Consider the following 72,089-nt stretch of genomic DNA (forward strand, 5'->3'; position numbering starts at 1 on the left):
ATAGTGTAACAAGTAGCGTGATTTATAGCAGTTAGTTAATTGGGTCACATAGATTTGCACATGTTTTGAAAAACACTTGAGGAAATAGTGGTCAAAAACTACATGTTTTTTGTTGAACAACTCCACTCCAAAATGGCCGACATGTTTTTTATGTGCGCATATGTAGAGTTTATTGCTTCAGTCCTTCTACTATTGTTATGCACTGGTTCACAATGGAGGTCCAATAAGAAGTGAGGATGGACTACTGAAATGTTTTGATTTATTGAACTCATAAACAAGGAGCAGGAGCTCCGAAACGCGGTGAGTTTTTCTGCCATTTGGAATTAAACAACACATGCTAAGTAATTTTAGCCGTGGTACGTTGTCTACTTTTCAATTGAAGTTGAGCAGCAGGCACCAGAGTTTGTTGGAGTATTTGGGGTTCGCCACCCTCCCACGAGCTAACCACATTTGAAGTGGCCGCGATACGGCAAAGCTTCAGTGAGACATATATATATAACTATTACTCGTGCTCCAAGAGGCACATTTTCTCATCAATAATTTTACTGCAAATGTTACAGTGATATTATCAATGATGTCAAAGAAGATGTCATGAGTGATGTAATATCTTGGGTAATTAACAGTGCACGGCGAGGGCACAAGTTGTAGTTACTTGAAATAATTCTAACTATAAAAGCTGAATTTCTATGGTTTTCTGTGTGTAAAATCTGAACCTAATTATAACATCCCTGTAACCTTTTTTTTTTTTTGTGAATTACTAAGGTTTTTTAAATTCTATTTCCTAACTATAGCATCCCTGTAACCTTTTGTTTTTTTCAGTTAATTTTTTTTTTTTTAACATTAAGTAAAATGCCCATCACAAAGCACGGTGGGTGGTTGGAAGCAGGGCCTGGCTCCATAATTTCTTTATTTACTGCAGTAGCCTCAGTAGAAAATGCTTTCAGTTTTCTACTTTGATTGCATCAAGAAGGCATTCAGATGTGCCACACTTTTGGCATAAATTCAGAATTTTAGCACTCTAGTTGCTCATTAGAATACTGTAAGCTGCTGATCACCAGGGAATGAAAAATTTGCTAGCATTCGCACCAAGAATTTTAAATTCTATTAAGGACACAGAGGCGAGGATTGTGTTTCTCTTTCTTTACTACTCAAAAATACATCAGCCAATCAAAAAACAGAAAACTTTAACTTCATATCCCAACATGCTTAGTCCAATATGTCCACCAATCACAACCCAATAGACACTATTAATTATGCCAACACCGTCTTGAATTCCTCTTTCTTTGCCCGTTTGATGTATTCTTTGGATGATAAACTTGTAAACAAGGACTCCAGAATTCCAACCGAACTGCTCCAGACGTGATTCATAAAACAACCAACGTAGGAAGTACGAGGCGTCAGCCAGCTGTCGACTATGTCTTTCTCATTCTGCTTTCTGATCCTTTCCTACCAAGAAAAAAGGGAAGTTATGGTAATCTCAGGTATATGAGTTCCAAATTAAATGTGTGGGAAAAAGCTTAGAATAGTGCAAAAAAAATTTATATATCATTTCATGAATATCCATGTGGGATAATCCTCACATCTGTGTCCTTAAAAGAATTGAAAATTCTTGGCGTGAATGCTAGCAAATTTTTCATTCTATGCCAGGACCGGAGGCGCAGATTATGCTAGTTTAAAGCTGACTGAACACCACGGATGCAATATCACCTAAGGGTTTATTATAAAACTGTTTAAACATTGACTCTGAAGACCAATCTGCAGACTTCATAATATACTGAATTGTGACACCCAACCCAAAGGACTTGGACGCCATCACCCCTCGAACTGAATGAGCCCTAAACTGTGTAACATCAATGCCCGCCTCAACCATTACACCTCCTAACCATCTGGCAATGGTCGCAGCAGACACAGGCTTGAAAGGTTTTTGCAGAGAAATCAATAGTTGGCTTGACATATCTGTTCTCATTGTCCTAGTATTCTCTTCATATGTTTTCAAACAGTTAAGCACACATAATTTGCTATTGAATGTAAAGGCAAAATAATCAATACATCTTGACAACGTTTTTGTTCTTTTTTGTGATATTAAAAGAAACACCTTCCGGAGTAAACACTCTACCTGTAAGGTCCAGAGCTTTTACATCTGATATCCGCCTACATGAAGTGAGACAGAACAACATAGCCAACTTGGCAGACAACTGTTTTCTAGTCAAGTGTACATTATCAGGCCATCTCTCAAATAAATTGAGAATGAGGTTAACATTCCACAGAAATAAATATTTTGGCTTAGGAGGGTTAGACCCCCGATCTCCTTAAGAAGCTTGCAAATGACAGGGTGTATTTCCACCGGATTGTTGTTGACACAACTATGTCCCGCTGAAATAGCAGATCAAAAAATATTTACTGACCTATAAGAAAAGCCTTCCGAAGTCTTTTGAGACAGGAAATTAACTATCTCAACCAGTTCAGCTGCCATGGGATCCACGTGCCTTTATAAGCACCAACTTTGCCAAGATCTCCATGCTGATGAGTATCTCTTTCGAGTAGAGGGTGCCCAGGCCTTGCTGATGAAGCTTGAAGCTGCTTCCGAAATTCCTGGCAAACATCACTGCTGCCTGAAAGCCGCCAGGCCACCAGCAACAACTGCCATGATATTACCAGAGGATGAAGTTCCCCCTGGGGACCCAAGAGCATCTCTTGTGACCAGAGAAGGAGCAAGGGAGGATCGCGTGCCAGTTCCAGTAGCAGTGGAAACTAAGGCTGCGCTTTCCAGACCAGAGTGACCAATACCTCCTCCGCTGCTTGTCTCTTGATTTGAGTCGCCACTCTGGGTATCATGGAGAAGTGGGGAAACGCATAGTTCAGATCTTGGGACCAATCCTGAGAGAAGGTGTCTGTTGCCTTCACCAGAGGGTCCGGCCTTCGGCTGAAGAACTCATCCAACTGATGATTCAGTCTGGAAGCAAAAAGGTCTATCTTGCAAGGCCCTCATACTTGCTGGGTCAACTGGAAGAGCTGCGAAAGGAGTTTCCAGTCACTCTGGTCCACCAAGTGTCTGGAGTTCCAGCACACCACCACATTGAATTGTTCCGGAATATACTCCGCTACGACTGATATTTTGTGGGCCAGGCATTAATGCCAGAAATCCTTGGCTATCTCCGCTAGAAGGGAGGATCTGGTGTCCCCCAGTTTGTTGATGTACCGGACTGACGATACATTGTCCATTTTGAGCAGAATGGAACAAGATACCTTCTTGGGAGACAGGGTTTTGATAGCAAAGAAGCCTGCTAGCAATTCCACACAGCTGATGTATAGTTGGAGCTACTGCTAGGACCATCTGCCTCCCGTTGAGACATCCCCGCATCAGGCTCCCCAACCCCCTGACTGGCGTCGGACACTATTATCGCCCCTGGTGGAGAACTGAATATGGCCCTGCCATTCCAAGTATCCACGTGAGTCAGCCACCATCTGATCTCCGTCCTTATCTCCTCTGTCAGAGGAACCTGATCGGAGTAAGCCAGGCCCTTCTGCAGATGCTGAATCGTTAACTTCTGTAAGGCTCTGTAGTGTAAGGGACCTGGGAATATTGCCTGTATCGAGGAGGCTAGAAGACCCACTATGCAAGCAATCCTTCTCAATGACACTGAGGATAGTTTGACAGATAGCTTCTTATCTTTCAATTGTCACTATGAGTTTGAGCACTTTTTAGACATTATTACACACCAGAGCACTTTATTTAAGACTCAGACTGGGATCCTTACCAATGCGCAATTTTACAGCTAGATGGAAGCAATCTGCTAGTTCGTCAAATTTTTGCCCGATGGGATGTAACACCAGAGAAACTATTAGTCACCTTCTATTTCACTGTCCAGCATTTAAAACGCAAAGGGCCCATTGGATAAGACCTCTTCGTAAAACAATGGGCATTAGAGGCCGTCACTCGGCCCTTAGGATTTGCAGTACAGATACCCATGGGCTAGTGACATGTGCTGAGTCAAAGTTTTTAGCAGCTAGTTGGCGGTACAGAGCAGGTTTCACAAATTGACATCAAATGAACTAAAGGGTAGTGAATGCGTTTTGTTTGCTTATTATTTTAATTTTTAGACTCTGAACGTAAGTTTTTTTTTATATGAAATTTTAAACACTGATATGAGATCCCTAGGTTTTAAGAGCTTTTAGACGTAATTGCTTAAGCTTTATCTTGTGTTATTGTTTGAGAATTCAATTTTGGTTAAACATTTAGTATAGACTTTTAAAAATTCTTAAAATTCCAGAGAAACTTTTTGTGTGGGATTTTTATTTTCCGTGTTGATAACGTGAATTATTTTTTTAGTTGGAAGATCCCACCATTTATTTTATATTGACTATTTATTATTCTGCTCTTATATATGCTCTTGTGAATTTGGTTTCATGTTTGTATTTGTCGCTTTTATGGTACTGTGCCGAAATAAAGCTTAAAGAAAGACACTGAGGTGTGAGAGAGGACTAACTTAAATTCCTTCTTGATGTCCCAAAGTTTGCTCTCGGGAAGAGCCAACTGCGAAGTCTCCAAATTTATTACAAACCCCAGGAACTCCAAAGTTACAGAGGGGCGCAGGCTCGACTTGTTTTTGTATACCCTAGGTCCTGCAGAAGAGAGTCATGTGGAGGTGGTGCATCACCAAATCCTGGGATTGGGCCATGATCAATACATCATCGAAATATATGATCATGCAAATCCCTTTCTCCCGCAGCAGCGCCACTACAGGTTTGAGCTCCTTGGTGAAGCTCCAAGGTTCTGAAGGAAGCCGAAAAGGCAGGACCAAATACTCTAACCATCTGTTCCCCCACCTGAATTGGAGGAATTGCCTGTGAGGGTGGAAAACGGGAATAGTGAGGTATGCATCCTTCAGGTCTAGGCAGACCATCCAGTCTCCTGCCTGAAGTAGATCTGGCAACAGATGCAGCCCCTCCATTTTGAAATGCTGATACACAATGTAGTTGCCGGTGCCCCCCCTCTGGTTTCTGAACTAGGAAGATGTTGATGCAGAAACCCCTGTGGCAAGGCTTGCAAAAAGCTGTGGCATACTTCTACTGCAAATCTTGAATTTATATAAAGTCTATGAAGTTGGTTTCTTGTATGGAAAAACATAGGGGATGGGGAGAATAGTGTTGGAGAGGTGTCTGATAAAAGTCTAGATGAAAACCCTGAACAGTCTGCAACACCCATACATCTTGCATCACATGACACCAATTGTGAAGAAAAAACAGAATTTGACCCCCCCGAACTGGATCTAAGAGGGATTGATGATCCTTACCTGAGGAAACGGTTGACTGGTAGCTGCTCCTGGCGCCTCCACGTTGACCTCGATGCCTGGGGCAACGGGATCAGGAGTGAAAAAACTTTTCTCCCTTGATGGACTTGTGTCAGTCCCCTCATCTGTGACCAAAGGATCCTCAGTGAGGGGCAGGGTAAGAGGGACGAAATGACGAGGGGCCACTGCCTCATCCGGCCCGGCAAAATGGCCTGAACTGATCATGTTCTTCAAGTTAGTTGGTGCTTTGCCTAGTGTAGTGAAGGTGGAGACATAGGGGGTCATTACAACCCTGGCGGATGGCGGAGAACCGGCGGTAAGACCGCCAACAGGCTGGCGGTCTTACCTTGGTGAATTACGACCATGGCGGTTACCGCCATGGTCATCTGCCGGTTCTCCATCCCACCCGCCAGGGCGGAGACGACCGCCGGGCTGGAGACCTGGGTCTCCAGGCCGGCGGCTGTCAGTATACCGCCGGCGGTATTTGGACCCAGCTTACTGCCGTGGATTTCATGCGGTTTTCAACCGCCATGAAATCCATGGCGGTAAGCACTATCAGTGCCAGGGAATTCCTTCCCTGGCACTGATAGGGGTCTCCCCCACCCCCCACCCCGACTCCCTCCCCTACACCCCCCACCACCCCTGCCACCCCCCAAGGGTGGCAGGGCCCCCTCCCCACCCCGACCCCCAACATAACATTACTCACACACACCTGACACGCATGCAGGCACCACCAACACACACACGCACACAGCTCGACATACATGCCTACATCCACACACACAGTCAGACACGCACACCCACATTCAAACATACACACACACATCCATACAGCCATACCCACAGCCATACATGCACTCATTCCCATACACACAACACCCCCGCAAGCATACAGGCACCCACACACCCCCTCTACATACACACACGCACACCCCCATGCACGCAGACAACACCACCCCACCCCCCCTCCCTAACGGACGATCGACTTACCTGGTCCGTCGATCCTCCGGTAGGGGACGGGAGCCATGGGGGCAGCGCCGCCGACACCACACCGCCAACAGAACACCGCCACAGCGAATCACAGGACGTTCTGTTGGCGTGGCGGTGGAGGTGGAGCAACCTCCACTTCCCCGCCGCCCGCAAGTATGGCTGTTGGCGGCTCTCCGTCAGAATAACGACAGAGAGCAGCCAACAGTCATAATACGCTGAGCGGCAAACCGCCTGCACAGGCGGTCTTCCGCATGCGGTCCCTCGGCGGTCTTGCAAAAAGATCGCCGAGGTCGTAATGACCCCCATACTTCCCTATGTCCTTCAAGAATTGGTCTCCGAAGAGACGTGCCTCGTCCAACGGCCTGCGTCCGCAGCTGCCAGCTCTGTTAGAGTGGGGTGTATTCACATTAGAAGGGATTTGCGCCTCTCCGAAGATATGGTGCAATTTGCGTTTCCTAATAAGCAAATTGCCCGTTGGGTCCATTCGGCTAGCATGTCAGAGTCGATGGGAGTATCTTTGCTAAAAGACACGTCAAATCCAACAGCTTGTCTTGGCAGGATCATTGAGCCCTTTTTTCGGGTCTTTCGCAACCCGTTTTAGAAAAATCAACATGCTGGCATCAATTTCAGGGGTTTCTGCCACTTTGTTGGGGATTTCAGGTCTAGGACACTCAGCCCGGAGCCTGTAACGCACCTCCTTCTCGAAACTCTTGCGCAGCTTGTCATGAAGTCATTAAGATAGCCTGTCACAGTCTGCTCAGGTGCCCAGTCAGCTGACCAGGGGTGTACAATGTCCTCAGTATTGAACTGAAAGGGGTTGGACGGCGACCAGGAAAGCTCCGACCGCTTGGGGGTAGAGGACTTTTTTGCAGTTGTTTAGGGTTTGGTATGAATTTGAGGAATCCAAATGCAGTAACCTCAGTAGAAGGCTCCCTGGAAGTGGAAGGTGCGGAACAGTATTGGTGATCATTTATAGAGCCTTGGGTTAAGGATGACATGGCATCAGCATGAGGCTACGCAGGTGATTTGGTCTTTGCCTTGTGAGGTTGGGAGGGACTTCCTTCTCCTGTATCGGGAATAACTGGTTGGGCGTAGCTGTGCTGTTTGGCAAACATTTCTAATTGATGGGTTATTGGTTTCAGAGCTGCTGCTAAGGCCTGATTGATCTTCTGAGGAACAGAAGATTCCAGTGCCCTGCAATCAGACTGCTAAACCAAAGCATCAATAGCTTCAGACAGATCATCAGAACCACCAGATGACCTCAAACAGCTATCAAAGCTCCTCAGCATAAGCTGTTAATAAAATTATTGCAGCCATAGAAGTTGTTAACAGGGCGTCAGAGAGAGCTAAAATTATTTATATCATGAGCGTGCACTCTGCTCCAACTGCAGGGCTTGGTTGATTCTTTCTGCCCAAGCGTGGGCATCCTGACCGCGCTGACAGAAATCCCTAGAATGCCAGGAACGCGCGCGTCAAAAGAGAAGGAGAAACTGAAGTAGGATGGTGTGTAGCCCAATTGCCTATCAAAATGTAGCCCAATTGGTCTACATGCCCGTCCTCGAATCTCAAGCCCGGGCCCGATTAGGGGAGGCACCCGGTAGTTGTAGGCTCGAGGAGCCGATGAGAGGGGAGGGACAATGTCCTGAAAAATAAACGGTACTCACCTGCTGCGACGTGTGTTTTGCGGTGGGAGCGTCCCTGCCCTCCAGACTAATTACGCCCAGGGGTGAGCTGCCACTGAGTGGTCGCACGCACCAACAAGCGTCAGAGGCGGCTGTTAGCCGCAGGGAAGTGTGGACAGCCAAGTGAGAGCTATGTGGCTGGGAGAAGGTTCCAGCGCTGTTAAAGACACTGGTTCTACAATTTAAAAAGGTAAAGCCACTTAATATTGTCAGTAAGCTAACGTAAATAAAATGTGAAACGAGCGCTTATCTTTGGTCTGCTGAGCAGCAGAGAAAGAGGGATTCAAGATGATGTTGGTATGAATAATAGTGTCTATTGGGTTGTGATTGGTGGTCATATTGGACTAGGCATGTTGGGATGTGTAGTGTAAGTTAAAGCCACTTAAAATGGTCAATATGGTAACATAAAGCAAATGTGAAAGAGCACTAATCTTTGGTCTGTTTAGCAGCAAAGAAAGAGAGATTGAAGATGGTGTTGGCATAATTATTAGCATCTATTGTGTTGTGATTGGTGGGCATATTGGACTAAGCATGTTGGGATATGTAATTAACGTTTACTGTTTTTTTTGATTGGCTGCTGTATTTTTGTGTAGTACAGAAAGAGAAGCATAATCTGAGCTTCCGGTCCTGACACAGAATTAGCAGGCAATCTTCTCCTGGTGTTGAAAGTGCATGTTTCAATCCTTATGTCAGAATGTTCTAATGAAATAGAAGAGAAAGAATTAGAGAACTCACTTAAAACCTGTGCTACTTTTTCTTTCTACAGTACTAACCATAATTTCTATGACAAAATGAACCCCCTCATTTTGTTTCTTTCTAATTTAAATGTTTTAGTTTTTCCCAGTTTTAACAGTTTGATTCAATCAAGATGGCTTCAGGTGTGCCAAACTTTTGTCATAAGTAAGACTGTTAGAGCTCTAGTTGTTCTTTAGAACACTGGTAGGCTGCAGTAGAATACAGGGGAATCAATTGACAGGCCGCTCCTGTTGGAAGTACATGTCTTACTGAGAATGTCAAACTTAATTCTCTTATGACTGAAAAAGATAGTGTGAACTTACAGAAATTATGCTATCATTTTAGCTTTTGGAGCACCTTCCATAACCTTTATGGAAAAATATTGAGAAAACAATTATTTCTCAAACATGAATCATGATATCCCAGCAGGGTAAAATCACCTTAGAACACACCACAGTTCCTAAAAATTGCCGTGGTACCATCAACAAATTATTTATATTGTAACTAAAATGTATCACTCTTTATGCATTGTCCTTTTTGTGACCCTCAAAACCTGAGATTCACAACAATACATTTTGTGAGAAAGCTAACTTTTTGGACCCATTTTTCACCTTTTGCTAGTGTTTCCTGACTCTGATTTTTTGCTTGAATCTTTTTATTCATTTTTAGTTCAGAGAGATAGATATACAAATCGTATTCAACATTCATAATTGGAGGGCTAAGAATTGCAACGTCCATGGCATAGTAGTCACGTCAACCATGTTATATGACAAGGAAATTTGCATCAGTTAGAGGGTAAGATGTACAAGTGGTGAGGAACCAGGAAAGATTAGACCCCCACCCGGGGTCTGCTTCCCAGCGGTGGAGGGACACCCTTTATCTCCTCAGGGTCAATTTAGCAGAGAGTTCACAAATCAGACGGAGTCATCAACTGGAGGAATAAAGAGAAGTTTATTACATGGATTATAGCTCGAGCTAATACAGAGTCCCAGGACAGTCAAGTGACTATCCTACGGAGGCTGCCCCTTCACTCTGGGGCACCCAACCTTATATACACACAAAACTGCTTAGTCAGAGGACAACTCCACCCCTATCGTATTCAAGGTCCTATGCGGTCTTCAGAATATTTCAGGGATACACGTGTGGTGGGAGAAGGTACAGATGCAGCTGGCAGGAGGTGGCAACGACCTGTACAAACTTGTTCTGGCAGTTACTGATTAAGCACGACTATTCTCAGAACTGTAATTGGAAAAAGTAAAATGGCAGCGATAAGCAGATTGCAGCCCAAAGCTGCGAGCACAAGGTCAATCATCAAAGTTCAGGAGGTTTGTCGAGCACATGGCAACATAATGAAGATAAACAGATGCCTAACAGCTATGGTGTATGATTAACTTTATGTACATTTTCTCAGTGGCACCATGGAAATGACCTGTTTGGACTGTATAATAACCCCCATCTCCAGCCTGCAGGGTTTTGTCAGCTTGAAAGGCATATTACATCTACACATTTACGCAGCAGGCGGCTGTCGTATATCATACATGGAAGCAAATAAGATTCAGCATATTTCACATATCCAACTATATAACAATGCAACAGTAACTTTGTCTGGAATCCAATTCCCCAGCCGTCTCCCCCCCCGCACCAACCTATGTTAGTTCCGAGTCACCAGGTTGCGGTGTATGAACACGTAGCCCCAGGTCTCCGCTTGGTTTGTTCTGCTAAGCAGTCCTCCCCTTCCGATGGGGAAGTGGGTAGCGAAGCCCATCATCCGAAGGAGACTACATTAAGCTACCACATTCAGCCAACTTGACTCTGCCATCAGTGCAGTGTCCACATTCGCCGCATCCGCGTCAGGCCCCCACTTTTGTTCCCACAGCTCTAGCAGCATTGCATCCCAGCTAGAGGCCAGGGGAATTTTATGCAGTCCCAAGTTGTCTTCCATGCGCGGCGCCACCCCACCTGTCTCTGCCCATACCATAAGTGATCTTTTCCATGCTTCTATCGGAGAAGATTCTGCAGACTTCCATCTCTTGGTGATGAGATGCTTAGCTGTCAGGAGGCCTAGGTCCAATAATCTCATCTAAGCCTTCTGCTTTTTAACTCTTAGAGAAAAGGCCCAGGATACATGCTTCCCCGTGGTCAGCCGCAGACGTGACGTGCAGATTGAAAGCTGCTCCGGCACCGCCCTCCAGTAAGGACATAATGAGGACAGGACCACAGCATAAGTAACAGGTCCGCCGCTTCCAAGGCGCAGAGGGGGCAAGGTGCGTCCACGTGATGAAAATACTGATTAAATTTTGCCGGCGTAAGATATGCCCTAGGGAATATGTAGAATTGGATCAACTGAAATCGGGCTTTGGGTGGGATGTTGGTGTAGCTTCTAAAAGCATCTTCCCATCCCTTATCTGTACAGGTTCTGGCCATGTAGCCCTCTCAAGCAGCTTGCAGCATGGCACAGGTGCAAGTTGAATGCACTCATACCACCTCCGAAAGCCAACATACCAGATGTTTCCCCTGCCCATAACGTGCATACACTGCACCAGGGGATGCATTGGTAGTTCGACGGAAATGTCTCCCCAGCACCGGGACAGCGATGCCACTAGGAAGTTATACAATAAGAACTGCGCTGGCAGCAGGCCGTATCCTCTGCTAGTGTAGCAAATGGGGTTAAATCACCCTCAGTGTCTAAGTCTTCCAATGTATACAACCCTGCGGTGTGCCAAGTCTCTAACTCCATCAAAGCCATGTGTTGTGCAGTAACAGTAGTGTGCCACCTTTACTAGGAGCGAGTCTGGTGTCTTAGGACCCGCGTTTGGGTGGAACAGGTATGACACCACTCATAACATCCAAGGTGGTGCCAATGTTGCTGTGTCTGATTGTTGGAGTCCAGGAAGCCACCTGGTTGCCCATTGCAACTGGGAGGCCAAATAGTACTGTTCGATGTTTGGTACTGCCAGGCCACCCATTTCCAGTGGTGAGTACATTTTTGTCAGTGCCACTCTATGGAGGCTTTTATTCCAGATAAACTCTCTAACCCTGGACTCCAGCTACCTGAAGAACCTAACTTGGATCTGCAGAGGTAAGTTGGAGAAGTAATAAAGCAGCCGGGGGAGAAAAAACATCTTCAGGAGCGCTACACGCCCATCACAGATAGCGGCTGCATTTGCCAGAAAGTCATTTGGGAACGGATAGATGTTACCGCCCTTTTAAGATTTCCGTCATATATATCCTCCATCATGTGATAGACATTAACGCCCAAGTATCAAATTAACCTGGGCTGCCAGGTAATTAGGTCCTCTGAAAGAACCAGGGCGGGATCTGGCCAATCGGGGTTAAAAGGGAAGAGTCAGGACTTTGTCCAGTTGACCCGTAATCCGGACAGTACGGCATAACTTTGCAATATACCTGCAACCTCCTCAGGGACACTAGAGATGTCTTTAAAATCCAAAAGAAGATCCTCCGCGTAGATAGACACAACATGTCCACCATCCCCCAGCGGTATACTCCAAGCCTGCCCTAGCCGGTGCAATTCTGCTGCCAGTGGTTCTATCCCCAGGGAGAAGATGAATGGTGACAGAGGACAGCCCTGCCAAGTCCCCCTGCCCACCTCAATCGGTCCCCGGATAGCTGAACCGGTCTTGACCCTGAACTGTGGATTAGTGTGCAGCAATTTTAATATTCTTAGAAAGCCTGGGCCAAAACCCAGCCGGCGCAGTACTGCAAATAGGAAGGGCCATTCCAGAGAGTGGAAGGCCTTCTCCAAATCTAACACCAGGCATCCCGCTCCAGGCCACCGCTGCGTGGAATACTTCATAACCCGGAAAAGACGTTTGATATTCAGAGAAGTACTGTGCGTAGGCACAAAGCCGGTCTGGTCAGGGTGGATCAGGTGAGGCACCAGAGGCCACAGCCGAATCGCCAACACCTTAACCAGGAGTTTGTAATCTGTGTTAAGCATCGCCAGGGGCATACACGTTCCCCACTCCGCTGGGTTTTTATCGGGCTTAGGGAGAGATATTAACAATGCTTCCCGTTGGGATGCCGTAAGTGATGCCGGCGGTAGCGTTTCTTTATACATCCGTAGTAAGCGAGGTGCAATGATAGAGGAGTATGTCTTATTAAACTCTGATGGGAGGCCTTCAGGGCCTGGGGTTTTGCTGGTAGCCAATGCACGCACACTGTCTTGTGATTCTGCTAAGGCCAATGGTACATTCAGTTCCTCCCGCTGTTCTTCTGTGAGGCAGGGCAGTGGAAGTGAGGAAAGGAACTCCATAAGAGCCTCAGGACTTGCCTGTGTTCTGTGTGGTATAGAGCTGTGTAGTAATGCGTCAGTTGGTTATGTATTTCCCATAGGTGTAGAGCATGTCGCCATTCCCGTCCGCAGCTCCATAATAGGAGTGCACTCATGGTCCTGGCGGCTCAGCCAGGCTAATAATCTACCCGATTTATCAGCTGCTACGTGTGTGCATGCCGAATTAGCTGCGTACTTCAGACAGCGCAATCTCTCCACCAAGGATAGATGCTCTGCCCTTTTGTTAGCCAGGGTGCGCGCATCTAGTGAGTTTTGGATATTGTTTTTTTCATGCTGCAACAAAGCTTTCTCCACCCAGGTTAAGTCACATGCTATGGACTTACACATGCTCCATTGTGTGTTCAGGCTGTGACCTCATATGTAAGCCGTGAAAACATCCCATCAATGAGCCCAGATGAAGCAGTGCCTGCGTTTTGGTCAAAGTATTCAACGATGGCTGTGCCAAGTGACTACCTGAAGGGCGCATCCTCCAGCATCTCCGGATGTAGCCGCCAGGTGGGGATGGCAGGTGCGGATGTGTCCCACCCCATTTGTAGGAGCTGGGGATTGTGGTCAGAGTGAGACCGTCCAAGGTAATCCGTCTGCAGCACTGCCGAACATAGGTTATTTGAGCAAAGTATTCTGGCAAGCCGCACGTGTAGCTGGTGCGGAGATGAATAAAATGAATAGACCTTGCCTCAGCATTGCGGTGATGCCACAAGACCACTAATTGCCAGCTCTGAGCCAGTTCCTCAGTGAGCGCACTGCCGCCACCGTAGGCGTGGTGGGCAACGGTGGGAAGGAACGACCAAGGTCCAGGTCTAAATTACTGTTAAAGTCTCCTCCTATGTGCCATGGAAGGTCACTCCAGCAGGAGAGAAGTCCAGATAGATCATGGAGGAAGGGGGCCTGTTCTATGTTTGGTGCATACACCAATCCCAGCAATAACATGCAGCCATCTAAGCGCCCCCGCACAAACACATACCGACCCCCAGTGTCTGTCTCCCATTCCTCTGCCACAATGGGGAAAACCGAAACCAGAGCCCCTCTGGCGTATGCAGACTGTTTAGTCACAAACAGTTGTCCCCACCAGTGCTGCTGCAGTCTCGTGTCCTCTGCCTGCATGAGGTGCGTTTCTTGCAAGAACGCTATGTGTATCATGTGTCTCCTAAGATATGAGTAGATGGAGTACCTGCTCACGGGCGTGTGTATACCCCTCACATTCCATGTGAGGACATTAACTGGGTTCATAGATGGGTGACTGGAAGAAAATCTTTAAGTTTGCCTTTCTCTAAGGTGACGGGTATTAATAAGTAGGTCGGCAAGCCATCAGGGAGAAGGGCGCAGCAGGGATCCAGACTCCAGCCCTTAACTAACAAGTGTGGCATCCAACACCTAATAGCCATTAAAACAGAACCGAGGAATACCATCCGAGAAGAGGGACAATGGGTATCTGCCCAAACCATCTAACTCGCCTGACGACGTAATTAACACGGGAAAGGAAGGTACCCACAGATAAATGGGTAAGTGGGGGGTTTATCACAACCAGTATGCTCTGCAGCAATGCCCCCGGTACACCGCACATGCAGACTGAGACTAGGCACGCAGCACAGAGCAGCCCGCAGCCACCCCACAGTCCATTCAGCACAGCCTGATCACACAACTTTCAATGGCAACAGATGTCTGAGTAACGAGCACATTACTCCATTATGGGCTCATAGCATGTCGTCAGCTGTCTGCGGCGTCGCGTTTGGAACGGTCATGGAGCCACTGTCTGAAAGATTTCCACCAAAAGAGCCATCTTCAGCATCAGAGTCATTAAGTTATTTTTCGGTGTCTGAGGTGATCGTTGGTTCTCTGATAGCTGCAGCTGTCTACAGGGTGCAGCGCTGCTTCTTGATAATCTGCTCCAAGTCCGAAGCAAGGCCCGGACGCACGGGAAGTTTCATGAGGTCGTCGGTTGCGATGCCTGTGAGGCCCTGGATTCCATCGTTCCTTCTTTTTTTGGCAGCAGCTCCTGCTGGTTGACCATCCCAGTCGACTCTAGCAACACCCATGTGGCCTCTGGAGTATCAAAAAAGCGTGCCTTCCCCTGGTCTATGACTCGCAGTTCGGGAGGAAAAAGGAGGGAGTACGTCAGTCCAAGTGCTCGCAATTTACGTTTCATGCATAAGAAGAAGCCCCTCCGTTTTTGTACAGCAATGGTGTAACCTGGGAACATCATCACTTTAGAGTTGTCTACTTGGAGAGACGGGAGCGACTTTACCGCTCATAGTATAGCGTATCTGTCAACAAAGTGTAGTACTCGAAACATGAATGGTTTTGGGTCTGCACCCAGTGGCAGGGGTCTTGCCGGAACGCAATGGGTTCGCTCAACTGCGAAGAATTGCGTAAGCGCTTTCGCTGGGACCAGTTCGCGAACCCATTTCTCTACAAAGGAAACAGTATCACCCCCCCTCTAATCCTTCTGGAAGGCCAACTACACGAATGTTGTTTTTCCTAGTACACCCCTGTGCATCTTCCGCCCTATGCTCCAGCACCTCCACTCTGGAGACTACTTCCCTTAACGAGGCGTCCATCTGGCTAGCCTTGGGGGTAAGGTCACTCAAGGTAGCCTCCAATAAGCGAGTCTTGTCAACTAGGTTACGATGGTCTGCAGTGTTGTGCCAATGCGTTCCATCACTGCCAGAACCGCATCCAACTAATGGCTATTGAAGGCTGAGGTTTCCTGTCTAGGAGCCTGTGAGGAATTTCCCGTCCCGGATCGGGGGTGACACATTTCAGCAGTAGAGGGATCCTGGCCGTCTCTAGTAATAAAACCAATTATGCGAGTAGGCGGCAGAGCAGGGCTAACTCACTCATTTGCCTCTTGTCCAGCAGTCCCCGTTCAGTTGCGGATAATCCATTACATGTCCTCCCATTGCAGCAACCCACAGGGGGAGAGCTGGCCTCAGAGCGCAGGGGGCCAGAGGAGCTGGGAGCACGCTTGAATGCACCAGGCAACCTTTAGCACACACAGCAGCACGAGCGCCCCCCATTCAGCGGCCTTCTCTTCACACCAGGTGTCTTGTTCCTCGCGATGCTCTCACCCACCTCCGAGACTCACCGGTGTAGCTGCTCCAAGGCCTCTCGTGTTTCACCCTCCACCCGTGGGGCTCATCACAGGAGGTACATCTAATCAGGGGGAAAAGGCCAGGTAGGTATCAGCTTTCCGCTGAAAAGACGTGGCAAGGAAGGCTAACAAGCACCAGTCTCCGGCGCCCCAATGCTCAGCAGTACAGGCCTGCCTGCGTATGTTGTGTAATAGGCTAGGGGCACAGTAGCACGAGCAGCCTCTCCCCTCTTGCTGTCACACACGCCGGGTCTTCCCTTCATGAGCCCCCTCCTGCAGTCCAGGGCCCCTAAAGCATTGAGTTGTGACTGCCACCGCCGGGGCCCAGCATGGCCCGACCTGCCACCCAGTGCCTGGGGGCTTGCCTGTCTGTGTCTAAAGAAGGAGCGTCTCCATAGCGCCATGTACGAGCTGGGGTCAGGAGGACTCCCCGGTTCTCACTAGGCCTTGGTGCCTATGTCCCCCCAGTCCTTGCCCACCCCCCCCGGAGTACAATTCACCGTCCTCGGCACCTCCAGTGGGTGGCCGCCAATTGCACCTCCTCAGCGGGGCTCAACCAGGGCGGCATCTGGCTCTCGACCCTTCATGGTCCAACAAGAGCCGTCCTCCGCGGCCTCAGTGCTCTCTTCTTCCACCTCGTGGGACCAGGCGCTGCTACTCCTCTCGTGCCATGGCTGCAGTCCATTTCCTCAGCGCTCAGGCGGCACAGTACAGTCCCCAGGGTTCCACTATGGCTACCGCTGGCCCCACGGTGCCCAGCTCTCCATCCTCTGTCGGATTAATGACGGATTGTCAGGGCTTCGTTCTGGAGCCTCTTTAGTTTACAACCACCATCTAGGCCAGTCAAGCCACGCCCTCCGGTGTTTCCTGACTCTGATGGTGCCCTGGGCACTGCTAACCAGTCTCAGGGCCTGTGCTCTGAGTAAAATGATTATGCAAATTAGGCTAATTATATTTGGCTATGTCAACCTACCTATAAGTCCCTAGTGCCTGTAGGTTTAGGTAATGCACTGCTGAGGTGCCCAGTGTCATTTTAAAGGCAGGCCTGCCTTGTTAGCTGCCTTTAAACTAAAGTTACATTCAAATTCGACTTTGAAATTAAAAGTACTTCCAAAGTCTTAAGCTACCTTATTTTTAAATATAAGTTACCCCTAAGGTGTGTCCTAAGTGCCCTTAGGCTGGGTGCTACGTAACTATAAGCAGGAACCTTATAAAACTTGTTTTATAAACCCTGGTGCGGAAAAATAGCAAAATTAGTTTTTCCCTCACTGTAGTGAGTGGGCTCCATAGGGTAAAATGGGAAATCTTTATTTGAATAAGAAAGTCCCAAAAGGAGCTAACAATGTCAAATCTGGTATCAAACTTATTGTTATAATAAATCCAACAACTTGCCATTGTTGAGTTTAATATACCTAGTTCAGGGAAGGGGTTTAAGAACTCTATCTGAATGTTGCTATCTTCAGCTCTCTAGTGCCCGTCTCTGATTGGCTGCCTTGATGAGGTGTGAAGTGGCCTGGGCTGAAGACAAAGACAGTGCCTGGGGAGGAGATCTGCCTCAGCATATGATGAAAACAGGATGGGGGAGAGCAGCCAAACTAGACTTCAAAGGAGCTCAGGACCTCCCCCATTTCCTGCAAACCCAAACAACCAGGTGCCCTCTTGATTAGATTAGGAGAGGGCAGGAAAAGGGTGTGTTAAAGATTTCTAGCCACACAAGTGGGGGACTCAGCCAGACCTAATTTCCAAAATTCATTTTCCACCATTTTGGATTTTTAAAGAATGTTGGTCCCTGGGATTGATTTTTGCCACACTTCCCAGGAAATGGTTATCCAAGAGGGTGCTGGCCTCCCTGTGATTGGACAGTTTCCCCCTCTGCTTTTCACCCCAGAAGCAAGGATAAATTTGTCAGAGCTGCACCCACACCTCAGATCCCTACCACAACCAAGACAAGAAAAGGACTGCCCTGCTGGACCCCTGACCTGCACCTGGACACTGCACTCTGAAGGACTGCACCAGCTGCACACTTGGGCTTAACTACGAAAATGACTTTGCCTGACTTCAACTGGTTCAAGAAGGGACTTCCTGGCTGCTACAGCTGATAAATAGTTAACCAGAGTCCCCTGCATCAAATCCTGAAGGACCTGACCAGCTGGCCACTGTCCAGTGGTCATTTCGGAGTTTGAGCCAGGTGCAGTCTTGGAGTTGAAGTCCTAGCCCTAAAGGAGCAACTCAGAGCTTCTGGAACCTTGGGGTGAGTTGTGGACTCCTAAAAGACATTCAAAGACCTTCTGGAAGAAGATTTAGAAGTTTGGAGACGATTGTAGAACTTTTGGTAAAAAGCTCCATAAAGGGACCGACCCACCGTGGTGAGTAAGCCGGCTTACCTCAACCGTGACCCAGACTGACTTGTAGGTTCAACCCGCTAAAAAGCTTCAGAGCCCCAGACTTCCAGGATTTCACTGGAGGGTCATGGAAAGGTAATCTGATTACCCTGCATCGAAATTAGCTTGCTGTGAAGGGTCGCCCGCCGTCGGGAAGGAAAAAGCTCAAAAAAAGTGACAAAGTCCAAACATAAAAAGTTGACCGGGACTTCCCACACAGCGTATCCGAGGAGGGCTCCAGGGACGTCAGATCCAGATTCAACTTCAGCCTAGATTAATATTTCTAACCTGAAACATCGTCTAAGTCTGAAGGTAGAATTCTTCACCGTGGTCTCTTGCAACGCATATGCAAAGAGTGCTCCAGGGAGGTCGGATTCGATTGGTGACTTCGTCCAGCTGAAGAAAATCTTCAAGAAAAAGACTAAGGCCCTCATTACAACCCTGGCGGTCAGTGTTAAAGCAGTGGTAATACCGCCAACAGGCTGGCGGTAAAAAAATGGGATCATGACCACGACGGAAACTGCCAACACATACAGCCTCTTTAACACTTCGACCGCCATGGCGGTAGCAACAAACACCGCAGCAGTCACCGCCAACAGACAGGCGGAAGACAATTTACCGCCCACCCATTCCAACACGTCCATCCGCCAGCTTTTCCAGGGCAGTACCAACACCATCAAAAGCACGGCGGAAACAGTACTTGGAAGGGAAACCACTCACCTCTCGACACTCAACGAAGAACCAGGATGCCATGAAGGCCGAGCTGCACGTTCTGCCCATGCTGGTGTACCTTCTCATGTATCAGGATGTAGGAAAGTACCATCTTGCCTGGCATGTTACCCCCATTTTTCACTGTATATATGTTGTTTTAGTTGTATGTGTCACTAGGACCCTGGTATCCCAGGGCCCCAGTGCTCATAAGTGTGCCTGAATGTGTTACCTGTGTAGTGACTAACTGTCTCACTGAGGCTCTGCTAATCAGAACCTCAGTGGTTATGCTCTCTCATTTCTTTCAAATTGTCACTAACAGGCTAGTGACCAATTTTACCAATTTACATTGGCTTACTGGAACACCCTTATAATTCCCTAGTATATGGTACTGAGGTACCCAGGGTATTGGGGTTCCAGGAGATCCCTATGGGCTGCAGCATTTCTTTTGCCACCCATAGGGAGCTCTGACAATTCTTACACAGGCCTGCCACTGCAGCCTGAGTGAAATAACGTCCACGTTATTTCACAGCCATTTTACACTGCACTTAAGTAACTTATAAGTCACCTATATGTCTAACCTTTACCTGGTAAAGGTTAGGTGCAAAGTTACTTAGTGTGAGGGCACCCTGGCACTAGCCAAGGTGCCCCCACATTGTTCAGGGCCAATTCCCCGGACTTTGTGAGTGCGGGGACACCATTACACATGTGTACTACATATAGGTCACTACCTATATGTAGCTTCACAATGGTAACTCCGAATATGGCCATGTAACATGTCTATGATCATGGAATTGCCCCCTCTATACCATCCTGGCATAGTTGGCACAATCCCATGATCCCAGTGGTCTGTAGCACAGACCCTGGTACTGCCAAACTGCCCTTCCTGGGGTTTCACTGCAGCTGCTGCTGCTGCCAACCCCTCAGACAGGCATCTGCCCTCCTGGGGTCCAGCCAGGCCTGGCCCAGGATGGCAGAACAAAGGACTTCCTCTGAGAGAGGGTGTTACATCCTCTCCCTTTGGAAAATGGTGTGAAGGCAGGGGAGGAGTAGCCTCCCCCAGCCTCTGGAAATGCTTTCTTGGGCACAGATGTGCCCAATTCTGCATAAGCCAGTCTACACCGGTTCAGGGGACCCCTTAGCCCTGCTCTGGCACGAAACTGGACAAAGGAAAGGGGAGTGACCACTCCCCTGACCTGCACCTCCCCTGGGAGGTGTCCAGAGCTCCTCCAGTGTGCTCCAGACCTCTGCCATCTTGGAAACAGAGGTGCTGCTGGCACACTGGACTGCTCTGAGTGGCCAGTGCCACCAGGTGACATCAGAGACTCCTTCTGATAGGCTCCTTCAGGTGTTGCTAGCCTATCCTCTCTCCTAGGTAGCCAAACCCTCTTTTCTGGCTATTTAGAGTCTCTGTCTCTGGGGAAACTTTAGATAACGAGTGCAAGAGCTCATCCGAGTTCCTCTGCATCTCTCTCTTCACCTTCTGCCAAGGAATCGACTGCTGACCGCGCTGGAAGCCTGCAAAACTGCAACATAGTAGCAAAGACGACTACTGCAACTCTGTAACGCTGATCCTGCCGCCTTCTCGACTGTTTTCCTGGTGGTGCATGCTGTGGGGGTAGTCTGCCTCCTCTCTGCACTAGAAGCTCTGAAGAAATCTCCCGTGGGTCGACGGAATCTTCCCCCTGCAACTGCAGGCACCAAAAAGCTGCATTACCGGTCCCTTGGGTCTCCTCTCAGCACGACGAGCGAGGTCCCTCGAATCCAGCAACTCTGTCCAAGTGACTCCCACAGTCCAGTGACTCTTCAGTCCAACTTTGGTGGAGGTAAGTCCTCGCCTCCCCACGCCAGACTGCATTGCTGGGAACCGCGACTTTTGCAGCTACTCCGGCCTCCGTGCACTTCCGGCAGAAATCCTTTGTGCACAGTCCAGCCTGGGTCCACGGCACTCTAACCTGCATTGCACGACCTCCTAAGTTGTTCTCCGGCGATGTGGGACTTCTTTGTGCGACTTCGGGTGAGCACCGTTTCACGCATCCTCGTAGTGCCTGTTTCTGGCACTTCTCCGGGTGCTACCTGCTGCTAAGAGGGCTCCTTGTCTTGCTCAACGTCCCCTCTACCTCCTGGTCCAATTTGCACCCACAGCTGGCATTTCCTGGGCATCTGCCCATCTCCGACTTGCTTGTGACTTTTGGACTTGGTCCCCTTGTTCCACAGGTACCCTCGACTGGAAATCCATTGTTGTTGCATTGCTGGTTTGTGTCTTTCCTGCATTATTCCTCTATCACGACTTCTTTGTCCTTGGGGGAACTTTAGTGCACTTTGCACTCACTTTTCAGGGTCTTGGGGTGGACTATTTTTCTAACCCTCACTATTTTCTAATAGTCCCAGCGACCCTCTACAGGGTCACATAGGTTTGGGGTCCATTCGTGATTCGCATTCCACTTTTGGAGTATATGGTTTTTGTTGCCCCTATCCCTATGTGTCCCCATTGCATCCTATTGTAACTATACATTGTTTGCACTGTTTTCTAAGACTATACTGCATATTTTTGGTATTGTGTACATATATCTTGTGTATATTTCCTATCCTCTCACTGAGGGTACACTCTAAGATACTTTGGCATATTGTCATAAAAATAAAGTACCTTTATTTTTAGTATAACTGTGTATTGTGTTTTCTTATGATATTGTGCATATGACACTAAGTGGTACTGTAGTAGCTTCACACGTCTCCTAGTTCAGCCTAAGCTGCTCTGCTAAGCTACCATTATCTATCAGCCTAAGCTGCTAGACACCCTATACACTAATAAGGGATAACTGGGCCTGGTGCAAGGTGCAAGTACCCCTTGGTACTCACTACAAGCCAGTCCAGCCTCCTACACAGGAGCACCAACGGCGGCGACGATGACCACGGTGAGTACAGCACCTAGTAGACAGGGGAGGGGGAGGAAAAAGAGAGTGACACACACACGCAACAAGCAACATCCTCACCCCCAACACCATACACACAAACACATGCAACAACATTACATTTACACCCCATAACCCTCTGGAATAACGCAAGGACAAAAGGAATTGAGTCAAATTAGTGTAATATTAGAATTCTAGAGAAATACGTTCATAAATAAATAAACAGTATGTACAATATATACAATATATAAAACAATGAAGGACAATGTCCACAGAAAAATAGTCCGTGGCCCACTGGGCCATAATACATAGGCCAAGCCTACATCTGACTCCTGCCTCAAAATGGAGAGGACACTGCAGGGCATCAGGTTGAAAACACACAGACACCTCAGGGGGATGGGGGGCACCTCAGCTGGAAGATGGTACAACGGCACTGCTCCTGGAGGGGGCTCCATGCCCACTGCCTGGTCCTGGGTAGTGCAAAGCCACAGTCTCAAGTGGGTGGTTTGCCCACTGCCTGGTCTGGGGAGTGTAAAGCCACAGTCTCTCAAGTGGGTGGTTTGCCCACTGCCTGGTCCTGGGGAGTGCAAGGCCACAGTCTCTCAAGTGGGTGGGTTGCCCACTGCCTGGTGCTGGGGAGTGCAAGGCCACTGTCTCTCAAGTGGGTGGTTTGCCCACTGCTTGGTCCTGGGGAGTGCAAGGGCACAGTCTCTCAAGTGGGTGGTTTGCCTACTGCTTTGGTCCTGGGAGTGCAAGGCCACAGTCTCCCAAGTGGGTGCTTTGCCCACTGCTTGGTCCTGGGGAGTACAAGGCCACAGTCTCTCAAGTGAGTGGCTTCTCCAATCGTTCTGGAGGGGGCATTGTGCTTCATCCTGGGAAGGATGCGGTGAGTGAATGCCTTTCTCCACTGGTTTTGGAGGGGGCATTGTGCCTAGTGTGCTTCGTCCTGGGAAGGATGCGGTGAGTGGATGCCTTTCTGCACTGGTTCTGGAGGGGGCTTAGTGCCCAGTGTGCTTCATCCTGGGAAGGATGCAGTGAGTGGATGCATGTCTCCACTGGTTCTGGAGGGGGCTTTGTGCCCAGTGATGCAGCATGTGGGGGGTGCCAGGTCACAGTCCCTCACCTGGGTGTCAGACCCACGAGATTTGCAGTGGTCAGGATGCATGATAGTCCATGGAGGCAGGGCTACAGTCCATCCGCTGGTGGCTATGGCTGCACAGTGATGGTAGTGGCAGTGCCGGTGGGGGTGCTGCCAGTGGTGGGGGGAGGCTCCAGCCCTTCACCTGCAGCCTCGGACGGCTGCCCACTGGGGCTGCTGCTGCAGGCAGTGGTGCCACTTTCGGCGGTGCTGGCCGCGGTGGAGGTGCTGGGGCTGCCAGTGGTGGGGGGAGGCTACAGCCCTTCTCCTGCAGCATCGGATGGCTGCCCACTGGGGCTGCTGCTGCTGACAGTAGTGCCACTTTCAGCAGTGCAAGAGGTGGTGCTTTCGGTGGTGGAGGTGCTGCCAGTGGTGGGGGGAGGCTGCAGCCCTTCTCCTACAGCCTCGGATGGCTGCCCACTGGGGCTGCTGCTGCTGACAGTGGTGGTGCTGGCGGTTGTGCTGGTAGCCACCAGGCCTTCACCTGCAGGCTCGGATGACTGAAGTGCCTTGGCTGCTGTTTTGTGCCCCTTCCTGCTCTTGGCAGATAGTGGTGTCACCTTGGGTCTGGCAGCTGGAGTCTTTGAGGTGGCCTTGCTGGGTGGTTGTGGCTCCTTCCCCTTACTGTGCCGCCTTCTTCACCTTGCCAGGTGGCGGAATGTTCTTTGCCTTGGCAGGGGTTAGTGGCACACTTGCTGGCCTGATGAGTGCCCCCTTTGAGCCTCTGATAGCTGCAGGAACCACAGCAGACGTGGACTTGGTGGCTGAGGTGCTGGGCTGGGTCTTGGCCACCCTGGCCCGAGGGGAAGGATGGCGGGGAGGGGTAGAGAACAGGTCAATGCTAGGAAAAGTTCTTAGGGACATTGGGGTGGGAAGAGGGGGAAGGTTTGGGAGTGGAGGAAGAGTGAGTGGTTGTAGGAGGTGTCAGTCTGCTGTGTTTGGGTGCAGGCGCATGAGCTGGATGCTGCTGTGAGGTGGATGGCTGTTGGGTGGGTGTGTCCCTGCGTTTGTGTACTTTGGGAGGAGGGGACACCGACACAGTGGGAGAGGACACAGGGGACATGTACATGGATGTGGGGGTGGTGACTGCCAGTGAGGGGTGTGTACTGATAGGTGTGCTGGTGATGGTGGTAGTGGATGAGGATGTAGTGCATGCAGGTGTGAGTGGAGATGAAACTGGAGGGAGGTGGACGAGGAGGACACAGTGGAGGCAGTGGATGTTGGTATGTCTGCATCTGGATGGTGTTTGTGTGAGTGCCTGTGGGATGATATGTGGTGCTTGTGTTTGCCTGAGCCACTCCTATGTGTTGTCGTGGGTGCATGCTGGTCTGAATGTGTGCGTGGGATAGGTTGGGGTTTAGGGGAATAGGACTGGGCAGAGGAAGTTGGAGGGGGAGGCTAGAGACAGGAACAATGGCTGCCATCAGGGAGGAGGCCAGAGCCTGAAATGCTCTCTGTTGGGCCGCCACGCCAGAGTGAATGCCCTCCAGCTATGCATTTGTTTGTTGCAAACGCCTCTGGATGGCATTCAGAATGGTTGACTGCCCAACAGTGAGGGATCTCAGGAGGTCAATAGCCTCCTCACTGAGGGCAGCAGGGCTGACTGGGGCAGGGCCTGAGGTGCCTGGGGCGAAGGAGATGCCCACCCTCCCACAGGAAACACTGCTCCCTCCGTCGCTGGTGCCTCTGCTCCTCCGCCAGATGATGCTAATGCTCACAAGGACAGAGTGACAAAACAAAAAGTGGGGGGAGAGACAGAGGATACACTTGGTCAATGCCAGCAACAACACTATAGTTGGCGTACACAATACACAGGGAGCTGCCCTTTGCACTAGGCCATGCACTACCAGTTACAATGATAGTCACCAGCCCATGGGGGACATGGCATAACGCCATCAGCTGCACACCTGAAACCAACAGGACCCTGCCCAGTTTTAGATGCCCACTAACACCATTGGGTTTGGAGTGCTTCAGAGCCTGCCCAACAACGGACCTACCCTGCCGTATTCGCCCTGGCCTAGGGGCACCCACAGTCCACATTCCCCACCCAGATAAAACCTTAACGCGCGCCAACTCATGAATCTGAATTTGTACTCCCCACCCCTTGTGGCTGCTGTGGTGCCCTCAAGCGCCGGATAGGCCACCACCAGGATGCAGAACATCATTTGGGTCAGGATGCGAGGGGCACCCCTTCCTCGTTGGGAAGACAGCCGCAGCTGGGCCTCTGCCATCTTCCTTGCCCAGCGGCGCAGGTTCTCCCACCATTTGCAGCAGAGGGTGCTACCCCTTCAAAAGACCCCAAGGTTCCGCACCTCCTTGGCGATGGCACACCAAATACCCTTTTTCTGATGGGCGCTGACCTGCAGGAAAAATACAGCAGAAAAGGGATTAGTAATACTGTCCGGACCGTCACACTCATGGGCCACCATATCCCTCCCATCCACTAATGCACATACATTGACCACCATACATGCAGCACTCTGCCCAGGACCCCTCAGCCACCGCCCCCTTACACGAGGCTTACACACACAGCACTCAATGCATTCATGTCACATGCATTGTGCTCACAGTGTACTCACCAGTTGGTCTGGAGGACCATAAAGTAAAGGGTACTGGGGTAGGACCCCATCCGCCAGTTTCTCCAACTCCTCAGCAGTGAAGGCAGGGGCCCTTTCCCCAGACACATTAGCCATTGTCGCTTCCAGACACAGGTCACAGTGTAGTGCAGTGTAGGTCCTCTCCTGTTGAAGGTCAGGTAGCAAGTGAGTGAACAGAAAGAAAATGGCGGTCACGTCCACGGTGGTGCGTACCGTCACCGCCAGCGTACATCGCCATTGGCTCCTGGAACCCATAGGGCCCAATGATAACCAATACAAAGTTGCACCGCGGTCATCGACCGCCTACCGCAGCGGCGCACAACGCCAGCGGAATTACCTCATGTCCTCACAGGTCAGGCAGCCGCCATTTCACGAGGGCACAGGCCATGGCACCTAACTGGACACAGCAGACATTGGCACATCAACTGACTCTCTTATTCACATACTGGTTCTGTAAATGAGATGCATCGTTATTGCAATTGATGTGTGAATATGACCCTCTGCTCACCGTTTTCCTCCCTGGGCTTCAACCGCTGAGGATGAATATCAGATGGAGACATCCTCCAGTGTACAGACCCCTGGTGGACCTTGCAACAATGGAGGACAGACACATTATCCTAACCTACAGACTTGATTGGGCCACAATGCAAGAACTGTGTGCCCAATTGGAGCCAGACCTGATGTCAGCTATCTGCCAGCCCACAGGTATCCACCCTCTAGTGCAAAGTCAGGGCTCCATTTCCTGGCAAGTGGTTCCTTCCAAACAACAGTGGCCATGGCATCAGGGATGTCTCAGCCAATGTTCTCCAACGTGTTGACCAGAGTGTAGTCTGCCATCCTGAAACATATGCGCAGCTACATCGTATTCCCCCAGGTGGAAGATTTGGCCACAGTGAAAGCTGACGTTTATGCCCTGGGACATATCCCCAACATCATTGGTGCCATTGATGGTACACATTTAGCATTTGCCCCCCCCGAAGAAATGAACGCGTATTCAGGAATAGAAAAAGCTATCACTCTATGAATGTGCAGATGGTGTGTTTGGCTGACCAGTACATCTCCCATGTGAATGCTAAGTATCCTCTGCATGACGCCTTTCTCTTGAGGAATAGCAGCATCCCATATGTGATGGCTCAACTCCTGAGGCACCGGGTGTGGCTAATAGGTGAGCCCAAGGTCCCCGCCCAGTATATGTTGGTGTCTGGGTATGGGGTTGTCCCTAAGGGTTAGTGTGTGTCTAACAGTTGTCCCTCAATATTTGCAGGTGACTCTGGTCACCCCAGCCTCTCATGGCTACTGACCCCAGTGAGGAATCCCAGGACAAGGGCAGAGGAACGTTACAATGAGGCACATGGGTGAACAAGGAGGATTATTGAGAGAACCTTCGGCCTCCTGAAGGCCAGGTTCCGGTGCCTCCATCTGACAGGTGGATCCCTGTGCTACTCACCCAAGAAGGTGTGCCAGATCATCGTTGTATGTTGCATGTTGCACAACCTGGCCTTGAGACACCAGGTGCCTTTTCTGCAGGAGGATGAGACTGGAGATGGTCTCGTGGCAGGGGTGGGGCCTGTGGTCAGTGAGGAAGAGGAGGCAGAGGAAGAAGATGTGGACAGCAGAAGTAATATCATACAGCAGTACTTCCAGTGACACACAGGTAAGACACTGTAACTTCACTTTTCTTTTCAGTTTTCTGTTGGACATTGTACATGGCAGCATGATTTCCCTATGTCTATGGCCACTTACTGTACCCTTTAGCATCTCTATTTTCAGATCTCTGCACCCCAATCTGGCTCCTGGTATGTTTACTGCTGCCCACTACAGGTCATACCAATGTATACATTACTGTACATAAGATTTGCAATGTTTTCAGAATGTTGTACTAATACATATTTCAATCAGTTGACAGACTCCAGATTTGTATTTGTTCCAAGGGTGTTTATTTAAGTGCTAATAAGTAAATGGGGATGTGCAATGGACCGGGGTGATGGTGGAGGAAAGTCCAGGGTAGAGTCCAGTCTCTTGGTATCACAGGTGTATTGTCCAATGGGGCATAGGAAGGGGAGCAATGGCAGTTCAAGGTGGGCAGGGTGACAGTGTGGGGCAGAAGAGTGACAATCAGGGGAGTCTTATTTCCTGGCGGGGTCTTGGCAATGTTCTCTGGCTTCTGCCTGGATCGCAGGGACCGTTTGTGGGGTGGTTCTCCTTCTGCAGGGGGTGGGGTGCTGGTGGCCTGTTGTTCCAGTGGCTGGGCCTCCTGTCCACTTGCACCGGAGGAGGTGGAGGGCTGGTCATCGGTGTGGCTAGTGTCAGGGGCCCGTTGTTGTGCCACTGCCTCCGTCATGGTGTTGGCCATGTATGTCAGCCAGCAACCCTGCAATGGTGACCCGGATGTCTTTGAGGTCCTCCCTGATCCCCAGGTACTGTCCCTCCTCCAGCCACTGTGTCTCCTGCAACATGGCCAGTATCTGGCCCATGGTCTCCTGGGAATGGTGGTATGCTCCCAGGATGTTGGTAAGTGCCTCCTGGAGAGTTGGTTCCCTGGGCCTGTCCTCCCCCGTCGCACAGCAGTCCTCCCAGCTTCTCTGTTGTCCTGTGCCTCTGTCCCCTGAACCGTGTGTCCACTGCCACTGACCCCAGGTCCCTGATTTTCTTGGGTTTGTGGGTTTGCCTGGGGTCCTTGTAGTGGTGGACACACTGCTGATTGACGTGTCCTGGGGACAGTAGTATGGGCCCGCTGGGTGGGTGCTGTGGTGGTGTTTCGTGAGGGGGAGGCTCTGTGGTGGAATGGGACTGTAGCAGGGTAACCGACTGTCCAGAGGTCACTGATGGGCCAGGTTAGTCATCATGATCCAGGCTTGCAGAGCTGCTGTCATCACTGTGGGCCTCTTCTTTTGGGGCACTGGATGTTGGTGGCACCTTCTCTCCGGTGACATTGAATAGGGGTCCTCTGGGGATGAAAATGCAGTGTTACTGTATCTGTGTGTGCCATTTTGTGCATGGGTGCGTTTCCCTGTATGGTTGTGATTGCCCTGTCAACTTTGCCTTGTGTGCATGGTCATTTTGTGGGCTAGGTGATTCTCCCTAATGGGCATGCTTTAGTGATGGGTGTCCATGCAGGTCTGTGATGGGTGTCTGTGCATTATTGTTGCATGCATGGCTTGGTATTGGGACGGTGGGTTGTGATAGTGGGGTATTTGTGAATTGGTGGAGTGATGGGGGTGAGGGTAGGGGTTTGTGATGTCATGCAGGTAGTGTGGGGTATATAGTAGTAAAGATTTGACTTACCAGAGTCCATTCGTCCTGGTACTCCTGCGAGGCCCTCAGGATGCATTATTGCCAAGACTTGGTCCTCCCATGTTGTTAGTTGTGGGGGAGGAGGTGGGGTCCACCGCCAGTCCTCTGTACAGCTACCTGATGTCTTGCTACCACGGAACGCACCTTCCCCCGTAGGTCGTTCCACCTCTTTCTGATGTCATCACTTGTTCTTGGATGCTGTCCCATGGCATTGACCCTGTCCGCGACTCTCTGCCATAGCTCCATCTTCCTTGCAATGGATGTCTGCTGCACCTGTGATCCGAAAAGCTGTGGCTCTACCCGGATGATTTCCTCCACCATGACCCTTAACTCTTCCTCTGAAAACCTGCGGTGTCTTAGGGGTGCCATGGATGTGGTGTGAGTGGTATGTGTGAGGATGTGTGGGGTGATGTGTGGGGTGATGTGTTGTGGTGTGTGCTGTGAGGTGAGTGGGTGGTGTATGGGTGATGGTGTTCTGTGGCTCAGATTGAGTGGATGCTCCTGGCTTGTTTCTCTCTCTGTTTGCAATCTTTTTTTTTGTTAAAAGGGTTCTGGGTAATGTGGGTGTGTGTTTTATAGTGTTGTGGGTGTGTGGATGTGGTGTGTGTATGTGTATCAGGTGAGTGTATTTTGAATTGTCCAATGTGGTGTAGTTTTGTAAGTGTGTGTGTGTATTTTGAGCGTGGCGGTGTGTACCGCCAATGGTTTGCCGCGGTTGAAAGACCGCCGTGGTGATTCGTGGGTATGGATAATGTGAGCGTATTCCTGTTGGCGGAACGGTGTGGGTTTTGGTACCGCCATTTTATCACTGACCTTTGGTCTGGTGGACTTGTGTGTGTGTCTGTATAGTGGCGGATTTCTCTGTGTGGGTCATAATACCCATAGCGGTATACCGCCGCGGTAATGGGTATGTTGGCGGCCATCAGCATGGCGGTAGGTGGCATTTACCGCCAAGGTTGTAATGAGGGCCTAAGTCTGAAGGTAAACTTTTGACCGAAGCCTCCCACTAGAAGTAGCTGAGAAGGGCTCCATCATAGTTGGACTTTTTGGCCTGGTTGAGGTGGGACCAGATACCCTCAGTGGCGCTTTTATTTTCTATGTGCTAAAAAACATTAATTCTTTAAAAAATCACATCTCCAGTTCCCCTTATCTGATTTTATTCATTTTGGTGTCAAATTAAAGATAAAAATATTTCCTATTTTTATAAATTGCTTTTAAACTTTTAAACCGTTTCCTGTGTTTTATTTTATTACTGTTTTGTCATATTTGAATGCTTTACAAACTTTGGCCCTCATTATGATATTGGCAGTAAAAACCACCCACTGCCGCAGCGACGGCTGCCAAAAGACTGTCGCTGCGGCTACCAGCCGTCCACCGTATTATGAACACAGCCGGATTTCTGCCAGAAGAATGGTAGAAATCTGGCCGTGGCCATGCCGGGGGATGGCTGTAAGGCAGCAGCGCAACGCCAGAAGACCGCCACCAGCCATATTATGACCCATAATACGGGCTGGCGGTGTTCTGTTGGCAGATGCTGCTGATCGCAGCAGCGCCCCATCCCGTCTCCTGCCGGAGGACCCCCTGAACACAGGTAAGTGGGTGCTTCAACAGGGGAGGGGGTGTTATGTGTGTGTAGGGGGTGTGTGAATGTTTGTGCATGCATGTATGCGGGTGTGTGTTTTGTGTTGAATGTGTGTGCATGTATGGAGGTGTGAATGCGTGTCTGCGTGCATGTATGAAAGTGTGTGCAGATGTGTGTGTGATTGCATGTATGCATGCGTGGATGCATGTGGGAATGGGTGTGTGTATGCATGTGTGTGTGAAGGGGGGCGTGAATGTGGGGAGCTTGGAGAGGAAGGGGGGTGGGGAAGACCTCTATCAGTGACAGGGAAGGGATTCGCTGTCACTGATAGTGCCTACAGCCATGGTTTTCGTGGCGGTAAGGAAGCCACGGAAACCATGGCAGTAGGCGGGGTCATTATCCCGCAGGCAGTACAGTGCCGGACGCCGGGCTAAAGACTGATATCTCCAGCCGGGCGGCTGTTACTGCTGAGGCGGTCATTGTGGTACATTGGCGGTTTGGCTTCAGCCAAACTGCCAATGTCATAATATGGTGGAAGGTACCACCAGCCTGTTGGCAGTACTTTCCACCATATTACCGCCGACCGCCAGGGTCATAAGGAGGGCCTTTGACTCCTATGTTAAGCCTTGTTGGTCGTTACCAAGCTACCAAGGGTTGTGCTAGGGTCAATTTATTGAGACCTAACTGGACTTAGTGAGGGTTAGTGGCCTATTGCTAAGTCTAGCTACTTAACTGTCTTACCAATAATCCACTTACCAATACATTTCAATAGGATGCTATCATGTATATTGGTCCCAAGATGTCTGCCATCACTTTCTGGTTGAAGTGCTGACAGTCAACCAGATCTCATCATGAGATCTGTGCTTCGGCTCTGCCCACTAATACACATTTCTTTTCCCTTTAGTATCTGAAAAACTATTCAATGATTTTACACCATATAACAAAAAACACAATCTGGGGAATGCAATCTAGCTTTCTGCCAAATTTGATATAATTTCGTCCAGCGGTTTGGGCTGTAGTCGTGTTCAAAACTCCTATGGGAATTAACATGGGAAATGCACTTTTTTGACCCCCCGGTTTTCTCACCCCCGCTTGATGGATCATCCCGAAACTTTCCATGCACAGCAAGAATTACTGGCACACTTGTTTTGGAAAATTTCGTGAATATCCGTCAAACTGTGCCAAAGATATGGGAAAGTCAAAAAAAGCATTTTCTGTTGAAACATGGCCCTAACTATAACTACCTACTGGCGACCTTCAGTAGGAGACATATAGATATATATTGCGGTTGCCACTAGGTAGTTATAGGGAGGACAACATTTTTGTACAAAAAGTGTTTTTTTACTCGACAAAACTTCACAAAACTTTCCAAAATAGTTTGCCAATTCCGTCAGCTGCTACCTGAAAAGTTTCAAAGTGATCCGTCCATGGGGGGGCTGAGAAAAAAGAGGTTCCCAAAACACGTTTTCCCCATTAATTTTTCCACAGGGATTTTGAACAGCGATAGCACAAAAACTACTGGACAGAATTACAACAAATCTGGCGGTAAGGTAGGTCTTGGTTCAGAAAGAGTGTCTTTTTGTTTTGTGTAATTCTGTTCAGTAGTTTTTGAGAAATTAAGGGGAAAACCAATTTGTATATCTAGGGACGCGAATGATTCACAACCCCTAACAATGTTGTGCTGAGATCTGATTGGCTGCTAATACTTTAACAACAGAAGCTGTTGAAGTGTTGTCAGCTGAAGCTGAGTCCCAAAAAAAGTTAGAAAAATACAAAAGGGGCCAGGGTACAAACACCCTGACCCCTTAGCTCTGGTGATGGGGTCCCAAAGGAACCCCCCTAGCGCTAAAAAGCATTTTTCTTTTAATTTTAGGATGTGGTGGATCCGTTAATCTGCTTATAAATAAAAAAAAAGGAACGAAGCACGGACTCTCGAGCTTCATAGGTCTAATGCCTCCCACGTGGGCCTAGTCCTTGGGGCTAAAAAAAAAAAAAAGTGAGGTGGCACCTCGCCCCTCCCACTGCCCTGGGGACCACCACTTCCCGGGGCAATCTTGTAATTAATGCAAGGGGGGCCTCACCCATATAGTCACCGACTCATTATTAGTCACTTACACATGCAATCAATCAACTATACAACTATTCACACACCAACTCACTCACATGAACAGGCACTTACATACCCACTCAGTCACCCATACAGCCATTCACACAGACACTCACTGGCGAACAGAAGTTCTCACACATCCATCACTATCCTATATAAAAACTGGCTCACCCACTCAGTTTATGATACAGCTAGTCATACACCCATTGAGTCTTGCATACAGTTACTGACACTCCCACTCAGTTATACTTAGCCATACAGTAAGTGACTCACCAAGTCACTTACCAATACAGTGACACCCATTTACTTACCCAGACAACCACTCTAACACCCACTCACTCACCCATGCAGCCACCCACAGACCCAGTCTCTAAATGAAATGCTGGTGGTCTCGGGGTGTGGTGGGGTCGAGCAGCCCCCGCTTACATTACTTCAGTCTCCCCGGGGAGGTGGTTGTTCCTGGGGCTTATTAAAGTCCCAGGAGGGGAGGCCTGTGCACTCCCCTCCTGTATTATACCCCAAATGACCCCAGGACCTGGCACACCCAGGGGCAAAAGGAGCACAGGAGAGTGTGTTCTTTGTTTAAATCTCCGAAAAATGTGCGGATCCATCTGCAGATTGTTCTGATGTTTTTTTTTTTTTAATGCTTTTTAGCCCTGACAGTGTCCTTCAGGGACACCAGCACCAGGGCTAAAGGGTCAGGGTGACTGTACCCTGGCCCCTTTTCCTTTTTTTTGGCTTTTTTTTCTGGGACCCAGCTGAAGCCAAATCCCAAGATGGCTATCAACACTTCCTTGTTGAATTGTTGGCAGCCAATCAGATATCATCACGGGGGCAGTTGGATACACAGAGGATCTGCCTCCCTAGATATCTATATATTTTGGCCTTAAGTTATTCCAAAACAACTGAATGGATTTGCACCAAACCACAAAAAGCGTAATCTGTGGAACATAATCTAGTTTTGGGTCAAATTTGGTGTAATTCCATTCAGTGGTTTGGGCTGTAGCTGTGTGTAAACATCCTATGGAACAATGAATCTGGAAAACACGTTGGGGGATCTTCACAAATGTGATGACAAGATACCCAGAGAGTGTACATGATGCATACATCTTAGGCGCACCATCATAAATAATCGGATCCAGGACGTGTGATGTGAAAATGGCCTACTTGTTGGTAAGAAAAACTGAAGTACTTTACAAACTTACTAACTTTAACAAATGTATGACTTAATAGCCATCTCTGTTGACAAAAATAGGGACATATGTCTGACTGGTGTGCCTTCTGCATGCACCATGCGTCATGGTACACATGAAATGCAAACCTCAAGTCACACATGTTAAGACATGCTACATAACATTCAGTGGCTTTGAATGGCATAAATGGCCAGAGCACTGCAATGCTTACCAAAATGCAATGTAGCATCACTGTGTGCAAGGGAGGAGTTCAATGGCCGTTCTTGGGGTCTCCATGCAATATCATGTATCCCACATAGCAGGTACACAGCAGATGACGTGCAGTGCTACACAGTGCCACTTACCGAAATATCTGGGGCCCTATGTCATATGCACATAGTGGCAACAATGCACTGCAATGTGTAGATGATGATGTGCCACATTGTCATGCACTTACTAATCTGTCAATGGCAATAGTGGTTGACCGTCAGTGTGTAGCAATGTGTCATTTCACTCCTCTGTATGGATGGATGGAACCACATCAATGGCAATAGTGGTTGACCGTCAGTGTGTAGCAATGTGTCATTTCACTCCTCTGTATGGATGAATGGAACCACATCAACTGCACTGGGTAATAAATTATTAATTAAATCGTGTGGCATGACAGACAAGCCAATTATGAGTACAAAGGCAACCCCAGAGAAAAGTCTGAGGTGAGTGTCCCCTTAATGGTGTACCAAAGTATGTCACACATGGCAGTATACTTGTATGTTGACCAATGTTGACCAAAGTTGTAGGAGCAACACAGGAAGAAGTATGTGGAAAGCCCATGTTTTGCATCCCATGTCAGTGTAGGCCCTATACAGGCATAAATGTCAATCCTGGATAACAATGTGACACCAACAGTACAAATACACATATATCTCAGGAGTATTGAGAGTCTAGATACACACATACATGCAGGCAGACAGCTGCAACAATGGATGTAACCGAAGTGACGGTTCACCTGTTCTGTGTAGTAAGTAGCCCAACTGAAAAGCATATGAATCCAGCAATGTGAAACTCACAAAGTCAAACCCAATGCTGCCAAACGTCATACATCAGTCATCAATATAGATTAATATCCAACCTGGACAATGCCCCACAATGTACTCACGGTACCAATCTCAAAATGCATTTGCCGCACCAATGGTGAAAAAATCAAGGTATAGAAGTACACAATCCCCTACAAGTTAGAGACATACATATACATGTGAAAAATCAATGTATTATGTCTACGTTTGTAGTACCCAGCTCATTGTAACAACATCAAAGTGTTCCACATGAAGATGGCCCACATTGCAATACATATGTGTCAAAGTGCACCATGACAACCTCTCCCAAAAACAATAGTTTAAGCCTGACAATCAATAACATAAAAAGCCAGGTGACATGTATGCACTGTGCCACATTTATACCCCTAAATCACATTGACAAGTACTTGTACTGTGAGAAGCCTAATTATTCAACACCCATCCAGATACAAACGACCGTTAGCCAGCTCTTCTAGATAAACATAAAGAATTTATTAGAGATAGAAATAGAAAGACATGTACATGGAGGATGCTCTGTACTAGTGTACACAAACAGCCCAATACAAGGAAGTAATACATGATCTTTTATAGTATTAAACCACAAACATAATTCAACGTATTATTGGTTCTTTGGCATTGATGTATGATTGACGTATGGCTATTTCTCCATTATGTCTGAAGGTAGTTTTTCCTATCATACCATATATAGTAACAAAAAGCATAGAAAAGGATTTTACACAAGGTGGCCTACGTGCCTAATATCACATGGTCCATCTTGTGACAGAACTTGAGAACATTACGTACTCAGACTGGTACTTTCCAGAAGGGAGATTGCTTCAGCTAGCATGCAATGACGATGATATTTCATGATGGCTGTTCAGAGAGCAAGCCTTGCAACATAATGAGTTCCTAGCAGTAGCGAATTACATTTGTAGGCCTCTTTATTTAATGATAGGCCTGTGCAGAGATTGTCATTGTGTATCACAGGGGCCACCAGGCATAGCATACCTAAGAACTGTAAAATGTGATTCCACAATGAAGGCAAAGAACAACATCTGTGGTTTACCATGGAAATGTATGTGTGAGTATAATACATGTTGGCAATGTAAGTACCTTCCCAGGAAGGAGCAACAAGCCAAATTTCTGATCACCAATCTGTCACTTTACACATGTACTGAGTGCACAGAACACAGAGTGGTCTCTAACATCTCCCAATAGCCATCACAGAAAACGACCGGATCACCATGAATGTCAGGATGTAGAACTGTACAGTATATCGGGCCATGCTCAGCATTTGCTATTACATAGAGAAATTCAAGACATGTGTAAACCTCTGGAAAACTGTATAACTCACATATAGGCCCTCATTACAACATTGGCGGTAAATCCCACTTACCCCCATGCAGAAGACCGCCAACATACCGCTGTGGCGGCGGAATTCCGCTACAGCTATTACGACCCACAGCTGGAATCTGCCATAATCCAGACATCCACACAAGTCCGCCACACCAAAGGTCAGTGATAAACTGGCGATAACAAAACCTCAGCCGTCACGCCAACAGGAATACGCCCACACTATCACGACCCATGAATCCACGCGGCGATCTTTCAACCACGGTATTCTATTGGCGGTGCACCCCACCATGCTCAAAATACACACACATATACAAAACACAACCACATTGGACAATTCGAAATACACACACCTGATACACATACACACACCACACCCACACACCCAATCCAATATAAAACACATACCCACATCACCCACAAACCCTTACAACCAAAATCTATGAAGAAGCAGAGAGACAGAAAAGCTAAGACCACACCAGCATCCAGAGGCACACAACACCATCACTCATACACCATCCACGCACAAAACGCCACACACCCCAAAACATCACCCCACACATCACCTCACACATCACTCACACCACATCATGGCACCTCAACGACACCCCAGGTTCTCTGAGGAGGAGCTCAGGGTCATGGTGGAGGAAATCTTCTGGGTAGAGCCACAGCTATTCGGATCACAGGTGCAGCACACCTCCATTGCTACGAAGATGGAGCTATGGCGCAGAAACGTTGATAGGGTCAACGCAGTGGGACAGCATCCAAGAACTAGGGATGACATCCGGAAGAGGTGGAATGACCTACGGGGGAATGTGCGTTGTGGTCTCCAGACACCAGATTGCTGTACAGAGGACTGGCGGTGGACCCTCACCTCGTCCCCCACAACTAACAACATGGGAGGAGCAAGTCTTGGCAATTCTGCATCCTGAGGGCCTTGCAGGAGTAGGAGGAGGACTGGACTCTGTTAAGGCAAATCTTTACTACCTTATCCCCCCACCCCACCCCATGCCATCACATACTCCCACCCTCACCCTCACACCCATCCCCCCAACAACCCACAGATACCCCACCAACAAAACCCACACATCCCAAAACCAAACCCTGCATGTAACACCAATGCATGGATACCCATCACCCAAGCATGTCCACTACAGATGCCCACACGGACCCCAAACCCATTACCACACAAGGACCTAGACAAGAATGCAAGCACAGGAGTACAGGGTCACTTACCCATTGCACACAATGGCACACAGATGCAATAATCATGCCTTTACATCCCTGCAGGACCCCTACCCACCGTCACCGGACAGGAGGTGTAGGAGGCTGGCCTGGTTTGTAGTGGTACCAAGGGGTGCTTACACTCTGCCCCAGGTCCAGTTATCCCTTATTAGTGTAGAAGAGGTGTCTAGCAGCTTAGGCTGATAGAAAAGGGTAGCTTAGCAGAGCAGCTTAGGCTGAACTAGGAGACGTGTAAAGCTCCCACTATACCACTAGTGTCATATGCACAATATCATAAGAAAACACAATACACAGATATACTAAAAATAAAGGTACTTTATTTTTATGACAATATGCCAAAAGTATCTCAGTGAGTACCCTCAGTATGAGGATAGCAAATATACACAAGATATATGTACACAATACCAAAAATATGCAGTAATAGCAATAGAAAGCAATGCAAGCAATGTATAGTCACAATAGATTGCAATGAGAGCACATAGGTATAGGGGCAACACAAACCATATACTCTAGAAGTGGAATGCGAACCACGAAAGGACCCCAAACCTATGTGAGCTAGTAGAGGGTCGCTGGGACTGTAAGAAAACAGTGAGGGTTAGAAAAATAGCCCACCCCAAGACCCTGAAAAGTGGGTGCAAAGTGCACCTAAGTTCCCCAGAGAGCACAGAAGTCGTGATGGGGGAATTCTGCAAGGAAGACCAACACCAGCAATGCAACAACGATGGATTTCCGGACGAGAGTACCTGTGGAACAAGGGGACCAAGTCCAAAAGTCACGATCAAGTCGGGAGTGGGCAGATGCCCAGGAAATGCCAGCTGTGGGTGCAAAGAAGCTGCCACCGGATGGTAGAAGCTGTGGATTCTGCAAGAACGAAGAGGACTAGGAACTTCCCCTTTGGAGGATGGATGTCCCATGTCGTGAAGAAGCTTGCAGAGGTGTTTCCGTGCAGAAAGACCGCAAACAAGCCTTGCTAGCCAAGGGTCGCGGTTAGGGTTTTTGGATGCTGCTGTGGCCCAGGAGGGACCAGGATGTCACCAATTGCGTGAGGAGACATTGGGGGCGCCCAGCAAGACAAGGAGCCCACTCAGAAGCAAGCAGCACCCGCAGAAGTGCCGGAACAGGCACTACGAAGAGGAGTGAACCGGAGCTTACCCGAAGTCACAAAAGAAGGTCCCACGACGCCGGAGGACAACTCAGGAGGTCGTGCACTGCAGGTTAGAGTGTTGGGGACCCAGGCTTGGCTGTGCACAAAGGAAATCCTGGAAGAGTGTACAGGAGCCGGAGCATCTGCAAATCACACGGTACCCAGCAATGCAGTCTAGCGTGGGGAGGCAAGGACTTACCTGCACCAAACTTGGACTGAAGAGTCACTGGACTGTGGGAGTCACTTGGACAGAGTTGCTGATTTCCAGGGACCACGCTCATCGTGCTGAGAGGGGACCCAGAGGACCGGTGATGCAGTCTTTTGGTGCCTGCGGTTGCAGGGGGAAGATTCCGTCGACCCACAGGAGATTTCTTCAGAGCTTCTAGTGCAGAGAGGAGGCAGACTACCCCCACAGCATGCACCACCAGGAAAACAGTTGAGAAGGCGGCCGGATCAGCGATACAAGGTTGCAGTAGTCGTCTTCGCTACTTTGTTGCAGTTTTGCAGGCGTCCAGAGCAGTCAGCAGTTGCTTCCTTGGCAGAAGGTGAAGAGAGAGATGCAGAGGAACTCTGATGAGCTCTTGCATTCGTTATCTAAAGAATTCCCCAAAGCAGAGACCCTAAATAGCCAGAAAAGGAGGTTTGGCTACTTAGGAAGGAGGATAGGCTAGCAACACAGGTAAGAGCCTATCAGTAGGAGTCTCTGACGTCACCTGCTGGCCCTGGCCACTCAGAGCAGTCCAGTGTGCCAGCAGCACCTCTGTTTCCAAGATGGCAGAGGTATGGAGCACACTGGAGGAGATCTGGGCACATCCCAGGGGAGGTGCAGGTCAGGGGAGTGGTCACTCCCCTTTCCTTTGTCCAGTTTCGCGCCAGAGCAGGGCTGGGGGATCCCTGAACCAGTGTAGACTGGCTTATGCAGAGATGGGCACCATCTGTGCCCATCAAAGCATTTCCTGGGGCTGGGGGAGGCTACTCCTCCCCAGCCCTGACACCTTTTTCCAAAGGGAGAGGGTGTAACACCCTCTCTCTGAGGAAGTCCTTTGTTCTGCCTTCCTGGGCCAAGCCTGGCTGGACCCCAGGAGGGAAGAAACCTGTCTGAGGGGTTGGCAGCAGCAGCAGCTGCAGTGAAACCCCGGGAAAGGTAGTTTGGCAGTACCCGGGTCTGTGCTAGAGGCTCGGGGGATCATGTTACATGGCCATGTTCGGAGTTACCATTGTGACGCTATACATATGTCGTGACATATGTATAGTGCACGCGTGTAATGGTGTCCCCGCACTCACAAAGTCCGGGGAATTTGCCCTGAACAATGTGGGGGCACCTTGGCTAGTGCCAGGGTACCTACACACTAAGTAACTTAGCACCCAACCTTTACCAGGTGAAGGTTAGACATATAGGTGACTTATAAGTTATTTAAGTGCAGTGGTAAATGGCTGCGAAATACCGTGGACGTTATTTCACTCAGGCTGCAGTGGCAGGCCTGTGTAAGAATGGTCAGAGCTCCCTATGGGTGGCAAAAGAAATGCTGCAGCCCATAGGGTTCTCCTGGAACCCCAATACCCTGGGTACCTCAGTACCATATACTAGGGAATTATAAGGGTGTTCCAGTATGCCAATGTAAATTGGTTAAATTGGTCACTAGCCTGCTAGTGAAAATTTGGAAAGAAATGAGAGAGCATAACCACTGAGGTTCTGGTTAGCAGAGCCTCAGTGAGACAGTTAGTCATCACAAAGGTAACACATACAGAGCACACTTATGAGCACTGGGGCCCTGGCTGGCAGGGTCCCAGTGACACATACAACTAAAACAACATATATACAGTGAAATATGGGGGTAACATGCCAGGCAAGATGGTACTTTCCTACAGGAGGTACCAGATATATCCAGTCCCCCCACAGAAGAGACCCACAGTGATGACAGCAGCTCTGCACAACTGGATCAAGATGAGCAGCCCGGCCCATCAGGGACCTGACACTGGCACAAGCCACCACAGAGCCTCCCCCCTCAGGAAACACCACCACAGCACCCACCCAGCGGGCCTTTCCCTATGTCCCCAGGACATGTCAATCAGCAGTGTGTCCACCACTACAGGGAACCCAGGCAAACCCACCAACCCAAGACAATCAGGGACCTAGGGGCAGTGGCAGTGGGCACACGGTTCAGGAGACAGAGGAACAGGAAACAGGGGAACTGGGAGGACTGCTGTGCGACAGGGGGAGGACAGGCCCAGGGAACCCACTCTCCACGAGGCACTCTCCAACATCATGGGAGCGTACCATCATTCCCAGGAGACGATGGCAACGGTACTGGCCAAGTTTCAGAAGACCCAGCGGCTGAAGGAAGAACACTATCTGGGGATCAGGGAGGAACTGAAGTCCATTAACACTACCCTGGTCACCATTGCAGGGGTGCTGCAAGACCTTGTGAACACCAGGAGGGACACTGTGGCACAACAAGGGGCCCCTGACACTAGCCTGGATGATGAACAGCCCTCCACCTCCGCCGGCGACAGTGGACAGGAGGCACTGCCACAGGAACATGACACCAGCACCCCACCCCCTGCAGATGGCTAGCCACCCCACAAACGGTCCCTGAGATCCAGGAACAAGACAGAAAACATTGCCAAGACCCCCACCAGGAAATGAGACCCCCCTGAATGTCACCCTTCTGTCCCATTTTGTCACCCTGTCCATCCATCAACTGCACTTGCTCCACTTCCTATGCCCCTTTGGACAATGCACCTGTGAAACAAATAGACTGGACTCTGCCATGGACATTCTTCCACCATCGCCCCTCCCAATTTCCAACCCCCTCCACATATTTGCACAGAAAAAACACACTTCAATCACAAAACAATCTGGAGTCAGCCTCTGCTTTCACAAATGTGTAGTTGCAATAAGTATGGAATATAGCAATGTCAATTTAATTGTTCACATACCAATGAAACACAGCTGTAGGGCTGGAGGAAATATAGCAGAGGGCACAAAGTGGGACCCACATCTGTTAAATGGAAAGGCAAAGTGACAAGTCAGGGTCCATAAACTGAGTGAAAATGACAGATTTATGCTAGCTCCAACAATAGTATGAGATGTGTGAGGCAGTGACATCTTCTTACCTGTGTCTCACTGGAAGTATTGCTGGATAATGTTGTTTCTGTTGTCGATATCCTCTTCTTCTGCCTCCTCTTCTTCACTGTTCACAGGCTCCACAGCTGCCACAAGACCACCATCAGGCCCATCTTCCTGCAGAAAAGGCACCTGGCGTCGCAAAGCCAGGTTCTGCAGCATACAGCAGGCCACGATGATCTGGCACACCTTCTTTGGTGAGTAGTAGAGAGAACCACCTGTCATATGGAGGCACCAGAACCTGGCCTTCAGGAGGCTGAAGGTGTGTTCAATCACTCTCCTAGTTCGCCCATGTGCCTCATTGTAGCATTCCTCTGCCCTTCTCCTGGGATTTCTCACTGGGGTCAGTAGTCATGACAGGTTGGGGTAACCAGTGCCACCTGCAAATGTCGAGGGACAACTGTTAGACACACACTAACCCTTAGGGCCCACACCATACCCAGACAACTATTCACATTGTATAGGGTCCTTGTCCTCACCTATTAGCCACACACAGTGCCTCTGGAGTTGCCCCATCACATAAGGGATGCTGCTATTCCTCAGAATGTAAGCATCATGCACTGAGCCAGGAAATTTGGCATTCACATGGGAGATGTACTGGTCGGCCAAACACACTTCTGCACATTCACCGAATGGTAGCTCTTCCGGTTTCTGTACACCTGTTCACTCCTGCAGGGGGGGGGGTACCAAGGCCACATGTGTCCCATCAATGGCACCTATGATGTTGGGAATATGTCCCAGGGCATAGAAGTCACCTTTCACTGTGGGCAAATCCTCCACCTGAGGGAAAACGATGTAGCTGCGCATATGTTTCAGCAGGGCAGACAACACTCTGGACAACACGTTAGAGTACATTGGCTGGGACATCCCTGATGCAATGGCCACTGTTGTTTGAAAGGAACCACTTACCAGGAAATGGAGTACTGAAAGGACCTGCACTAGAGGGGGGATCCCTGTGGGATGATGGATAGCTGACATCAAGTCTGGCTCCAACTGTGCACACAGTTAATGGATTGTTGCACAATCAAGTCTGTAGGTGACTATGAAGTGTCTCTCTTCCATTGTCGACAGGTCCACCAGCGGTCTGTACACCGGAGGATGCCGCCATCTCATCACCTGCCCCAGCGGACGTGCCCTATGGACATGAACAGCGAGCAGAGAGACAGCCAACACAGAGGTATCACAAAATGTCATTTGCATATATTTATTATTCCGCAATGTGCCTGTTACTGTGTGTACGCAAGGCCTACATTTGTGTGACACAGTTAAAATGAATGCCATGTGGCCCCCTGAAATGGCGGCTTCCTGTAAGGTGGGACAAGGGGATATGAGGTAACTGCGCTGGCGTTGTACACCGTCGCGGTAGGTGGTCGAAGACCGCGACGCAATCCTGCATTGGTTAACATTGGACCGTATGGGTCCCAGGAGCCAATGACGATGTACGCCGGCGGTGACGGTAAGCACCACCGCGGACGTGACCGCCATTTTCTGTCTCTTCACTCACTTGATACCTGACCTTCAACAGGAGAGGACCTACACTGCAAGTGCTGCTGTGACCTCAGTCTGGAAGGGACAATGGCTCATGTGTCTGGTGAAAGGGCCCCTGCCTTCACTTCTGAGGAGTTGGCGAAACTAGTGGATGGGGTCCTCCCCCACTACACACAACTGTACGGTCCTCCAGACAAACAGGTGAGTACACTGTGAGAATGCTGCATGGGCAGTGCCTGTTTGGAGTGGTGTGGATGGAAGACAAATGTGGGGGGGGGACTCAGGCCTGCATGTGCGGATGGTGAGTGTATGTGCATCAGGGCAAGGGTGGGAATGTGGGCCAAAGAGGATGACGGTCCGGACGGGTAAAGGTTTTCCATTTCCCCTGTACTATTCCTCTAGGTCAGTGCCCACCAGAAGAAGGATATTTGGCGTGCCATCGCCAAGGACGTCCGGACCCTTGGGGTCCACCGCAGACGGAGCACCCACTGCCGGAAAAGATGGGAGGACCTTCGCAGCTAGAGCAAGAAGACGGTGGAGGCCCAGCTAGGGATGGCCTCCCAACACGGGAGGGGTGCCCGTCGCACCATGACCCCCTCTGATGTTCCGGATCCTGGCGGTGGCGCATCCGGAGTTGGATGGGCGCTTGAGGGCATCACAGCAGCCACAAGGGGGTGTGTACACTATCATTGTGCTGACTTCGCACGCATTACAAGGTGTCTGGTTGGGGGAGGTGGGCAGTGGGTTCCCCTAGGCCAGGGCGAACTTTGTAGGCAAGGTCCCTTGTGAGGCATGCTCTGTTGCACCCCAACCCCACCAGTGGTTAGTGCCTTCTACACCTAGTCAGGCTCCTGTGACTTCCATGTGTGCAGCAATCGGGCTTAGGCCTTGTACCCCATGGGCCTGTGATTAATCAAGGAACTATAAGTGCATGGCGTAGTGCAGACGGTTGCTGTGTCTGTAGTGTCCGCCAACGGTAGTGGTGTTGCATGCACTGAGCATGTCTTTCTTCTGTCTTCCCCCCTCTTTTTTGTGGTCTCCCTGTTCTTGTGTGCAATAGCATCATCAGGCGGAGGAGCATTGGCACCGGAGCAGGAGGGAGCTGCATCCCACTTGGCCCTGGAGGGCAAAACAACAGAGTCTGAAGCCACCAGTGGGACGGAGGGCGAGGGGAGCTCCACAGCAGGGACAGGAGCAGACAGCAATGACAGCGACTCCTCCTCTGATTTGAGCTCCCCTGCGGTGGCAGGCCCCTCTGTGCCCCCCGCAGGTACAGCCGCCACCCCCCCTACCAGCACCGCCCTCCCAGCAGCCCCTCAGCCTGTGTCCTGTGCCTGCTCAGCCAGGAGGGTGGGCATCTCCTTCGCTCCAGGCACCTCAGGCCCTGTCCCAGTTAGCCCTGCTGCCCTCAGTGAGGAGTTTATTGACCTCCTGAGATCCCTCACTGTTGGGCAGTCTACCATTCTGAATGCCATCCAGGGTGTTGAGAGGCATTTGCAACAAACAAACGCATACCTGGAGGGCATTCATTCTGGCCAGGTAGCCCAACAGAGAGCATTTCAGGCTCTGGCCTCAGCACTGATGGCAGCCATTGTCCCTGTGTCCAGCCTCCCCCCTCCAACTTCCTCCACCCAGACCCAATCCCCTGTACCTCAGCCTATCCCAAGCACACCATCAGACCAGCATGCACACACCTCAACACACAAAGGTGGCTCAGGCAAACATAAGCACCACACATCCCACAGGCACTCACACAAGCACCATACCCATGCACACATACCAACATCCACTGCCTCCACTGTGTCCCCCTCCTCCACGTCTCCCTCCCAGTCTCGTCTCCACTCACACCTGCATGCACTACATCCTCAGCCACTACCTCCATCATCAGTACTCCCATCACCACACAACGCTCACGTGCAATCACCACCCCCACTACCATTCATACATCCCCTGTGTCCTCTCCCAGTGTGTCTGTGAGCCCTCCTCCCAAAGTACACAAACGCAGGCACACACCCACCCAACAGCCATCCACCTCACAACAGCCTCCAGCCCATGCACATTCACCCAAATTCAGCAGACGTACACCTCCTACAACCATTACCTCTTCCTCCACTCCCAACCCCCCTCCATCTATCCGTCCCAGTGTGTCTAAAAAACTTTTCCTGGTTAATATTGACCTCTTCCCTACACCTCCCCCCGTCCTTCCCCTAGGGCCAGGCTTTCCAGGTCCCAGCCCTGCACCTCAGCCACCACATCCCCAGGCAAAGTGGTGCTTGCATCTGCAGGGTCATGGAGTGCACCAACCATCAGGGCTGCCAGTGTGCCACGGAGCGAGGGCAAGGACATTCCTCCACCTGCCAAGGTGAAAAAGGTGCCCACATCCCGGAGGGAGAAGCCAAAAACACCTGCCACCAAGGGGTCAGGGAAAACGAAAGGGGATAGTGGCAAGACTGCTGCGCCACCATCAAAGGTGGGGAAGGGCCAGAAACTGAAAGGCAGGACATTAGAGGGTATGGTGGCACCAATTGAGGGACCAGTGTCACACCTTCTGTCCACGTCGACACCAACCTGTACGGCAGATAAGACCACCACCTGCACCGCCACCTGCACCGCCACTTGCACTTCCACCTGCCGCCACGAGCCCGCCGCCAGCACCACTGACACAGAGCCTGCAGCCAGCACCTCCGCCACAGAGCCCGCAGCCAGCACCGCCGCCACAGAGCCTGCAGCCAGCACCGCCGCCACAGAGCCCGCAGCCAGCACCGCTGCCACAGAGCCCGCAGCCAGCACCGCCGCCACAGAGCCCGCAGCCAGCACCGCCGCCACAGAGCCCACTGCAAGCACCGCTGTGACTGACACTGCCGCAAGCACTGCCAGTGGCCCCGCGACATCCTGAGCCAGTGGCACCATCGCAGACATGGCTGCCTTCCCCAGTGGTCAGTCGTCCGAGGCTGGTGGTGAATTTTAGGAGCCTGGGCAGCTTCCATGAAGCATCACTGTCATCACAGTTGTTACCTGTATATGGAATGCGAAGCCGCAGCAGTGTGGGGTATGTCTCTGCCTCCATGGAGTATCATGCTACCTGTTCCAGGTACGTCGCGTGGCTGAGACACCCAGGTGAGACGAAGTCAACTGTCACACCCCAGGTGCTGCATCACTGGGCACAAAGCCCCCTCCAGAACCAGTGGAGAATCACATCCACTGACCCAGTCCTTGGAAGGATGAAGCACTCTGTGCACCATGCCCCCTTCAGAACCAGTGGAGTATCACATCCACTACCTCAGTCCTTGGCAGGATGAAGCACTCTGGGCACCATGCCCCCTCCAGATCCAGTGGAGAACAGCATCCACTACCCCAGTCCTTGGCAGGATGAAGCACTCTGGGCACAAAACCCCCTCCAGAACCAGTGGAGAAAGGCATCCACTACCTCAGTCCTTTGCAGGATGAAGCACTCTGGGCACAAAGCCCCCTCCAGAACCAGTGGAGAAAGGCATCCACTACCTCAGTCCTTGGCAGGATGAAGCACTCTGGGCACAAAGTTCCCTCCAGAACCAGTGGAGAAAAGCATCCTCTACCCCAGTCCTTGGCAGGATGAAGCTCTCTGGGCACCAGGCCCCCTCCAGGACCAGTGGAGACTGTTATCCACTTAAGAGACTGTGGCTTTGCACTCCCCAGGATAAAGCAGTGGGCAAACCACCCACTGAAGAGACTTGTGAGACTGTGGCTTTGCCCTCCCCAGGATAAAGCAGTGGGAAACCACCCACTGAAAAGACTTGTGAGAGTGCGGCTTTGCACTCCCTAGGATAAAGCAGTGGGCAAACCACCCACTGAAGAGACTTATGGGACTGTGGCTTTGCGCTCCCTAGGATAAAGCAGCGGGCAAACCACCCACTGAAAAGACTTGTGAGACTGTGGCTTTGCACTCGACAGGAGAAAGCAGTGGGCAAACCACCCACTGAAGAGACTTGTGGGACTGTGGCTTTGCGCTCCCCAGGATAAAGAAGCGGGCAAACCACCCACTGAAAAGACTTGTGAGACTGTGGCTTTGCACTCCCCAGGATAAAGCAGTGGGCAAACCACTCACTGAAAAGACTTGAGAGACTGTGGCTTTGCACTCCAAAGGACCAATCAGTGGGCAACCCACCCACTGGAGAGACTTGAGAGACTGTGGCTTTGCACTCCCCAGGATACATCAATGGGCATGGAGCCGTGGAGCAGTGGCGTAGTGCGTTCATCAGGCTGAGGTGCCCCCCCTCCCCTTCCCCCTGAGGTGCCGGTATATTTTCTATCATGTTGTGATAGGGTGGGCGGTACATTGTCTTCCGCCTGTCTGTTGGCGGTGTCCACCACGCTGTTTGTTTGTACCGCCGTGGCGGTCGGAGTGTTAAAGTGGCTGTCTATGTTGGCGGTTTCCGCCACGGTCGTAATCCCATTTTTTTCCGCCGGCCTGTTTGCGGTATTACCGACTCTTGAACACCGACCACCAGGGTTGTAATGAGGCCATATTGTGAAATACAATACGAAAATGTTATGATTATATAACTACATATGTCCAAACATAATTGAAAGGTTCAACATGGAAAAGAATGTTTGAATCCATTATTTGTCTTTGTGTTTATGTCACAGTCCCAGGAAACATCAACTCACTCACATCTTGTCAACTAGAAATAGGCCACATAAAGATAACAATCATGTCATAAGACCTGTTGTGGAACATGAGGCCAGGCCTCACATCTGTCAATTTCCCATATACAGAAATGCTTTGTGAAGCAGTGTACTTTATTAAGGGACAGGCCAGCCATGCAACATTCCAAATTCCAAATTGTTCACCACTCTCCTCTTGCACTTGAGTAGTACAGCAGCAAAGTGTACAACAGATGGCACTCAGTGAAGAAAACAAATCACCTACTTCCATACCAGAGAATAGCCTCACAATATAGTGTGTCTCGCCAATGTGTGAGCATGCAGAATGACTGCATCTTGTTGGAGCTAATGTTTGTGCAGATACCTTCAGAGATAATAAGAGACAGTTGTCATGGACAAAGGACCAGTGTCCTTCGAACCTGTAAAAGATGTCACTTGTAACGAACGCATACATGCATGGCTTTCCACAAAACACAGCACATGTGAACTTTTTGCTGGCTATATTGTCACATACACCACACCATTCTACAGTGAAAGAAGGACACGTATGTCATGCATTAAACAGCAATGCAATGAGGAACAAACACATGCCAAAATACAACATAAGCAAATTACATTGTACATTTAGTAAATAGCCAGAGCGGTGTGGCGTTGGATAGGTAATATGCAAACATTTGAACACTTGAAGGATACCTAGATGTCGAGTGGGATTGAACTTAGTTCAAAAGCCAGATAACACTGAATGTGCATACACACAAACGTATTGCAAATGGTTAGATGGAGGGATTTTGATGTGGACTTTGCTTTGCATGGCAAGAGTTGGGTAGCTCTGACCTGAGTGTGCAAGTGCCTAGTACAGTGGCTCACAAATCATGCATCCACCAAAAGGTGAATTGTAACTTGAGTGTGTCCCATTACGTATGCCTGTGTCAGGGATTGCAGTATCCTTGGACCATGAGGCACACACAAAGGCTGGCCCTCAGAGGAGATGTCTTGCAACTAATGTTGACAGGAGAAAGACAGGTATTGTGTGTATGCCAGCATAATTTTAATTGAACAACACAAGTTACATTGACTATTCAACAATTTTTTTATTGCAGTGATGACTAATGGCTCACTAGCCTACTCCTAAGGTGTGTTGCTGTGTGATACACTCACCCCAGACCTACATAATTTTTTCAGAAAGATGTGTGCATGATAACACCATGTGAGAAATGCGTGTGCCTGTGCAACACATACACAACAGAAAGACAGCAATGTGTAACAGTGTGCGCACGCAGAGATTGTGTGTACTGCTACAGTGTGTTCATCTATAGACCCCGTGCCACAGTCCAAAGTGAGTGTAATACTAAAGAGTATGCGATGACTGAGGGTGTGTCCTGCACTTCATGACTGTCAGGCGCTCACCTGGTCCAAACCAGGGAGATGATACTGGAGAAAACAACTGGAGGTGCTGTTCCTCTATATGAAAGAGGAAAGTGAGAGGGAAAGGAGGTTGGATACGTCCTGTTAGGGAGTCCTTATACTTGAAATCTTGTGCCTGCACACACCCCAAGGGGTGACATGCTTCATGATCTGGCAAGCTCCTCGTCCGGCTGGCGATGCAATGCCAGATGGACCCTGCGAGAGGGCACTTTGGTGGAGATCTTTTTATTGTGTCACAGTGATGCCTTGCCCAGTGTGTGAGGCTTTGTTCCTGTGTAGTGTGGTGAGAATGTGGAAGTCAAAAGGAAAGTGTTGTATTAAAACTGTCAAGGGGATGCCAAAATGACCATTTAATGTTATAGTCCCCCTGGCAGGTTTAAAACAGTGTCACCTAAGGGCTCAAGGGGCCCGGTAGTCTATTCCAGTGATTTAAGTTGGGTTAACACTTTTCACAATCCCTTGTCCAGCCAGATCTGTGGTGCTTCTTCAGGGCCAAATAACCCTACCCTACACAAAAAAGCATATGTAGTGATTAGTGTGCCCTAACAGATAAAAATACCTATCTTCGGTATGGTCCAACCTAGAAAGAAGAAATAAACTAGAACATATTTTGTAACCTCAAAGGTATGTAGGGCTACCTGCTAAGGACAAGCAGGACAGATGGGAGTGGTTGCGCTGTCGTGTAGGCTCTCATTATCCTAATGAGACTACTGGATTTTTGGGCGGCAAGATCGTTCGCAGTGTGGGGGACTAAGTCTGACCCACGGTGAAGGACCCTTGTCACCCCAAATCCGGGTTATGCTCCAGCTAACCAGCAGTGCCTCATCTCTCCCAAAGGGAAGAGACAATTGGACAGCTGAGCGCATGACATCTTAGTGCTTCCCAGGGAAGTCGTGGTCACTCAGGTCACAACCAGTTCTCTTGTACAAAGTGCGGTCTCATATATAAATGACCTAGGCAGTTTGAGTTTTAAGGATTGATTTAATAAAACGACTGCATTTTAGATAACAAGGCGTGAGCCGCAATAACCATAACCATACAACAGAGTAGGATTAAAATAGTAACGAGGAGAGTGAAACATAAGAATAAGGCTATCATATTGCAACTAAATTATGTTCTCTCTAAGTTATATTTTGAGCACAGCATGTGAAGCTCTAAGCCTGCCTTTCAGGTTCCGCCGGGAGGACATTATCCCTCATACCTGAGCAAAAGCCTGTGATCTGGATCAGCATCTGCAACAGGGCAGTCAGCATCTAGTTGTGGGTTCCTGGTCGGAATCTCCCTCTTACGTGTACCCGGACTAGAAAGTGTTTTTATAACTAACACGCCTGTGTTCTAAGAAACGTCCCTACGTAAAGATGTGTACTTTCTACGAACCATAAAGACTAAGGGGGTCATTCTGACCCTGGCGGTCGGTGATAAAGCGGCGGCCAACCCGCCAACAGGCTGGCGGTCCAAAAAATGGAATTCTGACCCTGGCGGGAACCGCCAACACAGCCCGCCACTTTAACACTCCGACCGCCACGGCGGGACAGACAAACAGCGCGGCGGTCACCGCCAACAGGCAGACGGCAGACAATGTACCGCCCACCCTATCACAACTCACCAATCCGCCACCTTTTCCGGGGCGGGAGCCCCGCCGATAAAAACACGGCGGAAACAGACTACGAACGGGAAAACGCTCACCTCTATACACTCCACGAGGACGGAGGACAGCATGGAGCCCGAATTGAACATCCTACCTGCTCTCGTCTACCTGCTCATCTACCACAAGTACGAACTCCGGCGCAGACGACAACGGTGAGTACCGCACCTACGACACAGGGGAGGGGGGAGGAGGAAGGGTTACGGGCACACACATATGCATTACACCCACCCCCCAACTATCTACACACCAATGCAGAGCACCAAGTCAAAGTGACCCCACCCAAACCCCCCGGAATAACGAAAAGATATGATTAAAGTGAGAAACAACATTTATGTAAAAAATAGGTTCATTGAAGGCATGGTAAAATAGGAAAATGAATCAAAAAATTCCAAGTGTAAACATTGCGTAACTGAGAAATGGAGGCAGAAAGTCCTGCACAGTCACAGAAATTGCAAATGTCCGTGGGCCAAAGTGTATCAACACATGGGCAAAGCCCACACAGGAGACCTGAGTCAGTTGGAGAGAACACTGCAGGGGCATCAGATGTCAAAACTACAGGCACCTCAGGGGGAAGGGAAGGGGGGGCACCACAGCCACATGAGTCCACGACGCCAGATCCACGAAGGGGCCACCATGCCCACTGGTCAATCCTGGGGAGTGCAAAGCCACAGTCTCTCAAGTCTCTACAGTGGGTGGCTTGCCCACTGTCATATCCTGGGGAGTGCAAAGCCACAGTCTCTCAAGTCTCTACAGTGGGTGGCTTGCCCACTGTCATATCCTGGGGAGTGCAAAGCCACAGTCTCTCAAGTCTCACAAGTGGGTGGCTTGCCCACTGTCATATCCTGGGGAGTGCAAAGCCACAGTCTCTCAAGTCTCACAAGTGGGTGGCTTGCCCACTGTCATATCCTGGGGAGTGCAAAGCCACAGTCTCTCAAGTCTGACAAGTGGGTGGGTTGCCCACTGTCATATCCAGGGGAGTGCAAAGCCACAGTCCATCAAGTGGATAACAGTCTCCACAGGCAATGGAGGAGGCAGGGTGGCCCGAGTGCAGCGTGAACATTAGCACGACACAGAACCGGCACTGTCATTGGGCCAGCGGTGCTTGAGATGGCGGGGCCCAGCGGAGCGGTGCTTGACAGGAAGGGCCCAGCGGAGCGGTGCTTGAGATGGCGGGGCCCAGCGGAGCGGTGCTTGACAGGAAGGGCCCAGCGGAGCGGTGCTTGACAGGAAGGGCCCAGCGGAGCGGTGCTTGAGACGGCGGGGCCCAGCGGAGCGTGCTTGACAGGAAGGGCCCAGCGGAGCGGTGCTTGAGACGGCGGGGCCCAGCGGAGCGGTGCTTGACAGGAAGGGCCCAGCGGAGCGGTGCTTGACAGGAAGGGCCCAGCGGAGCGGTGCTTGACAGGAAGGGCCCAGCGGAGCGGTGCTTGACAGGAAGGGCCCAGCGGAGCGGTGTTTGAGACGGCGGGGCCCAGCGGAGCGGTGCTTGACAGGAAGGGCCCAGCGAAGCGGTGCTTGAGACGGCGGGGCCCAGCGGAGCGGTGCTTGACAGGAAGGGCCCAGCGGAGCGGTGTTTGAGACGGCGGGGCCCTGTTCAGCGGTGCCTTTCTGCACGGCGGGGCCCTGTTCAGCGGTGCCTTTCTGCACGGCGGGGCCCTGTTCAGCGGTGCCTTTCTGCACGGCGGGGCCCTGTTCAGCGGTGCTCCTCCCGGCGGTGCCCTGTTCAGCGGTGCCTTTCTGCACGGCGGGGCCCTGTTCAGCGGTGCCTTTCTGGACGGCGGGGCCCTGTTCAGCGGTGCCTTTCTGGACGGCAGGGCCCTGTTCAGCGGTGCCTTTCTGCACGGCGGGGCCCTGTTCAGCGGTGCCTTTCTGCACGGCGGGGCCCTGTTCAGCGGTGCCTTTCTGCACGGCGGGGCCCTGTTCAGCGGTGCTCCTCCCGGCGGTGCCCTGTTCAGCGGTGCCTTTCTGCACGGCGGGGCCCTGTTCAGCGGTGCCTTTCTGGACGGCGGGGCCCTGTTCAGCGGTGCCTTTCTGGACGGCGGGGCCCTGTTCAGCGGTGCCTTTCTACACGGCGGGGCCCTGTTCAGCGGTGCCTTTCTGGACGGCGGTGCCCTGTTCAACGGTGCCTTTCTGCACGGCGGGGCCCTGTTCAGCGGTGCCTTTCTGCACGGCGGGGCCCTGTTCAGCGGTGCCTTTCTGGACGGCGGGGCTCTGTTCAGCGGTGCTTGTTCTGTAAGTCAAGGGAGTCAGACCTGGCCACGACTCCCTGCTCAGTCGCCCTCCGACCGTGCAGTTGCTGGACCCTTCGGTAACGGTGTGCTGGGCCCTTGGGTGTCCTCCCTCACACCCGGGATGGGGCTTGTGGGGCCCTCCTGGTCCGCGCTCCTGCTGGCTGACTTCTCCGCCCTGCCGCCCTTGCCCTCCTTTGATCTGGCTCTCTGGCCCTTGCCTCCCCTGGTTGTTGTGGCAGGTGAAGTGGCAGAACTTTGGTCCTTGGGGGCAGCCGTGTCAGTCGTCCCGCGGCGTCCCCTTACTTTACGGGTCCTCTTCCCAGGGGGGGGGGGGGCTGGCTGTCCCCTTGCTGCTGACCGATGTATCACTGCTGGCAAAGGGGGGACTCCAGAAGCCATGCACTACGGTGACCCTTGAAGCCGGGCTGGTGGTGGCTGAGGCGCTCCTGGGACTCTTAGCAGATGGAGGGGGGGGGGGGTCAGGGGAGGGAAAGAGGTCAAGGCTGGAGAGGTAAACTTTTTTAGGACCAGGGTAAAGGGTAGGTGTAGTGGTGATGGGAGTGGAGGAAGAGGAGGTGGATGTAGGAGAGTCAGGTGTGCTGTCCTTGGGTGAAGGTGCATGGGCTGGAGGCTGTCGTGAGGTGCTTGGCTGTTGGGTGGGTGGCTGCCTGCGTTTGTGTGTCTTGGAAGAGGGGGTGACAGACACAGTGGGAGAGGACACAGGGGACGTGTAAATGGCAGTGGGGGTGGTGACTGCACGTGTGCGGACTGTACTGGAGGGTGTGGTGGTGATGGAAGTACTGGCTGTTGGTGGTGTGCATGCAGGTGTGAGTAGAGACGTCACAGGGAGGGAGGAGGGAGACGAGGAGGTGGGGGACACAGAGGTGGTAGTGGCTGTTGGCATGTCTGCATCTGGGTGTTGCTTGGGTGAATGTTTGTGTGATCTGTGGTGCTTATGTCTGGATGAGCTGCCCTTGGGTGTTGAGGTGTGTGCAGGCTGGTCTGATGGTGTGGGTGGGATAGGCAGAGGAACAGGAGACAGAGACAGGCTGGAGGCAGTTAGAAGAGGGAGGCTGGAAACAGGGACAATGGCTGCCGTCAGTGCTGAGGCCAGAGCATTAAACGATCGTTGATGGGCAGCCTGACCCGAATAAATGCCCTCCAGGTATGCATTGCTACGATGCACCTCCCTCTCTACCCCCTGGATGGCATTCAAAAGGGTAGACTGCCCAACAATGATGGTCCGTAGGAGGTCAATGACCTCCTCACTGAGGGCAGCAGGGGTAACAGGGGCAGGGCCTGAGGTGCCTGGGGCGAAGGAGACGCCCGCCTTCTTGGGCGAGCGGGCACGGAGCGAAGGCGGAGGGGATGCTGGGAGGGCGGAGCTGGTGCGCGGGGTGGCGGCTGTACCTGTAGAGGCGGGGGGCCTGGATGTTGCCGCCACCGCTAGGGAGCTCCCATCCGAGGACGTGTCGGTGTCGCTGGTGTCACCACGGCTCCCCGTTGTGAAGCTCCCCTCGCCCTCCGTATCACTGGTGGCCTCGGTGTCTGTGCCATGGCCCACCGGGGCCTGGTGAGTTGCAGCTCCCTCGTGCTCCGGTGCCAATTCTCCTCCGCCTGATGATGCTAATGCACACATGCACAAGAAGATAAAGAAAAAGGGTGGGGGGAGACATAAAAACATGTTGAGTGCATGCACTGTCAACACCGTTGGCGGAGAGGACAGACACAGGAGCCTCATGCACTAAGCCGCGCAATCGGGGTACACTACTCAGTACTTGTGACTAGGCCAACAGGTCTAGGGACAACAAACGCGCACATGGGTGATACAGGACCATGGATAGCTGTACTTGTCCCCCTACAGAGGTGGGGGGCGGGGGCACAGGGACATGGCTAAAGGAGAGGACTACACTACAGAAAGCGCCCTGGCCTAATGTCACCCACAGCCCTCTTACCCCACCCAGGCACCTCCACTGCGCGTAAAGATAGCTGAATGTGCTGGTACTCACCCCCTTGTGCCTGCTGTGATGTCCTCACGCGCCCATCCAAATCGGGGTAGGCCACCGCCAGGATCCGGAACATCAGGGGGGTCAGGGTACGACTGGCACCCCTCCTAGGTTGGGAGGCCATCCCCAGCAGTGACTCGGCGGTCTTCCTGGTCCCGTGGCGGATGTCCTCCCACCTCTTGCGGCAATGGGTGCCCCGTCTGTTGTGGACCCCCAGGGCCCGGACTTCCTTGGCGATGGCACACCAAATGTCGACTTTCTGATGGGCGCTGACCTATTTGACATGTACAGGGTGGAAAATGAAATATCATCAATTTTCCGCATGATAGATGCGATTGGCCCCCCCTCCCCAACCTTGCCATGTGGCACATGCTCTCATCTGTCGTGCCTTGCAGTCGTCATTGTCTCCCCACCCCACCATCTTACATCCACCATACACAACCCAGGCATAGCCCATTCAACGTGCACACAGTGTACTTACCTGTTGGTCTGGAGGACCGTAGAGTCGCGCATACTGGGGCAGGACCCCATCCACAAGTTTCTCCAACTCTTCTGTAGGGAAGGCAGGGGCCCTTTCCCCAGTCGCAGCAGCCATTGTATCTCCCAGACCGAGGTCACAGCAGCACTTGCAGTATAGGTCCTCTCCTGTGGATGATCAGGTCTCGAGTGATTAACCAGATAGAAAATGGCGGTCACGCCCGCGGCGGCGCGTACCGCCGCGGTGCGTTCCGCGACCGCCGGCGCAGCTAGTCATTGGCTCGTGAAACCCATAGGGTTCGATGTTAACCAATGTGGCTTAGCGCTGCGGTCTTCGACCGCCTACCGCCACGGTGTGTCACGCCAGCGCATTGACCTCACATCCCACTGTCACACTTCTCAGGTCAGGCAGCCGCCATTACAAGGGACCACAGGGCTTAATTACTACTGCGTCACACAGGCCTAGGCCTTGCATTGCCACTCATACAAGCCATTCAATGCATTGAGAATCGTGTACTGTGCAAGCTGTAGTTACGTACCTGTGGGTTGCTTGACTCTGTGCTCCATGTTGTCCTTCCTAGGCACCGTCCGCTGGGACTTGCGAGGAGAAGGATGAATCCTCCCGTGTACCGACCGCTGGTGGACCTGTCGACAATGGAGGAACGCCATATAATACTTCGCTACCAACTTGACCGAGCCACTATATATGAACTGTGTGCCCAGCTGGAGCCAACACTGATGTCCCCCATCCGCCAACCCACAGGAATTCCCCCTCTGGTGCAGGTTCTGTCAGTCCTCCATTTTTTGGCAAGTGGGTCTTTTCAGACAACAGTGGCCATGTCATCAGGGATGTCTCAGCCTATGTTTTCAAAGATTTTGTCCTGAGTGTTGTCTGCCCTGACGAAATACATGCAGAGCTACATTATTTTCCCTGAGGAGGGTGATTTGGCCACTGTGAAGGCTGACTTCTATGCCCTTGGACATATCCCCAACATCATTGGTGCCATTGATTGGACCCATGTGGCCTTAGTACCCCCAAAAGACGATGAGCAGGTGTACAGAAACAGGAAAAGTTACCATTCGATGAATGTCCAGTTGGTCTGTTTGGCTGACCAGTACATCTCCCATGTAAATGCCATGTTCCCTGGGTCAGTGCATGACGCGTATGTTATGCGAAATAGCAGCATCCCTTATGTTATGGAACAGCTACAGAGACACCGTGTGTGGCTAATAGGTGACTCTGGTTACCCCAACCTGCCTTGGCTACTGACCCCAGTGAGGAATCCCCGGACCAGGGCAGAGGAACGGTACAATGAGGCCCATGGGCGATCTAGGAGGATCATAGAAAGGACCTTCGGCATCCTGAAGGCCAGGTTTAGGTGCCTGCATATGACAGGGGGATCCCTAATGTACTCACCCAAGAAGGTGTGCCAGATCATCGTGGCCTGCTGTATCCTTCACAATCTTGCATTGCGACGCCAGGTGCCTTTTCTGCAGGAGGATGGTCCAGATGGTGGTGTTGTAGCAGCTGTGGAGCCTGTGGAGAGTGAAGAGGAGGAAGACGACGGGGACGACACGGACAACAGGGACACAGTCATACAACAGTATTTTCAGTAGCACCCAGGTAAGAATCCCCCACGCCATTTTACATTTACTTCTGGCCTCCTGCATCTCTACTTTCTGTGTTTCCCCCAGTTCCTTTCAACTGAATTGTGACTTTCCCTTGGCTTTTCAGAGCTGTATGACCCACTGCGTGACTTCTGGTTTGTTCGGCCATGGAGTAAAGCACATTGACATTGGTATGTTGTCATCACAATGTAACTGAACAATTTTGAACCGTTATGTGTAATACATTTGTTAAGAATACAAGCAGACTCCTGAGTGTTTTAAGTGCAATTAGTGATTTATTTAAAGTGCTACATATAGCTCCATGATAGTAAAACGGTGATGGGTGGGGGTGGAGTCATGTCCATGGCAGAGTCCAGTTCTCGGTCGCACAGGTGCATTGTCCATATGCCTGTGGAAGGATGGAGCAGGGGCAGTTCAAGGTTGGACAGGGTGACGATGTGGGACAGTGGAATGACATCCGGGGGGATCTTAGGCTGGCGGGGGTCTTGGCATCCTACTCTGTCTTCCTTTGTGATCTCAGGCTCCTCTTGCGGGGTGGTTGATCTTCAGCAGGAGGTGGGGTTCTGGTGGCCCGTCGTTGTGTGGGGGCCTCCTGTCCACTAGCGCCGGCGGAGGTGGTAGGCTGATCCTGGTCCGGGCTGGTGACAGGGGCCCTTTGGGGTGCCACATGGTCCCGCAATGTGGTGACTATTAGGTTCAGGGCCTGGACGATGTTCCTGAGCTCCTTTCTGTACCCCATGTACCGTTCCTCCTGCTGTGCCTGGATCTCCTGGAACCTGGCCAGTACCGTCGCCATCGTCTCTTGGGAGTGGTGGTACGCTCCCATGATGGTGGTGAGGGCCTCTTGGAGAGTCGGTTCCCTGGGCCTGTCCTCCCCCCCTGTCGCACTGCAGCCCTCCCAGTTGCCCTGTTTCCCCGGGCCTCTGTCCCCTGGACGGTGTGCCCACTACCACTGCCCCCAGGTCCCTGTTGTTGTTGGGTCAGCCTGGGTGCCCTGTAGTGGCGGACACACGGCTGATTGACCTGTCCTGGAGACAGAGGCATGGGCCCGCTGGGTGGGAGCTGTGCTGATATTCCCAGAGGGGGTTAGGTCTGCTGTGGCCTGTGTCTGTGTGTGGGGAACCGACTGTCCAGAGGTCCCCGATGGTCCAGGCTGGTCATCAGGTTCCAGGTCGACAGAGCTGCTGTCCTCACTGCGGGCCTGTTCTGGGGGTGGGATGGACATATCTGGACCCTCCTGGCCGGTGTGTTGGCGTTCGGGCCCTGCAGGGGTGAAAGAGTATGGTTATTGCTTCTGTGTGTTCCATGGTGTGCGATTTGTGGGTGCCCTTGTCCCCCAGTGCTGGCATTCCCTTGTGGCAGGAGTTGTGAGGGTGGTTTGTGGGGGGGATGGGTATGCGCAGTGGTCATGCATAGGTGATGGGTGTCCATGGTTTGTGTTGGCATTCAGGGTTTGGTTTTGTGTTGGGTGGGTTGTGCTGGTGAGACATTGGCAGGGAGGATGTGTGCTGGGGGGTTGGGGGTGAGGGTGGGGGTGTGGGTTGGCATGCTGGTGGTTGGGGGAGGGGGGGTAGTAGTTGAGACTAGACTTACCAGAGTCCATTCCTCCGCCTACTCCAGCGAGGCCCGCAGGATGCAGGATGTTAAGGACCTCTTGCTCCCATGCTGTGAATTCGGGAGGGGTGGGTGGTGGTCTGCCGCCAGTCCTCTGCACAGCGATGTTGTGTCTGGAGACCATCGACTGTACCTTCCCCCGTAGGTCGTTCCAGCGCTTTCTGATGTCTTCCCGGTTTCTGGGATGCTGTCCCACAGCGTTGACCCTGTCGACAATCCTCTGCCATAGCTCCGCCTTCCTGGCTATTGTGGTGTGTTGCACCTGTGTGCCGAAGAGCTGGGGCTCTACCCTTATGATTTCCTCCACCATGACCCGGAGTTCTTGGTCCGAAAACCTGGGGTGTCTTTGGGGTGCCATGGGGTGGTGTGGATGAGGTGTGGGGTGGTGTTTGTGGTGATGTGAGTGGTGGTGTGTGGTGATGTGTGCGTAGATGTGGTGTGGTTGATGATGTTGGGTTCCTGTGTGTGTTGGGGTTTTCGATTGCTGTGCTCGCTCGCTCTCTCTCTATCGCCTTCTCTCCGATTTCCAAATAGTGGGGGTTTGTGGGTGATGTGGGTGTGTGTTTTATAGTTGCTTGGATGTGTGGGGGTGGTGTTTGTATGCGTATCAGGTGTGTGTATTTCAAATTGTCCAATGTGGCTGGGTTTTGGAGCTGGGTGTGTATTTTGACCGCGGCGGTGTGTACCGCCAATGGAATACCGCGTTTGAATGACCGCCGCGGGGATTCGTGGGTCGTAAGGGCATGGGCGTGTTTGTGTTGGCGTGGCGGTGGAGGTTTGGTCATCTCCAGTTTATCGCTGCCCGCTGAGGAGGCGGCCTTCCGTGGATATCGGGTTTTTGGCGGCTTGGCAGTTGTGGGTCAGAATGACCGTGGCGGGTTACCGCGGCGGTAGAATGGCGGTCTTCTGACCGGCGGTAAGAGCCTTTTACCGCCGAGGTCAGAATGACCCCCTAAATTTCTACCACGTCTATCGGCAATGTACCAAACTGTATCCTTGACTGAAGCACAGAGCGAGGAAGAATGTATTGTTTGAGAATACAGTGCTGAAGTAAGCTAAACGGTGTGATAGAAGGAAATAAAAACAAGACCGTGAAACTGGTTATTGTAAAATAACAGTGCAAGGCTAAATAAAATGCATCTAGGGCAAAGTGTACAGAGGCCTAATACGTTAAGCAAACGTGCAGAAAGCTACATTAAAAATGGCTACACTACACCCTCCCCTTGTCGGTAGAAAGTGGTTTAAGCCGAAGCTAAAAATGCCCTAAGCTAAAAGATTATTAAAACCCTACCAAATTTCAACAAGTTAAGAGGACACCAAGCATATTAATCCTCAATTTAAAAAAATGCGCATGCGGCAAAATGCCGAATTCATATGACAATGTCAATTTAGAACAAATTCAATTCAAATAGTGGTCATGGAAAGCAGGAGATTCTCCACTTCGGCAGATGAAAAAAACATAAGATCCACGCCAAAGATTTTTAGGGAGCAGGTTTGTTCCAAAGCCCCAGTGTCAACCAAGGCGGCATCCCGTGCAGAGCCTGTAAACGAGTTAATATCAACTTCCTCCAGGAAGGCTATCTCGTAATCAGCCTCTCGAAGCAAACGCAGCCGCAGCGCGCATTTCTGGTAATGAGCCCTCATCAGGGACATCAACAGATCAGCATCAACCACTGGGGGGGCTCTGCTGTGAAAGACAGACGTCAAGTGCATGTTCAAAAGAGCACCAATGGCTCCGAAACACGGGCTGCATACAATCCAAAATTGGTCTGAATGACAAAGACCAGTCCCACTCCAAATGTTCCAGGAGTGCTGCTCCAAAGTGCTGCATCATGCGTTCATGACACAGCTGCGCTGATGGGAGCGCCCACATTTGTCCTTGTTGCGGCGGGACAGCCATTGTGGAAAAACAACAGCAACAGCAAAATGCCGGCTAATAAAGCCAAAGTAATCGGAAATCCGCCAAAACTGCTTCCGAAAATTGAATGAATAGCCGAAGGTATTAAGCCGAATATGGAAGAGAAGGTGTGAACGAAACCAACACCAACGGCTTCAAAAAAATGTGCTAATCCAGCCTGCTGGACGCATTAAATATACGTCCCACGAGTTCACCAAAGTGGCTCGGAAAGTTGGTATTTAACAGGGACTGTATTTCCGCTGATGACCTTGCCACCTGTAGTGCGTAGGTCTCGCGTGCAGATGTAAGGGCCACATGCTTCTGAAACAATAAATCCTTCAGTCTACTTAACTTGTCGAAATTCACCTTGGAAGTAGCAAAGTGAGGCCAAATATCAGCTACCTCCCTAATTTTAGTGGGGGGAAACAACACACTCCCGCAGCAAGTAACGACCTTAGTGACCGAAACAATGTAAACTATTCCGGCCCGTATGCCACAACAGTCTTCACTATTGAGGAGGACGTAGCTGCAGTTTGAAAGCACCTGGAATGTGTGTTTAATCAAGGGGACTGGAACTCCCTTCAAATAGCAAGCCAAGTTCGCCACTGAGGCATTACACGCCCCATGCAAGGACAGCTGCTTACAAATCATCGAATGGCTGACCGAAGTCTTGCATTCACTACCGCTAAGAAAGACTTCTTTCATACCATTGAGACATTTGTATAAGAAGGGAAGCTCCCACACCTCATGGATGTAACTATCTCCCAACTTTTCATATCTGCCTACCGGAACATGTTTCAGACAAGAAGTGAATTGTAATGTAGAAATATGCAGATTAATAACCCCATGTATTAACCACTCTGCAGAGGGAATCTTGGCCACGGTAAAAGGCAATCTTTCTAACTTTTCAATGTTAAGCATGACATAAGTCGCCTCCTTCTTAGTCATTAGTTGTTGTTGTCGCGTTAAATTAAAGGAAAAAAATATTTCCCTGGCACTGATGTGCTGCCACGGAACGCGAACCGCCTTCAATGTCTGAAGTGTCCAACCCAACTGCATAATGGACCTGGTCTGACTCTGTCCATGATATAAAGAAGACATATCAGATTGTATAATGTCTATAGCAGAAGAAACAATGTTGTTAATTGTATATATCCGGTCGGACAAGGTTTGAATTCTATTATCCACAACAGCTAATGCCTTTTTCAAGTTTTCCTGATCTATCTGCCTTAACCGGGCTGCAGCCTCCTGCTGAGAAAGTTTCCATATTTCATTGTATACTTCATACAAGAAACGCTTCCTACTTGGTGTCTTCTGGCCTGACAAAAAATCTTGTAAGTCAGTGTTATTAGACAGGCGAGTGAGATGTGTCTTTACTGCATCTAGCGAGGATGATTTTAACCATTGCTGGCACAATTTTCCCACACTATATGTAGTAATTATTTCAGCATGTTCTGGTGATATATAGCGAGGGTCTGACCTACTCGTCCGGAAACCCCCCGAGAAGGTGACAAAACGTTGATAACACCCGTTGGTGTCTATGGGCCACAATAACCACCTGCCTGGACGTGTCAATGAAGTGTTAAATGTACCATTCTGGACCCATTCTGTAAGTTCACTAAAAGTGGCATTTATGTATTTCTGCCAGTTATTAATTTTCGCAGGGACAGGTATACTAGGCATGTTCCATTCTCTGATTGTTGCTAAGCTTAAACAGCTAGTCTGTTGTACTGTTTAATTTAAAAAAAAATCATTTGGACGGGAATGAGACATGCTCTAAACAATGTTTCTCTACCCTTTGTTTGCCAATGTTTTGTTCCCCAAACATTTTTCAAATCAATATTTTTTGACCAATATTCATAACCTTCAATTGACAGTCGGGAAACAAAGGAATCTGAATATATGAATTTCGTGTTAGTCAACAACATTTGTTTATCTTTAGACTGAGTTAACCTAAAATAATATGGCTTAGCATTTGTTTGATGATGCCCAGAAAAATACGTAAATTTATCAAAGTAAGTTTTGGAACTCCCTTGCGGGGGAGTTGGGCAATGTTCCCATTGCGTATAGTCAAATACTGTTTTTGGACTACTTGCTTTGTGTATGAAGTGGTGCCTATAATAATTATAGCAAAACATATCACCATAACTGTCTTTAAACTGTAAACATCTTCATTTTCATAGACAGTATAATATTGTAATTCTGTCATCATTGAATCAACTGTTTTCACATCCCAGTCATCAGATACAATGCCTGGTATTACTATATCATTCATAGGTAACTTTAGGACATACAGTATTTGAATTATCTCAGTGGGACCGTATATATCAAGCATTACTTTATCCCACACAATCCCATCCGGAATTGGTACTGCAGAAATATTCACAAAGGACAAGTCTCTTCGGACCCTATGCGATGAAAAATGTTGTTTCAACACCTCCTCCACCTGTTCAACCGCTGATCTCTCAGGAAGAAAATGACCATGTATCAACAGAAAAAAGGTAATGACAAACCCAATCCAAAGAAAAAATGCTAGCATAGTCAATAAAAGCCACAGATAGTTTCATGGAAAAACAAAATACGTATCTTTAAGCCAATGCATCAGCTTACGTGGACCTGACAGGTCAGTAGTCGAAGAGGCAAACGAGTCCGATAGACCATCGTTGTTGTCGGCAAAGTAACCAGAGGCATTTCATGCAAAAGGCGTCGCCGCATTCAATGGAGGAGTTGGTGTTTCTCGCGGTGGTACACTGTAGATAGCACCATCCGTCACCTCAGTAGTCATGGTGACTTGATCAAATGCTTCTAAGTTATTTGTTGTTAGTGGAACTAATGCAAGATCATCATCCACCCTGCCCAAGCTCGGAGAGGCAACAGTGTTGGTATAGATAACTTGAAGCGGAACATCTTCCCCAGTAGTGAGAGGGATTCAGGAACTACTGGACGTTCCTCTTGGTCTGCTGTGTAGAATCGGCCACATGTTGTAACTTGACATTGTCAATAGAAACAAAGCGATTTTCTTTGGCACCTGGCAACGGTGGTAAAATAACAGTTCTCGTTCCGTGTATCCCCAACACAGGGACTGGTGCTCGATAAGAAGGGCCAAATTCTTTTTTCACCGCAACCTTTTCAAGCACACGATCCCCAACCCTGGGAATCCAGCCGGTAGGTGTTACTGGCACATCCTTAATTCATGTGGAGGCGGCACTTTTAGAAGAGTTATCTTCACGGAACTGCTGTAATTCCTGTAAATCAGTGACACGATCATTTATGTCAAAAGGCGTTTCCGCCGCCTCCACATCAGGACCATCAAGATTCGGAACAAACATTCGTGTTCCGAACAGGCACTCATATGAAGTACGACTCCCAGGGACCTTCTAGGCAGGTTATTGAGTGCTCTCTGAACTCCGTACAGGTGGGTTAGCCAACTACGACCCGTACATAAGACCCTGGCTGTTAGGGATTGCTTTAAATAGCGGTATAATCGCTCAACGACAGAATTTCCCTTGGGATGAAATGGAGACGAGTACTGGAACTGGACCCCCAACAAAGCCATGGTATCCCTGAATGCCCTTGAGGCAAAAGCAGGGTCCTGGTCCGAATGGAATGCCCCAACTGCATATGTACTGACAAAGATGCGCAAATCTTTAATAACAGTCCGAGCGTCAGCCGAGCGTTGTGGCCACACCCACACAAATCTAGAACAAGAATCAACAGCGACTAGTATATATTTGTATGCACTATCCGGTGTTAGTGGACCGCAATGATCCAAGTACACACATTGTAATAGTCTGTTGGATATTAAGAGGGGTGTCTGTGGCGGGCGTTTGGCTGTTGATACTTTGATTTGTTGATAGATGTCGCAACAAAGGACATACTGCTTAGTCTCTTTATAGAGACCAGGCCAAATTGTAGCTGCCACGCCAGCATGTGCAGATGGCACTCCCTCATGCGCTGCTTTAATCAATTGTGATCTTACAACTTTATTGGGGATGTCGCGTACGCCTACACTAGGAATTTTAACTTCAGCGTTAAGCATACTTCCCATGAAGTATTGATATTTATTTGGAAATCCTTTTGGATAAGGCGGTCCATCAACCGTAACTTTTATGGCGGCCATTATCTCCGTGTCTGGTTTGGAACTCGAACGAGTCACTGCAGCTACAGTGGCAACTGCCACTGCCGACTTTGCGGCTTCATCAGCCAAAGTATTTCCAGCAACGTGTATTCCAACACGCTGGTGTCCAAGTGTATGTACAACATGGACTTTGGGTAGCGTCTCTTTCAAGTCTGCTACCTTCCCCCACAGTAGTCTGTGTTTTATGATGTTGCCTTTGGAATCTCTGAACCCTTTGAAGCGCCAGTAATGTAGATATTCATTAAAAGCCTAGACGCAATAATACGAATCACAAACAATCAGTGTGAACTGCGTCGGATCTGTATGTTCTAGTGCCATTAGTAGAGCTTTTAGCTCAGCTGATTGTGCTGTACAATCCCCTAAGGTCTGTGTATAAGTATGGTGGGGGCAGAACTTTTCCCCCTCCATATAGCCGCTCACTACCGCACATGCAGCTGAATATTGGTGTTTTGTCCCAATCGCCGGTTGCGCAGAGCCATCGGTGTACATGACTACTTGATATTGATCAATAGGCAACGTGTCAGCGGAACTGGATATTCAACTTCATATTGCAGAAATTCCTAAGTTTGTAACTTTGGGTCAAAAATGTAGTCTACATCAGTGGCTGTTAAAGACGTAGCCCATTGTATCCATCGTGGGTGAAGTGCTTACGCGTTCGGAACGCTAGCTTTTGTAACAGCCTCGAGGGCCGGAATAGGAGAAACAACAATAATGCTTTTTTCCCTGGGCAAGAGGTCTTTCTTTAATACCAGCCATCTGTACAGCAGTAAGAATTTTCTCTGTGGGTGCAATTCGATGTTCAGCAGCCGAATACAAGTGTGAATTGTATCCAATCGGGACTGTCTCACCTTCATTAAATGTGACATAAGTAAACCCAATGGCCCCAGCTATCACCCTGATGACCAAATGCGTCTTATTGTCCCGTGTGTGTAAATGTTTTGCGGCAAGTAGATCTGCTTGTAACTCCCGAAGAGTATGAGTATGTTCAGTTGTCCAGAATTTGCTTGAAAAATCAGGATGTATCAATTCATATAATGGTTTTATGCGTGTAGCATACTCAGGAATGTATGTTCTGCCAAAATTTAGAAAGCCCAACAGTGATTGCAGTTTGTTAATCGTGTTCGGTGGTTGCAATTGTGCACACTTTTCTAAAAATTGTGGCGCTAGGCTCTTACCCTCATTCGACAGCTCATATCCCAGGAATATGACGTTGAGGAAGGCAATTTTCGATTTTTTGAAGTTAAATTTGTAGCCAATATTGGCAAACCCTACAACAATGCGGGCTACCCGTCTTAAATGTTGTAGCAACTCGTCATCCGTGAGATATATATCATCCACATATGACAATGCTTCAGGGTCTAACTCATGTAAAATAGCATTCACACGACCCGCAAACAGTCCTAGGCTGTTCTTATACCCTTGAGGCAAACAACAGAATTTTTTCTGGGAGCCTAGAGCACTAAAGCTTGTTAAATCTCTGCTTTCCGGTGCGATATTCCGGCAGAAAAATCCATTCGAGATATCCAAAGTCATTTTATATTTTTTCCGCACTATGTTGCTCATCAGTGCAGCGCTATGTGAATTCTGTATAGCATATGTATGTGTATGTCCGTTCAAATGTCTGTAGTCTAAGACTATTCTATATGAATGGTCCGGTTTAGCTACAGGGAATAAGGGATAATTCATCAGTGAGACACAGGGTTCAATTACTCCCTGGTATTCTAATTGTGTAAGTATTTCTCTCACCGGTGCCCTTGCTTCATGTTTTATGGGATACTGCGGTTGTGGCTGAGGTTCACCTTTAATCAGAATTACATGATATGGAGAATCCCTGTCCCACCCTACGTGATTTCTATATAAGGCAGGTGCTTGTGCTAGAGCCCATTTGATGCAATAGAACTCTGCGAGTTCCCCTGGAACAAGGGGCGAGAAGGAAGGTTTAATAACCTCCTCCCCAACTGGGCAGGTGCGGACAAAATCAGGCGGCCAATCTTGTTCAGCCAGCAAAATGTCATATATCTTAACTACACAATCCCAAAAGATTGCGTGTATAGTGCGCTCAATGTCTCCTTCCAATTGTAAAGTCACTGTATACACCCTATCGGGTTCGGAGACACGCATAACTGCTGTTTCAACTTGTATGAAGTCATCAGTTGCTTTCACCTCCAGATGCTCTAGAAGATTCAGGTGAACTATTGTGACCTCTGCCGCACTGTCTAGCAGTGCTAGTGCCCATGTCTTGTTCTTCAAGCGAATTCTCTTCCTGAGTGGCATGTCTAACTGAGACTGCCGCCACCTTTTTCTTTTTAAACTGTTGTTTATGTTGTATCGGTTTGTCTTCCTTCTTGACAGAAACCTCCGAAGAGCGTTGTGATTCCTGTCTCAGTTTCACGTACTCTGTTCTCCGCTCTGACCACCCATCTCTCTCATTTCTCTTTTCCGTTGAGTCCTGAAAGGAACGAGATAGTCGCTTATCAGTATATTGATATCTATCAGGCGTTTTTATATTATCTCTATTTCTGAAATTATAACTATTCTGTGGGGTCTCCGTACGTGGAGATTCTCCCCTTTCTTTTTTAGGTGTTTGTTGTTTTTTCTCCCAGCGCTTATTATTACCCTCAGGTTGCTGTTTAGCATTTTCTTTATTAATTTTTCCCTGAAATTGAGGTTTTTGTGGTCTAGCCCCCAGGCTATCTCGACCGATACTGGAATATATTACTGCTATTATTTTAGGCAGTTCCCGCTCCTGATCTTGTTGCGGGACGTCACGAAGACGCATGTGCACTGCAAGTGCAACTGCTTCCCCTTTAAGATTGCTTAGGATTATTGAAGAAACCGTGGCAAAGTTGCCCATCAGTTGCATTCCTAAATCTAAGGCCAGGGCTGCCCCTTATTCATCCAGCATTTGTTTAAGCACCTCCGGTAGGTGGGCCAATGTCGGTGTACTGTGTCCCGTTGTATATAGCGCAGCAAACACCGTGCCCCATGTATTACAGTGTTCCACTGTGGGAACCATCCCAAAGGGTAAACACATAGTTAGTATTCTATGTTTGTCCTGAGGTCCCATATAGGGAAATACCGCCTCCAGCGTATTAATTTTCTGTGCCAGACAAAATGGAGTCTCCTCCCGTTTTGCTGGGACTTTACCCATAATAGGGTGTACAGTCACCGGGTTTATACCTGGTGTTACTGCATGTGGTTGTGCTGGAGCAGCACGCGCTGGGTTTGTATTTAGTGTCTGCATTACAAATTGTACTAAGCGTCTATATGTAGCTGTTAAGTCTGTATATAAACGTCGAACTTCAGCCACCGCCATATTTGCAACCGCAGGATGTGGTGTATATGTGGCCAATAAAGGCCAGGTAGGACCATCATTACTTAGTGGACCTAACCTTACTGGTGATATTGTATGGGGAAGGGAGCCATCAAGCCAATTATTATGTTCTTGATAAGATAGAGGTATCTCTAGGTATGCGTACGCCCTGTACTGTCCAGGTGCGTTCGCAACTGTATGTGTGAAATGTATTTGTATTCCCATCAACTGCTGGAAATGTGACTCAAGAGTAAAAAAGTTCTGTTCTATAGGCTGCGTGGGCGGCCACCACAAACGTGACTGGACCTCCCTGGATCGTAAGGCCATTTGCTAGCAAATGTGCTGTGAGCGGTTGTCTCATGTTAAGAGCTATTTGTATTACTTGGGCATTCGCCATTAGAAAAACAGCGAGAGTTCAGAGAAGGCACACCAAGACGGGGTCTATCCTTTTAAGGTTCAAGCTTGAACAGCCATCTGCTGTAAATAGGATTACCTATACCGTGGTGGTGGAAATCCTCAGTGCCACGGACGCTAAAGGAACTGAGGGATCACTATATTATATGAGAACGAGATAAACTGGTGGACCCGAAAATTAGAGCCAGACCAAACGTTGGCTGCACCATGTCGCTTAGGCTCTCATTATCCTAATGAGACTACTGGATTTTTGGGTGGCAAGATCAAATCAAATCAAATCAAAAACATTTATAAAGCGCGCTACTCACCCGTGAGGGTCTCAAGGCGCATGGGGAAGGGGGTTCCTGCTGCTCGAAGAGCAGGATTGCAGGATGGTCCTGGGTGGTCCTGAGGTTGGCGGGGAGGGAGTTCCATGTCTTGGCCGCCAGGTAGGAGAAGGATTTCCCACCTGCCGTGGTGCTGTGGATGCGAGGGATGGCGGCGAGTGCGAGGTTGGCGGAGCGAAGTTGACGGGTGGGCGTGTAGAAGCTGAGGCGACGGTTGAGGTATTCGGGTCCCTTGTTGTGGAGGGCTTTGTGTGCGTGGGTGAGGAGCCGGAAGGTGATCCTTTTGTTGACGGGAAGCCAGTGCAGGTGTCTCAGGTGGGCGGAGATGTGGCTGTTGCGGGGTATATCGAGGACGAGGTGGGCGGAGGTGTTTTGTATTCGCTGCAGACGTTTCTGGAGTTTAGCGGTGGTTCCTGCATATAGGGTGTTTCCGTAGTCCAGGCGGCTTGTGATGAGGGCGTGGGTCACAGTTTTTCTGGTGTCGGCGGGGATCCAGCGGAAGATCTTTCGGAGCATGAGGAGAGTGAGGAAGCAGGAAGATGATACGACGTTGACTTGTTTGGTCATGGTGAGAAGTGGGTCCAGGATGAATCCGAGGTTGCGTGCGTGGTCTGAGGGGGTAGGTGCGGTGCCAAGGGCCGTGGGCCACCAAGAGTCGTCCCAGGCGGACGGGGTGTTTCCGAGTATGAGGACTTCCGTTTTTTCTGAGTTCAGTTTCAGACGTCTGAGTTTCATCCATTCTGCGACATCTTTCATTCCATCTTGCAGGTTGGTCTTGGCGCCGGTGGGGTCCTTGGTGAGGGAAAGTATCAGCTGAGTGTCGTCGGCGTAGGAGGTGATATTGATGTTGTGTTTGCGTACGATGTCGGCGAGGGAGCTCATGTAGACATTGAAGAGAGTCGGGCTGAGCGAGGAGCCTTGTGAGACGCCGCAGATGATCTCGGTGGGGTCTGTGCGGAACGGAGGGAGGTAGACTCTATGGGAGCGGTTAGAGAGGAAAGAGGTGATCCAGTCCAGGGCCAGTCCTTGGATACCTGTGGAGCGCAGGCGGGATGTTAGGGTTCGGTGGCAGACGGTGTCGAAGGCAGCTGAGAGGTCAAGGAGGATGAGGGCGACTGTTTCTTCGTTGTCCATCAGAGTTCTGATGTCGTCTGTGACTAAGATGAGGGCGGTTTCTGTGCTGTGGTTGGCTCGGAATCCGGACTGGGAGGGGTCGAGTAGGTTGTTGTCTTCAAGGAAGTTGGTCAGTTGCTTGTTGACGGTCTTCTCGATGACTTTGGCAGGGAAGGGGAGGAGCGAGATGGGGGCGGAAGTTCTTCAGGTCGCTGGGTTCCGCCGTAGGTTTCTTCAGTAGGGCGTTGACTTCCGCGTGTTTCCAGCTCTCGGGGAAGGTGGCAGAAGCAAACAAGCTGTTGATGATGGTCTGGAGAAGAGGGGCGATGATGTCGTCGGCTTTGTTGAAGATGAAGTGTGGGCAGGGGACCGAGGGGGCACCGGAGTGGATGGAGTTCATGGTAGCTTTGGTCTCCTCCGCGCTGATGTGAGTCCAGGCGTTGAGGGTGATGGCTGGGGTTGTAGGTTCTGTGGTGGTTGGCTGGGTCTGGTGTCTGAAGCTGTCGTGTAGGTCGGTGATCTTACGATGGAAGAAGGTAGCGAGGGAGTTGCAGAGGTCTTGTGAGGGCGTGATGGAGTTGGAGTTGGAGTTGGCGTTAGGATTGGAGAGTTGAAGAGTTCTTTGCTGTTGTGAGTGTTCTTGTCCAGTCTGTCTGTGAAGGAAGTTCTTTTGGTGGCGCAGATCAGCTGATGGTGTTCGCGGGTGGCGTTTTTGAGGGCAGACATGTTTTCTGCGGTGTGGTCTTTGCGCCAGGCTTTCTCGAGGGTACGGCAGTTTTTGGGGGATTCCTTGAGGGTGTCTGTGAACCATTGAGGTTTCCTGGTGCTGGTCTGTCTTGGGAGGCGTCTGAGGGGTGCGAGGTCGTCCGCGCAGTTGGTGATCCAATGAGTGAGGCTGAGGGCTGCGTTGTTGGGGTCGGTGGAGAAGGTGGGTTGGTTGTCGCTGAGAGTGGAGAGAAGCTGTTCCGTGGGGATTTTGTTCCAATGTCTGCGTGGGATGGGTTGTGTGCAGAGGTGAAGAGTCTTGCATCTGAAGGTGAAGTGGACACATCTGTGGTCGGTCCAGTGTATTACGGTGGAGTGGCTGAAGGATACGTGGTTGCTGACGGGGAAGATGGGGTTGAGCGTGTGTCCGGTGATGTGGGTGGGGGTGTTCACCAGTTGCTTGAGACCGAGGTTGGCGAGCAGGGTGGTGGTGTTGGGGTCGTTGTTCTGCTCCAGGTGGAAGTTGAGGTCTCAGAGGAGGATGTAGTCCGGCGAGGCTAGGGCGTGCGGGGAGATGAAGTCAGTGATGGATTCGCTGAAGAGGGCGCGTGGTCCAGGGGGTCTGTAGCTGTAGATGAGAGTTCCTCTGAGGGTGGTTCTGGGGTCGGTGTGGATCTGGAAGTGCATGTGTTCGGCGGCGAGGGGAGTGTCTTCGGTGGAGGTGGTGACGTTGATGGAGTCCTTGAAAACACTGGCGATTCCTCCACCGACTTGGTTGGTGCGGTCTCTCCTGGTGATCTTGTAGCCGTCGAGGATGGTTATGGCGATGTCGGGGGCCGAGGAGGCGTTCATCCAGGTCTCAGTGATGAAGGCGACGTCCGGTGCGGTGGAGTCCAGGAGGTCCCATAGTTCAATGGCGTGTTTGTGGAGGGAGCATGCGTTGATGAGGATACATTTGAGATGATTGTTGCCGCGTGGACTGGCGAGCGGGGTGCAGTCGCAGTGGAAGGTGTGCTTGCAGGTCAGGCATGCGAAAGGTCCATGAATGCGTTTTGGGTTGGCTTGGAAGCAGGTTCTAGAGCGTCCCGGG

The sequence above is a fragment of the Pleurodeles waltl genome, chromosome 1_2, assembly GCF_031143425.1.
Source record: "Pleurodeles waltl isolate 20211129_DDA chromosome 1_2, aPleWal1.hap1.20221129, whole genome shotgun sequence".
Classification (NCBI taxonomy): domain Eukaryota; kingdom Metazoa; phylum Chordata; class Amphibia; order Caudata; family Salamandridae; genus Pleurodeles; species Pleurodeles waltl.